At 42.5% G+C, this 72,089-nt stretch overlaps 1 protein-coding gene and 1 long non-coding RNA gene across 2 annotated transcripts; one reads left to right on the forward strand and one right to left on the reverse strand.

The window, feature by feature from the left end:
* Positions 1-8,553: 8,553 nt before the first annotated feature.
* Positions 8,554-21,524, forward strand: LOC146440047 (uncharacterized). The gene is made up of 3 exons (XR_014851020.1): positions 8,554-8,706; positions 19,875-19,979; positions 20,325-21,524. It is a non-coding gene; the product is annotated as an uncharacterized LOC146440047 (long non-coding RNA).
* A 2,732-nt stretch (positions 21,525-24,256) lies between these two features.
* On the reverse strand, positions 24,257-25,770 carry HTR1E (5-hydroxytryptamine receptor 1E). The gene has a single exon (XM_085056389.1). It carries the CDS (start codon positions 25,561-25,563, stop codon positions 24,469-24,471), a length of 1,095 nt encoding a protein of 364 aa, XP_084912515.1. The 5' UTR covers positions 25,564-25,770; the 3' UTR covers positions 24,257-24,468.
* Between the last annotated feature and the right edge of the window lie 46,319 nt (positions 25,771-72,089).

Genomic DNA, 72,089 nt, shown 5'->3' on the forward strand with positions numbered 1-72,089 from the left:
TAGAGTTAAAACTCTGCCCTTGATGTTTCCCATTTCTTCTGTTTTATATTACACTGTACTATTAAGTGTCAAAAACATTGTTACTGTTTTCTTCCACGGGAAGAAAACAAGTTGTTCTGCTTTTGTTATTTTGAAACCTCATTTCAATGGGCTGGGCAGAAAATATTGTGCATGGTGGTAGTTTAAGACTGATAACGACTCCACCCACTTCCACCTCCTCAGGTAACATAATAGGCCTTACAGGAAGAGGGTTTGGACAAGGTCTGTATCTGATAAGATCCTCTGAGCAAATGCCGTGAAAGAAGATCAGAAGATTGCTCCCTGAGGGCCTCTCCCCGCCCTCAAACCCTAGTTTGAGCAACAGCGCCCAAGTTGGGAGAACAAGGTTATACGGGGAGGGCTGTTGTAACTCAACTATCTTCTTTTTAGGCCCCATAAGCTACATTAGAGACATAATTACATGTTATATGAAAGATCCAGACACCAACATGAGCCCCTCCAGAAAATCAGCAACCAAGCACCCTTGAAAGCTGTCTGTAGCTGGGTGCTGAGATTCCATCAGTCTGTTGTGAGGAGAGGACCCCACATGGAGCTGGGGATCTTCTCTGAACAAAGGACACATCTCTAGGGACATGCATATATCTGTAACATACAATATACGAATATATAATGTCATATATTTTAATTATATATTTATTAAATTTTATATATATATAATGAGATACTTGAATACTACAGACACATTCTTTGCAATAGAAAAGTTAAGCCTCATCAACTCCTCTTTGCTGCAAAGTGCCCTGTATAACTGGACAAGATCACATTTTAATTGAGGTATTCTCAGACCTCTCGACTTTATACCTGATAGGCACCTATCCCCTGAGCTAAATCCTTACCAGGAGGAAACATCCTGTTGCCATCATACCCCAAATGGAACTAAACTGCAGCAGTGCAGAGTCCTGAGCACATTACCACAAACACCGTGACCAGCGCTCCGGGCAGCACAGCTTGAGAAATGCATCTCACCAAACAGCTTTGGGTGAGTGAGGCCAGAACACCACGAGCCACACTCTCAGCAAGTGGCAGCAACACTGGTTTCCCGAGGCAGACTTAAAAAATTAAAGAGGGAACTAAAATTCATAGCTAGACTTCATAACAAAAACTACACGCTTGGCAGCAATAGTGGTGGCCCAGAATATCACAGCTTTTCCTGATGAGTTTTTTGTTGCTTGTATTCCGTCTTTACACAGCAGAAGCTGTGGCTCTGTCATTTCTCCTCTTCCAAACTTTCCTTTGTAGCACAGAGGTGCAAAGTGTCTTTTTCTTTAAAGGTGTTAACTGGTGAAACGCAGCAAATACTGCCTGCCTGAAGAGTGCTGTGCTCTTTCAGACCTGCGGGGATGCTCCTCTGCTCCAGAGCTCACCCCTCCTTCCCGGGTCCAGCTGGTGTGTAAAGCAGTTGCCTCTCTGCAAACCCGACCCTTCTCGCACTCCCAGACCCTTACGGCTACACCCCCACAAACACTGCTACCGCTGTGGGGGACTCTTCTTATCTGTAAGAAATGTCACTCTGTCTTTATCCTTAACGAGGCGGTGCAAGCGCAGGGCGGCTCAGGTGGGAAGAGCCCCAGGGGTCTCCAGCCCATCCTCCTCTCAGCCGCTCAGCTGTGCCGTGGGGTGGATTTAATGATGTGCCTGGCGGTAGGACGGGGCTGAGCTTTAAAGAAGGAATACAAAGGCAGAAATGCTTCAAAGAGCTTTTTGTGTGTGCAGGTGTTGCACAACCAGGTCCTTGTGTCTGTGTAGACCAAGGTCAAATTAATACATCTCGCTTTCTCTCCCAGTTGGGTCCATATTGGGTAGGAAAAACACAAGACCCATCCAATTGTTTCCTGCCAACCTGTATTAATGTTGATATAGACTGAGATGTCGAGAAATGACTGCTGGATTCTGCTAATTGGAATGCTGCTTTCAGATCTCCTGTGCCACATCCTACATGCATATTCAGTTTTGTCTCAGAGGAAAGCTCCTTTCTCCTCAGAAACTGTTTTTTCATCTTTCCAGATTTATTTCCTTGGAACTTTGAAAGCGTGACTATGTTACAGAAGCATTACCAAGAATCCAAAGGACGCTTTGTGTTTTAATTTTCTTTTGCTACAGTTCCCAGTGTGAGTATTTATGGCCCTTGAATGCCATCCAGTGGTGGAAAGGCAGGGCATCTCCCAGCCTGCTGAGAAACTGCCTCCAGACACGGCAAGTTCACACGGAAAATTATTTTTGCATTAACAGCTTATCATTCTCATGCCCTATTTGTAGTGAAATCAGAAACCATAAAAATATATTTTATACGGCAGGGCACAGCGACAGAAAAGCCATCTGGTGTTCCACAGTTCTTTAAAATGTGAGACAGAAATAGACCCTATTTATAATTTGAATTATAATTGGCTTTAAAGCTCAAGCTTCAAACAACTGCAAGGGCTGACTTTTTCATCTTTATCATGATTTTTTAAGGCAGAATTTTCTCTTGGGATTTGCTTGCTCAAGAGAACTAAAATGTGAGCTACCATGGAGGGAGACAGCTTTGTTAACTATTTCCATGCGGGGCTTTGGAGCAGCTGGGTGTTTTGGAAACTTGACATGCAGAGATTGCAAAATATGCCTTGTTGAGAGTACATTGTTGCTTAAATAATAGCACTTTCTGCCTTTCCCATGGTGTGGATTCAGTAAGTATTTGATTCTATGCAATTACAAAAACATGGACTGCAGATAAAAACAAGGTCAGACAGTTCAGCCTGTCAAATACACAGCAGCTTTCTTTGGAAGTCGGAAGTACACATTACTTTTTGATAAGTTTTTTTTTAAATTAAAAAATCTGAAACAACAAACGTATAGAATAAGTGTAGTTCTTCAAATAGTTATCATGGCTCAGTTCTTAAACCACAATTTAAAAGTCACATTTTCACTGTTTTCTCTCCTCATGGAGTTTCTGCTTTGTCCCACCCCTGCCATTTAATGATGACAATACAGAATGAACAAAGAGGAAATGGCCGGAAAAAAACAGATTAAAAAAATTAAACAACCACTCTAAAGCAACAACAAAACCCCACCAAATCATCATTTTCTTATTTCTTCTGACATGGAAGAACATATTCTCTTTTATATATTTGCAAAACTGAATTTTAATTCCTTTAACATTCATTGCATTTGGGGAAAATTTTCTTATTTAAAACATTTTCTGCCCAGTCACATCTGATTTTCAGTGAGATTATTGCCAAACCATTATTTCTTTCCCTCCAGTGGGATTCCCCACTTATACTCTGAGCTGTGTCCACTTACGCTGCCTGGTGCTAAACCACCAATTCAACAATGAAGGTCAGCCCTTGTTCTGAAGCCTCAGACTTCTATGTGTACCTTCCTCACCAATTGCCTTGCAAGGATTTGGGGTGCAGAGATGAGTGGATATTCATGATTTTCCACCTAACAAATCCCTTCTCCCTGGCTACTATCAGACAGTGCCAGAAGACATTCCAGCTACTTGGACATTGATACTGGTGACCTGTTGGCACACCAAGGACACTGTGTCAGTTTATGCCATATAGCACAAATCCCATATCTGGTTCAACAGACAATGCTTGGGACTGTTGGGACTGTTCCAGCATGGTTCCTCTTTTGGAGGAAAAGTTAGGAGAGGGACAGAGAATGCCTGAGCTTGCCTCAGGAGCTGGAAGCACAGAGTAGTATTGTTAGTTGGCTGAGTGTCTGCACTTTTTGTCTACAGGTCCTGAGCTTCTAGAACACAGTACTCAAATACCTCCTGAATCCCAGACACTGTTTATAGTTATGCTTGGCATTGGCCTTGATGGCTACTCAGACCTTAGCAGTTGTAGTGAAGCACAAAATGACTTTTCATTTCATCCCGAGTGTTTAAACAATTTGCATGTTAGTGAGTATTGCTATGGGTTGGGACTATGGGACCAGAAAGGCCACTGAATTCACTAGGTAAAATTTTCAGGGAAACTGTTGCAACAACAATGGTATACATTTTGAGATTCACACTCCAAGTATGCCTGTCACTGAACACTAATCCCAGGAAAGAAGTATTACTCAGCTCTGTTGGTGTTTCTTTACTCTTACTTTTCTTTACTCTTTGCTCTGACAGACATATTCCCAATGCCTTTTCCATTAGGATCTTGCATACACTTCTCTTGACAAGGCAAATCACATCTCTCTTTTATCTGCCACATCTCTCAAGGAGCAAAGTGCTCTTAGAAACCAGCATTTGTAGCAGTTCTCCAAATGCTAGAAAATAAGCACAGATCAAGCCTCAAAATTAAGAACTTAGTGTAAAAGTAATTAAATTATTAACAGCAATAGACTGTAAATTTATTTGCTTGCTAGTTTTACAGCCTTTAGTGGTATATTTTAAGCATATTTTTAAGCTTCCCTGCCTTCCTTCTACCCTTGCACCCTTGTGGAGAGAGACAAGCAGAGATAAGCAGAGACAAGCAGGGCTGCTGTGGTCCTTCCACCATCTGCCTCGGCTCCTCACTTCAGGCTGTTCAGGGTCCCTCTCCAGTTTCAGGTTTAGCTACTACTTCCAAGTAGAAGAGTAAAGCAAAGTGGTTCCAGAAGCAGAGAGGGAATGTGACTGCTAGACTGAGTTAATCCTGGCACAGGTACCATTTGCACAGGTGTTTGTGCCTGCCTGCACAGTGCCATTGCTCAGGATGGTGGCAGTACCAGCAGGGAGCACAGATCTCTGGTCCCAGCAGAGCTGGCCACAGTTGGTGCCAAACCCAGGTTTTTCTGTCAGTCCTGGACAATCAGAGGCCATGGTTCTCATGTCTGAAGAAGCTGACAAGCTGACAGACACATTGTGCAGCCGCATCAAGACCCAGGCTATTCTAGTGACACACTGGTGTGTTTTCTGCCTTTCAGCTGGGCTTCAGCCTGGAGCCTCTCCTCAGATTTCTGAGTCTGGGTAGTGTTGTACTGTTTCTAGTGTTCCTCTCTATTTGCATGCAGTGCCATTAAAGTATCATTTTCAGCAACACAGAAACAAGTTTATATGCTGGGTGGAGATAATTTCCTCACAAGATACCACGATTTTCACCAGGACCTATCCTTTCAGTTCTGTCCTTGCTTTCTGTCACAGGGCTGCAAATATTCCTGTTGACAGTCTGTGTCTGCCTGCTGGCTTCTCTCTGCTTTGCAGTGGTATATCCTGTGTCTGCCAGCAGGTGCCATCAAAATGAATAAAATATCAGAAGCTACACAGAATCATAGAAGCACAGAATATCTGATTTGGAAGGCACTCACAAGAATCATTGAAGGCCAACCCCTGCCCCAGCACAGGACCATCCTGAAGAGTCACACCATGTGCCTGAGAACATTCTCCAAATATTTCTTGAGCTCTTGTCAGGCTGGTGCTGTGACCACTTCCCTGGGGAGCCTGTTTCAGTGCCCAACCACCCTCTGAGTGAAGAACCCCTTCCTATTAGGGTATCTTCCTAATACCCAGCCTAAACCTCCCCTAATACAGCTTCAGGCCATTCCCTCAGGTCCTTGTCACTGGTCACCAGAGAGAGGAGATCAGTGGCTGCCCCTCCATTTCCCCTTACAAGGAAGTACCTATTTGTAGGGGGAAGACAGTCCTGATTCTTTTGCATTTTCACTGCATTTCTCCACATCAAGGTCAGAAAGGGGGAAAAGTGATCAAGGATAGACCAAAAATAATTGAAAGAATGGGTTAAAGAACATATAAGTTTGATGTCAGGCTGAACACATCTAATTGAACAAGTATGGAAAGAACTAGTCAAAGCCACCTCTGTGTAACTAACAACTATCACAAAAAATTAAAGTAGTGTGGGGAGACTTAATGTGCCTGCATTTAGGAAAGTGAAATATGGCTTGAAGCATGTCATTCCTAAGAAAGAAAAACCTTCTACAGTCCTAGCCAGACTTACTCTGATACCTGACAAGATGTAGGACACACTTTTAAGCAATCAGTCCTTATACACCTCCTCAAGTAAAAGGAAACAGTCAGCATAGATTTGTTGGAAATGAATTGTGATGAAAAGCCCCTAGTTTCATTCTTTGACAAGATAACGGCCTACGAAGGGAAGTGAGAAGTGTAATTTACCTTGCATTTAAAGCAGATTCCTGGTACAGCTATTTGGTATATTATTTTAACATCATGTCTTGGTTTAGAGAAAAATTTTAATCCCTAATGCTCAATTAGCTGAAAAACTATTTACAGATACTTTTCAAGGATTCACTGTCAAAGACAGAGGCCTTCATAAATGTGGCCCTATGAGACAAGTACTGAGGGCAGCTCTAATCCTTATTTTTATTAATGACTTGGATGATGAACTAGTTGGGATATTTGCAAATTTTGTGGATGGCATTAGGTGGTTGGTGGGTTTATGTACCTTGGAAGAGAAGAATTCACGCCGATTTTGATAAATTGGGCAAATGTCCCAAAATCAAGGAAATTAAATAAAAACAGAAGGAGAGAGGACACTGATTCCAGTCAGTGCAGAGCAGAGGTTCTACCCTGGTGCTTTGGGAAACAGCAGCTTTAAATATCAATAGACAATAAGCTGAATTCAATTGCATTCTGGAAGGGTCTTTCCTTATGTAGAAGATGACCACACCATTTTTTCACTTAATTTCTTTGACAAAAGGAATTCAGGGCTGAAATATCTTCAAGTTCAGTCCATCAAGGATGAATTGGAAAACTTGCATGAGAAGTTACTGTTTTCTGGCTGCCTATTAAATTTTTAGCTAGAAAACTTTTCCTGCAAAGTGCATCGATACTTCTGTCTAGAAATCTCCTGCAGAGCCTTTCCAAAAAATGCTGCCTGTCAATGTTCTACTGTAGTGCAAATCAAGGGAAAGTTTAGGTGACAATTCATGAAGACACTTTCCTGTTGCTTCTACAGCCACAAGGGAAGCCTAGACTTTGATTTTCTGGGGACTCTGCAAGTTTTGTAAATACATTTTCACAGTGTTTCTACTACTTGTTAATGGAAACTCTTTTCAAGGAATTGTTAAGATCTGACAAATAAACATTAGTGATTTAACACTGAGGTTGATTGGGATGACTGCTGTTTCAAGATGCCCAGACCATGAGTGGCTGATGGCCATACTGCTGGTTTGTGTTAAAAATCTGCTGAAATAGATTCCTTTGTCTAATTTTACTCCAAGGGAGGAGTTAAATATTTGAAAATGGGTTTCAGGAAACATGTTCAAGTCTGCCGTTGCTGTTTTCTTAAATTTCAGCTGGTTGCAGCTACCACTGCATTGTGCAGCCATGTAGGAGGAAGAGGAGAATGCACATAGTTTCATGAGCAGCCTCAGAATGTAAACGTAAATGTAAGTGTTGATCACTGCAAGACAAAGCTTATGTCAGGCACATGGAGGGATAAATTCTTGCTCTTCTGCAGAGAGAAGGAATCTAAAGGTTCTAACTCTTCTGCTTTGCTTGCTGTGATTTCATTTAAACCTTTGCAGAAAAGTTCAGAAAAGCGACACAACTGGAACTGTCCTCTGGGTTGTTAGTAAATGGACCTGAGTTTTTCCAGCTGGATGCCTGGATTGCCACCCCATCTGCTAGCTGAGCAGGGAGTCACTTGTGGTCTCCTTTCTTAGTCAGTGCCTGCCAGGAATATTTGAGAAGGCTACCTGAAATGGTCATTTTATGTGCAGGGCTTATGTACTTCACTGAAAAGCAACTTTTTAATGCATATATGTGAGGCATATGAAAAACAATTGGTTGTAAATCCTGGAGCTCAGATGTATGCATGAGAGACTTCTCTTGCTTGTAAAGGTAATTTCTTTTTCTGGTAAATCATACTTTTTAAAGTTGTGTGCTTCCCATAATACACTGTATGGGGCATTTCAAACTTTTAAGTGCTTCTTGTAATAGGCACCTAGCTGAAGAGGAATAAAGTATGTCATTCTGAACTGTTTACTAAATGTAGGCTGCTTTCTTGTCTTCTGTTCCTGTTGACCTGAGGTGAAGTTGATGATCTTTTTCACTTGCTATTCATGGGCCTCAGGCTCCCCGTGCACTGAGATCTGCAGAAAAATAGGCATCTGAAGAAAAAAGTAATTGTCTGTGCAGTGAGGCTTTGATACTGACCTTGACCTTTCCATTGTTAGGTGTGAGATAGTAGTGTTTTCTTCAAACACTGCTCCTTGTTTGAATTTTGCTGGAAACTATGTGAAATCCAATGACTTTGGCACTGATGAAGGAAACTATTTCTCTTCACTAGGAGTGGAATTTTTTAAATTGCCTCTATAACCAGTACAGAGAGACATGTCCCTGTACAGGGGGTCATTTGTGCCCTCATTGTGTTGTGAAGAAGATTACATGAGTAGCTCAGGTGCCTCATTTCTGGGTGGCCAAAACCAGGTGAAACAAATCCCACCTGAGTGTTTTTTAAACAGGAATTGCTATCTGGTGAGATAAACCTCAAAGTGCTGACACCATTATATATTATGATGGTAGAGCAGCACCTGCCCAGTTGAGCAGAGCTGAACTTGTTAGTTTGGCCTCTGCAGTGGCACTGCCTGGGGCCTGAGATGGAGAGTAGGACACTGAAGAAGAGGAGGTTGTTATTGGTGCCTCAAGGAGAAGGCTGATGGGTCAGGAGATGGAGATCACTGAGAAACTAAAGAGGCAGACCCTGGATGAGGGTGCAGGTAGGAAGTGACAGTGAAGAATGCTGTTAAACACTTTCTTTTGCAGTGAATGGTTTTCTCCAGTGAACAGCAAATGTCTATCTACAGCCAACCTTTCTGGCTCGCTTTTCATATATTTTTGTGCAGCCAAAGTTGACTCAGCAATTATTAATATTAAGTAAATTTGAAGTTTGCTGTCAGCAAACACTCTCAGCAGAAGCTGGAGTATTAATGCCTCCTTACATGGCTGAGTCGAGAAGAAGGGGTCTCAGGAGCTCTGTGAAGCAAATGCAGCAAAGCAGCAGTCTGCACAGTGGAAGCCTTTAAAACATGAGACATTTGGAGGGAAACTTACCAAATTGTAAGGTCCAAATAGCTGCAATCTGCTTATGGGCAAGATACAACCAGAATGCAATGGAAGATTTGTCAGATGGTAAGAGTTCAGAGGCTGTTTCAAAGAATAAGGCATTTTTTTTCTCTTTGTTGGTGGTAGATGGGATGTAAAGCAACATGAGCCAATTACATCAAGTGAGAAGATTCAGGTTAGATAGTGAATAAAGCTTACTGTTGCTGGAGGAAATGAAGCAGGGAAATGGGCTGTCTGAGGAAGATGAGGTATCTCCATCACTGGAGAACTCTGAGAACAGATTGAACAAATATTTGTCAGAAGTGACATAGCTGTAGGTGACCCTGCCTTGAGGCTAGGGAATGGATGTGGCCCTTCCAGCCTTATGATCTGCTGCTTTCTGGGGTAGATTATCTACTTCAGACAAATCTCTCAGAATAAACACCACAACAATGTATTTGTCAGACTGCTAGGCCACTGTGAGCACAAAGAGTCAGCCTAACAGACATGAGTTTAATGCTTTACATTTAATTGAAGTTAATTTCCTAAAATGAGGTGAGGGATTGAGGAATCTATTTAGGAAGCCTATTCTAAAAAGTCTGAGTGTAACACTTGCAGCTTCTAATATTGCAGACTGGCTCATACAGCACTACAGTTTTCAAAGAACTGAGGGGGAGAGGGGAGGGTTGGTTATTTTTCAAGTGTGAGTTACTCTTGATTCAGGACCCGAGTGGTGTGAGACAGACCTGTGTGAATTACAGCACCTTCCTAAAACTGCTGGTGCATGGTGCCTCTTCCCTGTGTGCTCCCTGTTCCTCCCTTGCTGTCTCTCCCTCTGTCACTAGACTTTTGAACAGAGCCTAAGGTGACATGATGTATAAGTCTTTTACAGAAGCCACCTGGACCAAAGCTGTGTCCAGGGGGGGTCAGCTGGCTAGGCAAGTATCATTCCCAGTACCCAGTCAGTTTCTACCCACTCAGCATCTGCTCCCCACATTTCTCACAGTGTGTGAAATGCAGTTTGGTCACAGTGATCTAGGCAGCCTCCTCAGTTCTCTGTGGTTTTGTAGTTAGTGCCAGATGGCCTTTGGCTACCAAAATCTGTACTTGACGGCATCAGCTGGGAAATGACAACTAGGTTGGTCTCCCAGTGAACACAGCGATTGCTGGGATGACAGAAATGGTGGTAAAAAGTGTCATCATCACTACACCCTAGGTGTCAGTATAGGTACACGTGCTGGAGTAAGAATGTGATTCCAGAGTTTGCCAGCACCGTATCTGTGAATGATTTTGTGTGTGAATTTGGCAGTGACTGGTGGGGCCTCAGTCTAAGAAGAAATTGTGGTTGCCATAACCACTGCTTCTCTTGGAAGGTTGACCAGTCCCAACAGCTCCAAAACAATCAGACATACTGCTTACATGTGAGGGGGTGGTGAGGCCTGGGCTGCGACTAGGGGAGCAAGCTGGAGAGGCAGCAGATGACAGCATAATCTGTAGGCTTCTGTGGTAAGGATGGAGCTGCTGAGAGTTAGCACCTACTGTGGGGCAGGGGGGGATAGGTTACTGGTGAGACCAGCTTTCAGAAGAGAGCAGACCTGTGTCTGTCTGGGGATTGGGGCTGGGCATTGGTGAACTGCCACTACAAAGCTGCTGGCTACTCTGCCCTGAACCCAGGACCAGGAAGATCCACATCCTCAGGTGAGCAGCCCTGCAATCTCCTGAAACAGAAATACAGGATAGTCCCAAAAGGGCACTTGTGTTGTCCATAATGGTCAAGACATAGTAGATTTATAACTGATGGCAACAGGTCTCATCAATGGGCCATACTTCTGTGGTGTGAAAGAATGGCTGGTGCTGGGGCTCCAGCTCCTGAAATAGCCCTGGGATATCTGCAGTACAGATGACGGAGAGCACTGTGGCATGACACCATGTGTCTGGGGTATGCAAGGATTGCCTGCTGCTTTTCTCCTTTTTTGAGCAGGTGGGGAGGCTGACACAGCAAGGTCAGGAGTCTGTGGGTAGGCATGAGCCTCTGACTGGAGATGAGACAAGAATGGGATGCAGCTGGAATGTTAAAACCACCTGTGGGGTCGTTTCTGTGACTGATATTACCCTGTCTGTGGTAGTGCGTGACCACATCATTTATTCATGACCACATCAGTGTCCATGTGGTCCTGAAAACCTGCCTGAAGGTGTGGACCTTGAGACTAGTCCCCAGACCATGCTGCTCCCCAAAACACTGGTGCTTCTCTCTTGTGCAGCTGAGCAAACTGGGCTACCCTGGAGAGCAGCAGGCTGTAGCTCACATGTGGATCCATGACTATTGTCAAGACAAGGGGCTTCCACCATGTTTGCATTTCCTGCCTCTACCTAGAGACCAAAAGATGTTTTAATACAGTTCATTAACAAATCTTTCAACAACAGATACACAATCAGATTAAAAAAATACCTTCAATTAAAACTGTGTTAAAACTTCCCCACATGTATCATGTGGGCTTGTGAGCAGAGAAGCTGTACTGTCTCGCCTTTCAACAATTATTTTTAAACCTCTCTTTGTGTGTGTGTGTGTGCACAAACTTATTCTTATCTCCTGGTTTTGGAATTAGGTGACCCAAAAGACTGGCTTTGTTTGCATCCCTTTTCTCCAGCATGCTCATGTATTCATTAAAAAAGGATGGCTGTTTCCTTCATCTGAACATGTTTTTTCACCTTAATTTCCTTGGATAGCCTTGCTGTTTCTAGCACCCTGTTGATCTACACATGACAAACTTGAAAATGTGAAGTAGAAAATACTTTTATGTGATTCAAAGACAGGCCAAAGCAAGTGCTTAGTGGGAAAAAGAAGAGAACTATCTCTCCCTAGGAAATGGTCTTTTTACGGAGAGTGTGAGGTATTTTTTAAAGCCTTTATTTTTAAAAGGTCAAAGTAGAAAACTTATTCTTGCATGACGGTGTTTCAGTGTTCCAGTGTGAATGTGCAAGGTGCCTGCAGGAGTCCAAGCTCCCTTTGGAGACATTGAAAATCTTGGGCTTAACTCCACTGCCCACAGGTAGGCATCTACTGGCACCTGAGGTGCCCTAAAGCATCCTGCTGTTGCCTTACAAAGGTACAGGTCTGTGAGGCTTGTGTTGTGCCTGGGTGCAGGTGTCTTTTGATGAAGTGAATTATAGCCCCTGACTCCAAAGGCAGTGCTGGAAAAATCTCTCTTGGATGTAAAGGGAGCAGACGAACCCAGCACACATATAGGTGCTTCTATACATCTAAATTTCGTGTCTTCATAGCAGCCATATCCTGTCCCATCTGTCTCCATTCCAGACAGTCTCTGATATCCCTCTTTTGCTCCCAATCTCAGCCTCATTAGGCTGGGGATATGATGCAGCCTTGACCATTTGATATTTCAATACATTTTGTATCTGCTGGTAAAGAGCAATGGAGCTCAACACTCTCTTCTTTTTAGGTAGTGACCATTATTTCACAGTGAAATAATAATAATTTTCTTTTTTGCCTTTACAAAACAAAGCATTCATGAACTGGACACCACAAAGCTTTGAATGCCAAGAAAGCCTGGTGCTACATTTCCTGTGCTAGCAAGAAAATGAGCCTCTTGTAAGACAGAATGTAGCAATTACATTGGCAGGAATTCAAAAGATAAGTGGCAAAGCTACTTTAAAACCAATGAAAGGTCTTGCATCTATGGAAGTATTTGATTTTAGCTCTTAATTAATGTGGCTTCTCAAGATGCTCACTTGTCAATCAGCTTACATAGAATGGTAGATAGGTTAAAAAGGATCATAAAATGGTGGGTTACGAGGAAAAATGGAAAGACTTAAGTGAAGAATTGTGTGACTAGCAGACCTGATGAGCTGTGGAAACAATGTGTGTGCTAAGCTGGTTAAAAGCCAGAAGACAATGATTGGAAAGTATTCAGTGTAAAATAACAGGGAGCATTAGAGCATGGAGTTCATCAACCTTAGTGAAAGCCTATAGGAACAGATTAATATCTGGAGCACCCTTGGATGTTTCCTTCTCCTTAGCTCTTTAAAGTAGTGATTTTCTGCTGCTTTTAATGAACGTTTTAAACAGGATCTCTTTGATTTTTAGGCTTGTGCATGTTGATTTTTGATAACATTTTGGCAAGGTTCATCTCTAACAAATGATGTTTGAAGCCTGTTTGTGAAATACACCCTCCTAACAAACAGAACTTACTAGTTAACTTAATAAACATTAGCTTTTCTTTTTCAGACAAAACTCCCCTCGGGGTACTCTAGCTCTGATGCAGACACTTGTCTGCACTACAAAGAAAGCTGGGTGTTTAGGAGTTTCTGAAGGTGACTGTCTCATGGCCATCCTGAGAAATGGAATTTCAGGTGTGAGTGCTGGGCATGAAGCTGCTGCCTTCCCACTGCCTGCCCTAGCTCAGAGCAGTGACATCCATGACAGCAAGTGCTCCAGGGGCTGGCAGCTGTGCTTCAGAACCCAGGGGGTGTGCCTGGCAGGATTGGTCTCTGATTGCCTCTTCAAATTGAACTCTTCAGTGATGCTGTTAAAAATATGTAATGTCAGTTGCAATGGGGAAAACAAGGGCAAACTCAGTTTAGATAAAAGTGCTTTACTTACTAGTACTTACTACTGCACTCTAACTTATAGTGCATGAGACACCAGGATGCATAGAGCTGTATCCAACTTCTGTGAGATCCCCAGTCCCATGGCAAAGTCCATTGAGCTGGATGAATGTGGAACAGTCTTTGGCAGGAGGTTCACTTCCATACCTTTGTTTTCCCTGCAATGTATCATCTCCACCTGGCAATCACACTCCTATGCAGAGGAAGACAATGCTCAGCAGCTGTGAATTAAATCCAATTTTGAGCTGTGTCAGTGTTCAAGCGGAGCATCCCTGATAAGTGCTGTGGGGGTGGCAGTGCAGTGCATGTCTGCTCCCTGACAGCCTAATCTCAGGGCTGGGGCCAGGGCTGGACAGCCCTCCCCTGCCTCCTGCACTGAGGGTTTTTGTGGAGGCATGACATTCCCTCTGCCTCCAGCTGCTGACCTGCCGAGGAGGCAAGACGTTTTATTAGGAAAGCACTCCTTTTAGCTTGGATGACAGCAGCCTGTGGGTTTTGTGCTGCTGATGGCAGCTCTGTCCCTCATGGTGCACGTATATATGTGAAAGCATAGACATTTCACTTGTCACTTCTTCAGCTTGCTGGGTGTTTTCCCCTGTCATTATGATGACAGAGGGGTTCACCTCAGAGTGCCACCAAGTGCAGAGTGCCTTGCAGAGATACAAAATTGTTGAGAAATACAATGAGGATAGGTAAGGAGCAAATTAGAGGGCACATCAGCCCTCATCCTGGGTATGCTCTACCTCTGCTGCTCTTTAACATCCTGCTTCTCATGCTTGTTGTGGCTTTTGGTTACATTTTGAGGAATGCACATTCTAATCTCTGTGCTGCTGCAAAAGTCAAACTGGCCCACTGGATCAAACATAACAATTCACAGAAGTATATTAATCCAACAGGATAATGGGGAATATGTGGAAGACAGAGAAAATACAGAGGATCAAGAAAAGATCACTCATCTAAGGCAATCAGCATTCAGACATTATTGGTTATTGTAACTCCAAAATGCAGGTTATAAGACAAGTTTTCAAACAGCCTTCAAAAATATCTCCAAATTTTGCACACCGAGAGACTGATTCAAAAGTAGGTGAGGACAGTACTAGGTCTAACACTGACTTTTTTGACTTTGGATCCAGTTTCCAAAATTTTATGGGTATACTATATATAAAACATAAACATGACGTACAGATCACCACACTCCAGAACTTCTCAGAACTTTGCCCTCTCAAAAGCATTCTCCTTTAGCAGACAGCTTACAAGATGTTTCTTTAGTATGGAAATAACTGTAATCTCCAAAGGGAGTGCAATTGGCCCAGAGGACCTCCACACTTTGTGTGCTGTCAGTCATTACCATTGACTTGGGGTGTCAGTGTCAGACTGTTGTCCCAAACATAGGCTCATTCCCTGGTGCACAGCACCAATTCACACACCAAGGTGAGGTATTTCACTTTTTCATTCTAGTTTGTGCAAAGTAGGGAGCTAAGTGGTAACCCACAAAAGGCTGGCTCAACAGGCATCAAAACTTTGCGCTACTTATACATTTCAATAAACAAAGGCATCAGCATTCATTGGTTACAGATTACATAATTTTTTTGAAATTAGTATTCAACCCCCCTATTTGCAAGTTATATCTCTTGTTTTTCATGCTAATTAGCCTGCATGTGTAGTTTTCCCCTCCATTTGAGTCTGGGGTCCATTTTGAGTAAGTGGTCAGTAAGTCAGTGGTTGTGATCTCCCACTGCTAGAATTACTTTTCCCCCAGTTAATGCTCAGTTCTGCTGACTTCACTCCTGGTGGCTACCAGGCAGACAGCCCATTCATCTTGGGATTGTCTTCCATCTTCCTTAAAACAAAAGACTAGCCAAGCATACAATGTTCACAATGCAGTTGCTTAATCACAACTGTCCAGCTATAGCTACTTAAAAAAAAATTGCAAAGTTTGATTCAAACCTTGAGGGGTTTGAGATTAAGACTGTCAGACTTATGTGTCAATGTCAGACTGTGCTGACTTTACCAGGATCCATCAACAATGACTAATTTTCAAAATAGGGAGAGGAAAAGGAACAAAAATAGATGTGGAAGGAGGTGAGAGGATGTCAATTAGCCAAGAGAGTCAGTGGAAGCGGCTCATTGCTCTCTGTGCCCCACAAGTTCTCTCATGTGTTTTTACATGCCTGACTGTTGCTGAGTGCCAAGGCTGCTCTCAGTGGTAGCCACATGGTACATTTATGGATGAACTTAAGCTATCAGCTGAGACCAAACTCCCTTATTCCATACTTGTGTCCATCCTGACAGTAGAGAGCAGCAAGGCCACAAGTTTGTGGTTACTCTGGAGATGCAGTGGCACCAGCTTCTTGTTCTCCAGCCTGGGGGGAAAAAGGGGCATTTAGTAAAGGGGCATTTAGTGTTTTCCATTGCATTTCCTCAGCTATTTAAGATGGGCACTGAGCTGAGAAGTTGCTGTCTCCTCAACTGGCTCTTAAAGACTAGCAATGCCATGGCAGTGGTTGCTTTTGTGAACATTGGTGGCTGCTGTGTGAGGTGTCGAGAATCCCAGCTGCAGAGCCTGGGGGTTAACGCTATCTCTGCATGATGGGATTTATCAGCCCTTCCCTTGGTTTTGCCCACACAACCTTTCAGTTGTCTTGGTGACAAGTAGTGGCTGTCTTTGTGTGGAGCCAAGTTTGGTCACAGTAGCAGGTATCCACTGTTGGCACCTGTCAGCCAGAGCAGTCACTGCAGTGTCTGGAGGAGAGACACAGCTTGTTTCCAGCCAGGACTGCTGGATGGGGAGGATAGCAATGCTTCCTTTTACAGGGGGTTTGACTCTCCTGCTTGGATCTGTTTTGATCTGTAGACTGTCAGAACTTGTTAGTCTGCCTTAGGGAATGGGGAGGTTTAGAAACTGTGTGACTGTTTTACCCGGTGAGTTGGTCTGGTGTTGCCCTAAGGGTATGTGCCTGTCTGCCATACAAAGGCAGCAGAAAGCAGCCCAGCTAGGCAAAGTGAAGGCACCCCTGCAATGTGTGATGTGTCCTCTCTGCATTAACTGGGGTACTCTTGGTCAGGATGCTGTGGCCCAAGCTTTTGCAAGGCTGACACACAGCACAATCCCACTGAGGGATGATGCTCAGCCCTGGCTGCTGCGTGCCTTGCTGTAAAGTGCCATAAGGACTTGAACACAGCAGGGATGTGGCAGCATGTGCTCAGCTCCAGGCAGATCTGCTCTTCTGGGGGTCTCTGCTGCAGGTCTGAGTGGAGCTGCTGGCGTGGAGCACGCTTGGTGTGCTGGACCATGTTGCAGGGAGAGGGACAGTGACTGCTTAGGGGAGAGTACCTTGCTGAGAGGTGCCCAGGGTGTGGTGATTGTGCAGGTGGCTTATTGGCAGTCGGTCACCTGTCCAGATGCCTGTCCTGCTCTGTCATGTGCCTGCTGATTTGACAGCGTTGGGGGACACAATTCCAGCCACGTGCTTAGTGCAAAGCTCAGGAGGAAGTGTGGTTCTGTCCTTCACACCTCTCACCTCAGTCCTCCAGGTGAAGGTGTAAGCTGTGATTGTCTGGGGGAAGACTGGGCTCTGAGGAAGGCAAAAAACAGTGGTGACACCATGTCCCCAGCGTGTAGGGAAGACAAGGCATGGTCTCTGTCAGCCATAAAGCCCCAGGTCTCAATCCCCTTCCTGTCTATGGGCTCTGCATGCATGGTGAGAAAGGGTACAGCCTCCTACTGATCCTAATTAAAACCACAGATAACCTGCTCTTCAGCAAGTAGCGAAACTGCTGTAGTGAAAAATTAAAGGATTTTGATCTGTGACTTGCGTGTATATGCAAGCAGCAGACCAAGACAACCATGCTTAATTTTGCAATCCTGGATTAATTTCTGTGAACCTAATTGGATTAATTTTTTCTTTCTGCCTGCTTCAAAATGACTGTCCAGTCATAATACAGAAATGTTCTGAAATTGGAAAAATAAGACAGTATTTTCTTGTTATTCTGAATTTAAAAAGTGATTATTTTCATTTCTCATATGCAGGCTTAGCAATAAACTAATGAGAAATTGCACTGAAATATGTATGAACAAAAGTAAAACTCTAACTGATAGACTTTATTTTAGTGGTCAATTCAATTAAAAACCCTCAAGCTGATGGTGTTAGTTTCATTTTTTATTTATTGAAGAAATAAGCTTGTTGAGGCTTATCCCAGCAGTCTAGCAGCTTGGCAGGCAGTTCCTCCTATAAAGAGCTGAGATGTTATTTCTAGTGGCATTACAAAGGTAAAAGTCATTTGTGTGGAACTTTCTATTCCCTTGAAAAGGTCGTTGTAGAAAGCTATGGAGAGAAACAATTTTTTATTGTAAAATCCACTGGAGGGTCACTCTGCTAGTTGCAAGTTGTTCAGGCATGCACATGGGATTTCAAGTTTTGTTTCTTAGTGCTCTTTTAAAATTAATATCCAGTAGTTGAGTGATTCCAAATTATGCGTAAAACAATTTACAAAGGAATAGGAATTCTGTCCCCCCTCTTACCAAAAGTTATGTTTTGTTTCTTAATTAACAAAACATGCATGTTTTATAAAGAGTAGTTGTAAGGAGACAGTGCTTGATTCCTCACCTCATAGAAATTTGCAGTCATGCAGTGTACAAAATGAATATAGGAGACGTAGTACATTAGAAGATTTGAGTACCCCAATGACAAGGGATCTTGCATCAGATAGAAATGAGGCTCAGAACTTGTCATGCAGGAAATTAACCCACAAAAAGCTGCTCTATATGCTAATGTGTTTTACGAATATAGTGGAAGCAACTGGAAGAGCGTGAAATATGAGGGGCAGTGGGAGGAGTGAAGTGGGCATTTCCAGCACCATTTATTGCATCTGGAAACCATGCTAGCTGTGGTTTATTGATGGAATCCCCATGGGTGAGAAGCAGAGAGGGAATTCTTAAAAAGATATCCTCAAAAATTGTGACACATGGGAAGAAGCCATGATTTTAATACACAGCATATTTCATTTGGAAGAATCTCTATGCACATTAGAAATATAATTTGTAGTAAAACTGCAACAAAACTGAAGCAGAGGCTGTGCAGAACAGTGCCATGGAACAGAGTCTGCAACCTGATTTCCTAAACCCAAGAGCAGATGCTTAGGTGATGTGTATTCAACATAGCACAACGTGGCCTTGCTTCTTGCTACAGACTACTAGATGCCGCTGTGGTGCTGAGGAAGGCTGCCAAGGAAAGGAAGGAGAGAAAGATAAGAAACAGGGGGAAAAATTAATGAACAGGCTTCACAGACCAGGAAATAGTGAGATGAGGAGGAAAGAAAAGTGATTAAGAAGGCAAAACATTGAAATGAATCTTTCTCCCTTTGGTCTTTGAGAAGAGGTTAATATAATTTTCTAATTATGTTTTTTCCCCCACAGCTCATTCATGGTTACATCTTCTACTTACAGCAGCAACATTAAAAGTTTATCTTTAAGGGCTGATTCATAGAAGCATAGAAATTAGCTGAGTAGGAAGGAGTAATTTAATCATATAACATCATCTACAGGTGATCACCTGCATGGGATTAATGAAGAAGTAAAAATCCCTTGGCAGTGTAAGAGAGGAAGGAAGCAATGTTTGCAATATTATGTACATGGGGTAAAATAGAGAATGTTAAACAATAATTTTACAGCTGATGAACCTGGAATTTATCCAAAGTCAGATAATTTTTAAAAAATTCATTATTTTTAGCCCCAAGTGAAAAACAGATAGCAATTAGGAAGGGTGACTATGTATTGCATGGGACTCTTATGAAATACTGCTAGACCAATAAAGGATATCCCAATATTTACTGTGTCCACCTAAGCAATAAAGCAATTTAAGATAATTCTTCATTGAAATAATTTGGGTGTGTAAAGGATGAACATAAACCAGCTTGTCTCTTATTGATATTTGCAATGGTTAAACAATGCCCAGGCACAAGCGTCATCTCTGCACTTAATATGGCAGCTTGTATTTCCCCTCAACACTGTAACGCTCTTTACTTTTTGATAACTGGGATCCAAAACAGAGGACTGGAAACAGTCCTTAGGAAAGATTCCTTTATTCTTTTACCATCTTGTCTTGAATAAAACCAATTTTTTAAAGTTGGTTTTTTTGTTGTCTCTTTGTGTGGTTTTTTGTTTGCTTGTTCTGTGGTTTTTTGGTTTTTACTTTCTTTTTTTTTTTTTGTTCCCTCCTAGCACATGCAAAGGACCGAGAAATAAGAAGTGATAACTATGGAATACTGGACAGCTCAGGCACATGGGAGTGAAGTCTGAATAGTGACAGCCTTTTATATAAAGTTGGTGAGTCAAGGACTTTGCTTTTAAACCTCTTGGAAGGTTTAATCCCGTCATTTATCTCCATTCAGGAAGATCAACAAAGTTATTCTCATGCTGTGAACAGCTTGGTACATCGTTGTGGTGAGGAGCCCACAACTTTAAAGGCCTGTGCATGAGCCAAATTAAAATAGCTCAGGACATATGCAACTCTTAATGTGATTTTGCTATGTCCAGTATATGCTGTGCCCTAGAGAGACATAGCTCACCTCGGAAGATGATGTGATCTATATGGGAAAGGTAGAGAAAAAAAGACAGACAATACCCACAGAGTAATTCCTCCATTGCCCATGTTGACTGTTTTCCTTTCAGGAGTTTTACCATATCAGAAGTGGCTTTGAGGAGGAAGAACATCAGCTGCAAGGATCAGGAGAGATGTGGAAAGTGCATGGAGGTGGTGAAGACAAAGCTTGCAGAGAAGAGAGTTGTGGTTGGGACAGGAAGAAGGAGCAGGAGCTGAGTGAAACCTGAGTAACCCGTGCAGGGACAAGTCCCTAAAAGTGAAGATGCAAGTCCATGAAATAACAATATGAGGGTCAATTTTAATGTGGAAGAAAGGGATCAAAAGGATAGGGTACAGAAGAAAGGCAACAAGATAAAAAGATAGGTGAAATAGCATTTGAAATGTTTGTCTTTTGGGAGGGCAACTTGTTGATAGGTGCAATCTTCAGGATGTATGAACTCACTCCAAAGCACTAGCTGTTTACATAGAGCCAAAACCTTCAGGATATGGCCTGGACACGTGAGACAGAGTAAAATTGGACAGACTTGAACAGCCACAATCACGGGAATTCTGATAACTACAGAGAGAGGGTGAGAGAACAGGGGCTTGCTCCAGGAGGACCACAATAAACTAAGGGTTTAGAGAGAGTCAGAAACCCAAAGGCAGGACAGGGAGTTGGAGTTGTAAAGCAAGACAACTTTGCAAGGGCACCATTAGAGAAAATAAGACTGAGGATGCAGAATGGTTTAGAGAGGTTAAGGAAGATGGATGTAGTCTGTAGGTCTTTATTAAGAGCTTGTTGGGAAGACCTTGGATAGCAGAACATGATGTTGCTGGGCCTGTTCCAGGGTAGGTGTGAATGGGGAGTTGCCATGGACACATGAAGAAATATCTCCAAACCAACTGTAAAAGCAGCAAAAACTTAACATAGAGAAAAAAAAAAAAAAAGAAAAAAAGAAGCTCTCAAACAGTGGTGTCAGACTAGCAAAGTTTTTATTTTCATGAGAAGACAGGTAATTTCTGATCAAGTTGAATTGTTTAAAGTAGCCAATCCTTTACATTGTTGCTGACTTTGATTCTGGCATGGGGAAAACATACATCTTCATCAGTGTAGTGGCATTTGTTGGAAAACATAGCTCTGTGTTTAGCTAATGACTTAATTAGAAAATCAGTAGTCAGCTGGCAGTGAATGGTGAGTCTTTATTTAACAGGAAAGCACGGAAATTAGCCATCCATCTGTTTTTTCCTGTTAATTACCTCTAAATATTAAAATTGAATGCAGCCTTCAACCTGATTGGTAGTTTGAGTGGTAATAGCAGAGTTCACACAGTAAAAGGAAGCCATTAGTAGAAATAAAATTGATGCAACTCCTGTATTTTACAGCTTTTGTACATGTTTCTGAAGCACTGCTACCTGCCTATGACAGCTGCTGTAGTCATGCTCAGCATTTCCAGCCCTTCAGCCACACATATGGCTTTAAAGGAGCATCAGTCTTGGCAACAGAGTTAACTGAGCTGCTGTGTTTCCATGAGAAATATGGCTACACATGGCATGTCCAAGCAGTGTTGAGCTGTGAGGATGGTCCCACTTTGGGGTTTGTTGGTTCTGAGGGGCTTGGACTAGTTGGCCTCCAGAGATCCCTTCTGACCTAAATTACTGTGTGCCATGTGCCCTTAGGAGCAGCAGTCAGAGCTGGAAGCCTGTATTATTTTGTTAGTTTTCCCTTCTAAAGCACCTTTCACTAGCACTGTCACTCCCACTCCTTCCATCCTCCTAGCAAGGATCCCTGTGCCCCATCCCTTGGCTGAACCAGAGCCCCAGAGACAGCCCCAAAGAACCAAAGAAGAAGCTGGGATGCAGCTCCTGCCTCAGCTGAGTTCCTTGGGCTGGCTCAGACTGTCTGCTGGGGCAGTCTTGCACATTTACTCTTCCCTCTCTGATCATCACTGCACCTGGGCACCCTTGTGCACCCAAGGGACACCAAAACCTACTCTCTTCTAGCCATAACTGCTTGTGTGTCCTGTCTTCCCTGTCAGCTTGTTTCAGGTAATTATGCCCAATCCTTGTTCTTTAATAATAATTTCTATTGAGCTTACTGAAAGAAAAAAATAAAATTATTCTGCAGCACTTCTTACAAATATCACTTTTTAATTTTAATTTCCAGTTATATTTTTTCCTTAATAACATATGTACTCTGGGGAGCTGCTTTGGAAGCTTTATAGATAGGCAGGGTCAGGACACACAGTCCCTAGTTTCAATCAATAGTTTCCACCTCCAACAAGCTGCAAAAAGGAAAAACCATTATGAATAGCTGCACTTCCTCACTAAAAGAAATTTTCAGTGGCTGAGATTAATTTTCCTCTCTTTTTAGGTATTAATGTTAGCTAGTAGGGAACCTAAAGGCATCTGGAGCAGGCAGCTGCAACAGTAGCTTCAGAAGGACAGCTGGATATAAACCTCTCAAACTCAGGCAGGGAGTCCTGAAAAAAGAATCCCACAGCATGTGGGTAAGCAGCAGGTCACACTTTTGTCACCTTCAGGCTTGGTTTACACTCAGCTTGTGGCACTGCATCTTTCCAACCAAATGCTTTCTCTCACCAATAAGTATGTCATTTTTCAGTTCTATCTGCAGTTTATTACTCACATATTACTTACACTTCCTTGACTCTTGATAAGAAAAATGATTGTCACTTGTAAATTTTCAAAACATTTTTAAGAGATGGCTTCCAGTGCTGTTACAACACTTTTGCTACCTCTAATATTTGTTTTGATGGATTTTGAGCTGCCATACTATAGTTTTCACTGTTATAGCATGTCAGGTTGACATATGTGATATTTTCTCTATTGTGTATTGGTGTAATTCAAAAAGAATTTGTCCAGAAAAATGGACAGGGAAGAAAATTTGGGTGCAAGGTGAGTAATAAATATTTAAATGGTGCTTAGGAATTGCTAATGGACAATACCAAATTCTCAGCTTTGATTTTGGCTCCTCCCAGACTGATTTCCACAATAGTTGAATCAGGACATTTTAGCATCCATAAGCACAAAAGACAGGTTTCAAAGGACTCTTTGTTTCTCAAGACAGGGGAAGTAAGTCTGTGAAGGACTTCCAGAGTAAGAAATCTTACTGGAGCACCTGATCATAGGTAAAGTGGGCAAGATTGCCATTGCAAATTGTATGATGATGACAAGGCATAGTGCAGACTGCTATTTAAAATTAATTATTTTCCTGATTTTTTTTTTTTTAGATGTTGAGGAATAATTTGGTTTTAGTTGATGTTTTTGAATTTCTGTATATTGCTGGACTGCTGAGAAGATAACCAGTTGTCTAAGTTGGTGGGGTTAGATCCATAGATCCTTGGGGTTGTGCACCACGAGATGCAGGCAAAGCATGGCACAAGTGAATAATACCACCCCAGAAGTGGCTAAGGCACAAGGCCTGAAGAAATAGGGTTAGTGGTAGTGAAAGTGTGAGCAGTCAGGTGTGCAGTTGGTTTCACAAGTAAGACACTTGCTCGCTGCATCCTCTCAATTGCCAAGCGAACTGCACAGGTGTCTGCACAACACCTTGAATATAGATCTGGAATATTATACAAAAAGAGCCACTTAAGCAATTCCTTTGAGGTGTGAAATGGGATCATTTCTGGATGCAATGAACTGAACTTTGCTTTCTGTTTTGGGAGTGTATTCCTGAAGAAAAGAATAGTTTATTCTGCCTCAGCCCAAGGTGGAAATGGTGGGAATTTTCCTCCTAAATGGCTGTTACAGCTTTCTCAGAACGCCACAGTAAAGATGTGCAGTTTAGCTGTCATGACCATGAAGTGTTTATTAATTTTTGAATATGTATTTATGGGGTTCAGTTTATACAATGCATGATAATTTAGATGTTTGATTCTTAAAAGGAAAAAGTATAAAAGTGAATATCATTGTTTGCTTCTTGAATCATTGATTACACAAAATGTCTTTCACATGGGTACCTAATACCAATAATGCCTTTTTGTTAATTCATTTCTAAAAAATGTTTCCTTTGTAGAATAAATTTATTTCAAACCCTTTACCATGAATAGCACTAGAGATTAAAAAAATGGCATAATGAATTACAGGCTGAAGAATAGTCAAGCAAATATGCAAACACAAAAATCCCCTTTATCAAGGGAAAGAGTGGCAGAGTCAAATAATTTTGCTGATTTTTAAGGCCAGGAGTCATGTCAGCATCATCATCTCTCAGTACTTTTAAGTATGTTCTCGACACCTGATGAGCTTTCTAAAGGCCAGTTTGAAATCCTCGTTGAAGCTCGTGTACAGCAAAGGGTTGATGAGCGAGTTGACATACCCAAGCCAGGTCAAGAAGTCTGCTACTTCTGGAGAGACAGTGCAAATGTGGAGGCCCACAAGCAGTTCCTTGATGAAAAAGGGCAACCAGGACAAAATGAAAGCACCTAAAATCAGCCCCAAAATGCGAGCAGCCTTTCGTTCTCGTGTCGTGGAGATCTGCTGCCGGTCACCAGCCGGGTCCAAGTCATTCTCGAAAGGAGGGATCCTCACAGATGCGTTGATTTTATCAAACTCTGTGGTTGGGTCAGATGTGGAGAAGTCTGAGACACAGAATGTCTGTGTGAGCTTGCAGCTGGCAAAAGAGTTTTGGCTGTCGGTGCTCCTGTTGCTAAGGTGGCGGCTTGAACCCCGCTTTTGGTAAAGGCTCTTTGCAGCGTGGTAAATTCTGTAGTACAGGATCAGGATCAAAGTCAAGGGGATGTAAAATGCCCCGAATGTGGAATAAATAGTGTAGATGACATGGTCATGCTGAATGCGACACTCACTGGGAATATTGATGCTGTGGTGATTTCTCCAAAACAAGGGGGGCATTGATATGAAAATGGAGATAGTCCACACAGTGACTATCATCAGGCCAGCCCTTTTTGCTGTTCTTTTCCGGGCATATTCGATAGCATCTGTGATGGCCCAGTACCTGTCCAGTGCAATGACACACAGATGAAGGATGGAACACGTGCAACAGGTCATGTCGACGCTAAGCCAGATCTCACAGATGAAGTACCCCAAAGTCCATTTATCTATCATTATGTAAGTGATGCTCAAGGGCATGACAAGAACAGCAACAAGGAGATCTGTCACAGCTAGTGAACATATGAGATAATTTGCTGGCTGGTGGAGCTTCTTGGTTGTGGAGATTGCTGCAATTACAGCAGAATTCAGCAGCATAGTCAAGGTTGTGATTGTGGCCAAGGTCAGGGTAACAAGCATCTTTTCAGTTACTGTTTTTGGCTTTGCAGCCACACTGGCTTCAGTGGTGCAATTTGTGAAATTCATTTTCCCCTCCAGGATGCAAGAAGTTGGCAATGAAGAGTTCCAGGCTCAGAAGTTATCCATTTGAAAGAGATGCTCTGGGTGCAAATTTTTATTTATTTATTTATAATCCCATATTCAACAGAGCAGCAAAAAGCTTCCAGGTTTCCTCCTGTTCATTGTTTTCCTAGAAGATAAAAACATATCTGTTAGTCACTCTAGGACATAGAATCCCACCTTTTGGTAAAAAGTTTTGCATTTCTAATGTTACCATCTGAAAATGTTGGTCTGTTTTTCCTTTTCTGTCTTTTATCCCCCCTTTTCTCTGCATTCATCTTTCATTTTTTTTCTTCTCTAAAGGGCATTTTGGGCCAGATTTCCTGCTGATGTGAAATGGTTATTCCTTCTTTGGTTTTGGAGATTTTACTTAAAGTAGGAGGTTGGATTAAGGGACCTCCAGAGGACTCTTTTCACAAGTATTTCTATGATCTTTGTGATACTGACACCAGGAGCTAGTCCTTTTCCTCCTTGTTAAAATACACTCCAGAAGATGAAGAGCTGAAGAAATCTGCCTTTTCATTTTAATTACTATATAAGAGGCATCAATTACTTCTATGTATCACCATGGGAAAAAAGCAGCAGAGCAGCCTATATCAGTGAAGGCATGCCAGCATTTCATAGCTTCCTGTACTGCTTTTTCATATCTATGTCTGTATTAATATATTGGAAACTGTACTTAAAAATTACTCAGGTTACCTTTATTATGCAGGTTTCAAACAATGTTTAAAGCTTTATGGCAAATGCTTGGTTTTACACAGCACATCAGTGTTGCTAGGAGCTTATATAGTTTTGTCTAATTATTCCTGACATTTCACATATCCCACTGTGAGTGTCTTTAGAGGAGACAGACAAAAAGCTTCTGCCATTGCTTTGAGATTTCTATCTAATTGTGCTCCCTGTCAGGGAGTCCAGTGTGATGCAAGGTACGAACAGTAATTTAAAAAAAAGTTTAATTTTTTCCAGAAGTTTGTACATCCTTTCGATACATCCTAAATGCTAACTGAAGCCAGAGTTAACAGTCCATGAGATGCAACTTGGGATAGCTTCTGGGAACTTGCTTAGTAATTTGTAATTCATCTTGGCATAAAGGATATGGAAAACTGAAAGCCTGAACCCTTTTCCATTAAAATAAACAGAAAGATTCCTTCCTCTGGCTTCATTTATTAAAGAGTAAGGAGGCTTCTAGGTTAGTTGTACAGGTTCCCTTGACAAACAGGGGAATAAGGGTGCCAGAAATACACTTGTCCCCTCTCAAGACAAGACTTTAAGGAAGATGGTAGGAATCATATCCTGGAAATGCTGATCTTTCTCTATTTTGACTACAAGTGGCTCCTCCACAGTTGCATTTAGAATACATCCCTGATTTTTAGATGGCTAAATTTGAGAGGTAAAACCCATTCTCACGGACACCAATGTGACTTGGATTAGGCTCTGAGAGAAAGTTTGCACATGCATGCTAATGAGGAATTAAGAAATTGAATGAGGAATTATGAATTTAAAGCTAGTTGGCTGCTTAGTTTAGCTCTGTGTACATATGCTCTTCTTCAGAAATTAGAGTGCCATCTTCAGAATGAGCTGAATGTGGAAAAATTAAAAATAGGAACTTTAGAGAAAAACTTCTATTTGTGGAGAGGCTCTAGGAAAGCAGATCTGTACTGTCGTAGTCTCTGGGTTAGCAAAATGTGAGTTTTAAACTCTGCCCAAGGAACAGCAGAACAGCCTTCCTCTCCAAAGCATACTCTTATCTTAAGAAACTCCTTTAAACTGCTTTAAACTATGAACAGCCTTGGAGGAAATACTGGGCCTGCTTATTGAAAGTTGACTGGAGAAGTCAGATGGAAATCCATCCATCAGTCTTCATGTTGTAATTGCATTGGAAATGTCATTTGGTTGTTTAGGCCTAAAGCCAAAATATCAGCTCAAACCTTCTTCATAAATTGTTCATGGGAGTCTTTTCTGTCAAGCCAGATTCTGATTTCCTTAGTTTGCACCCTTATTATGTCTGATGCTTTGATCAGAGGAGAAAGCAAAGAGGCTTTCTCTCCCTCTCTGCACTCCTGGAGCACAGACCAAAAGCAATTGTAATCCACATGCCTTCTTCAGCACTAGCATTTATTTAGTGAGTGTGTCCTGGTCCACAAGTACACTCAAAGACACTGGAAGACACCATGGAATTCACATCTCCTCCACAATGACTTATTGATCTGTTCCACATGCAGGAGATCTCGTGATGCTTCTTGATGTAAGAAGCACTTCTTTCTGCTTGTCCTTCGCTCACTGGGGGCCCTGAAGTCTCATGGCCCTGGGGCATCTTCCCATCCTGTGTGGTCCTCACCATTTTCTCTGCTGAGTGCTGCCTATGTGCATGTTTAATCCAGTAGGAGCTGAACTGCTCTGGTTCTCCCCAAGATGACTTTTCACACTGATGTATCCCAAGGGAAATCCTTTCTGAGCTCTACCTGTTTCCTGTACCACTAGGATACTCTGAAAACCAAATTCTTCATTTCCCTAATTGTCTTTACTTGTTTTTAAACAAACTTGATCAGATCCAAGCATCAGGTTTCCCTTAGGACAAAAATACTGCTGATAACACAGGGGAGTTTGGCCATAAAAGGCTGCGCACTGCTCAGCAGGGCCTACTTTTTTCCTTGGAAAACCACTGCAATAACTGAAGACAGGGGAAAAATATAAACAAAGCATCATCCCTGCATGCAGGTACTTCAGACCACGCAAGACCATTGTTGCATGTCAAAACCCATCACTGGAGAGTTAATTCAGCTTTAATTCTCATGTTCCTTATAGGAAATGAGCCTTTAGCAATTCAGGCAATATAAATACCACATAAATGGCACTAAAGTATCATTAAGGACGTATATTTAAATGCTGAAAAGTAATTTCAGCTTTTGAGAACTGAAGGTTTCTCCTACAGCTTAAGTCTGTGCCTCTTGTCATCTCTGACCCACATGATGAGGACACACAGCGGCAATATAACCAGCTGGTTATAATTAGTTGATTGTAAGCCTGGATGTTCACCTCCCAGCTCACCTCCTGTGCCTGAGGCTCCCCTGAGCTACTGTTGCCGTCTCAGCAATACTCCGAGAGCTCAGCCACGGATCGTGTCCACTCTCCTGCTGTGCCTCCTCCCCAACCACTCTCTCATTATCCTTGCTTGTCTTCTCTCTACTTTTGAATTAGAAGACACAGATAGAGAGTACTTTGGCCCAGAAAAGAAATGATGTTTTAAACTGGGAAGTGATTTACAAGGAGATGCCAGCGATTGACCTTGCTTATTAATACAGGGAAGTTTTTAAATGCTACTTATCATTAATCTTTAAAAATGCAGGTGTGTTTGTGGTTATAACATGCATGTTAACAAGGAGAATTTTACTATCTCTAGGCAATAATAGCTGGTTTCCAGCATCTCTATCACTTGCATACAATTGCTATATATAGTATTACTATCACTATAGTAATTGATTGTGGTTTTCTAAGTGACATCTTGGAAGGGACATTAATAACAGTTATTTAAAGTGCTCTCACTAAAAGCACTGCTGTGTTTATGTTTTGCAGCTGTACCCCTTTAGGCTGTCAGTCATTTCCTACAGAGAGAATTTTACACACACAGACTAATCTCCTGCAATTGGTGTGAGAAACTCATCTGGCTTCCTCCAAATGGGAATCGATCATGTTTCATATTAGCTGATTTTTGGTAATGGCTTGGAGTGCTGTTTAGGAGGAAGAAAGGGGCAAGAGTTTGATTAATTGTTCCTTAAAAGGAACTGGACAATTTTAAGCTGTGAGATGGCAATGTCCATGTCTGCTCTCAAAAATATCTCCACCTTCTCAGCAGAGGACCACAGCATAGCACAATACTCTGAATTTCCGTTGGACAGACAGACTCCTACTCCTTGGCCATTGAATTTTCTACCATTTCATAACAAAATGGAATGATATCACTTGGAGCAAACAAGTGGAACTGGCATTGCACATGTTAATTCCTTTACATGCACGGTTTTACATTTCCTCTAAGCAATTATGGCACTGTACAACTGCAACCTCTTTGTGCCCTTGACAGCAACAAATCAGTTTGACTCTGTTAAATCCTGAATTGTTCTGAGTGCTTTTCACTTTCAATATTTCCATGATCGTAGCTGTGAAGGGCAAGAATCTGTAGCATGATTTGTGAGACAGTTTTTAGAAAATATGACTTAGCACATTTATGATAATGTTAGTATTTCAAACTATGGAAAGATGCTAAACTTTCAGTGCTCTTCCTTATTATCTCACAGAGGCTTTCCCTTCCAAGTTCATGTATAAAGCACTGAAATTCAGGCCTTTCACTTCAAATTTATTTTACAAGATCTTGCAGCTTTCTAGATCATCCTGCTTTTGTAAAGTCAATAAATCTTCTTGGACTTCATGGCTCCTTGGTAATCAAATGATAGAGCTGAGTTTAACTGGAGATTATAGATTTCCAAATACTTAGTACTGTACACTGGCATGCTGGAGTTGCTTTGGGTTTCTGAGGATCTCAGTGCTGCAGAGGTCATGTTATGGATTTGTATAGGCACTGATGCTGTTTGTAACATGTCATATTTGAAAAAGCAGCATCCAAAAGCTGAGAAAGTGGAGATGGTCAGAATCACACCAACCTGTGGCAAGATTGTCAGCAAAACAAAATCTTGTAGTCACCAGGTAGCTCATATTCACATCCACAGCATGAGATTTTGATGCCAGTTTTATTGTAGGCAAAATGAAGGCAAACTATCAGCAGGTGTGTTGGGATTGCCTTACAGAAGCGTAAACTGGGATAGGACAATAAAGGAAATCGTTATTTTTGCGTGAAACCCAAAATTTTACAACAACCTGTCTGAGAAATCCCTAGCTGTATTATGGGACCACAGTTAGGGATGTGACCTTTCTCTACACAGACTGAATGAGGCCAGGAATGAAATAACTATGAAATTTGTATGAATTGAACTATAAAATTGACCTTCAAGTTAAGATTTACCCTGTCCACACTAGTGAACCACGCAGCATGATGGAAAGACAGGTTGGAAGGACTCAGCAGTGAGAAAGCTGTGTGGAGACATTGCTGTGTGTTTGTATCTGTGGGAATCCGACTAACACACCATGTAGTGACCCTGAAGTAAATAACCAAAGCACAGTACCTTGTAACCAAGGATATAATGGCCTGCAGCCTGTGTTTGTGTAATGTAGATTTCTAGGGGTGCAGGGATACCTCTGCTGCAGCTCAGTCCTGGCTAGAGGATGGGCTGAGTGAACAGCACTGGGGACACTGCACCTCACACAACTCACAGATGATGCCCCAAGGGATGGTTGGGTTTTGCAGGTGGAGTTACATGAGAAGTGGTTGAAATTCACAGAAGGGTGGAGTGGAACACTGGGGACTTTTTGGGAGCAGAGCCTTGCAAGATCCACAGCACCTCAGCTGCTTCAACAGTAACTGCATATAAAGCTGAGCTTGCTTACATCAACTGTATCAGAAACCAGATTTCACTTCTTGTTGCAAAACTGGGGACCAATAGAGAGGAGGTAATTTGGCCAGAGTTGTCCTTTTGGGAGAAGGCTGAGATGGAGAAAGGGAGTGTCAAATCTGGTGGAAAGAAGGATGAGAATTGGAAGAAGAGATAACAAGGGTAAAAGTGAGTATGCATTGCTCATCCACAGACGAAATCAGGGCAATAACCCAACTTCTTGTTCAGACTAGAGCACGAGTCAAACCTGACACCATTGTTGGGAGGACTGGGTTTTTCCCAGCCAGCATGGGACCCAGGGGACAGAGGGACAAAGCTCTCTGGTGCTGCTGTGTTGCCTGTATCAGGCCTGATGGCTTTGGAAGCTACGCATCACCTCCTCAGGGCAATGAGGTGAGTCCACATCCTCTTGTCCTCTTGCAAGAGCAAAACCAAGTGCTCATGCAGGCCAGTCATGGGTGTGTGCAGGAACCCTCATGGCTCTGCTTATTTTCCATGGAAAACTAAATGCTGTCTAGGAGGTTGCTAAAATGGCAAGCTGCAAAGCAGTACTTGGGCACTGTAATTCGTGTCTTGTCACTGTATATTGTGATGTTGCTCTCTGCCTCTTTTTCTGAAGAGCCCAGGATAAATGCTAGTGTGATCACAATGCTAGTGTGATCACCCTCTCAGCATCAGAAAGTGCATCTTCACTTGAGTGTCAGGGAGACTTTACCTTCCTTCCCAGTGATCCTTGCCAGCCTGGAGCACTTCCTTCCCAAGTTAAAAGCCTGGGAGAAAACTGATGGGAGAGAGGAGGTGCTGCCTCCCAAAAAGCCCTGGTGCCATCTGATCTGGAGTCAATGAGATACCACAAGCCAGCAGTTTTGCAGGTTTTTCTTTTTAAAGAAATCCATCTAGGATCACACTATAGAGGTAAGCTTTTCTGGTGCAGATCTTGGCACATGCAAATGAGAAACAATAACTAGTGATGATCTTCAAACCATGCTCCCTCCCACAAGCAGTGGTATAATTATCATTCACAGATGATTACTCATTTTTATCTACTTTCAGTATGAAAGTTAGTAAATCTTAGGCAGTGAAAACTCATAAGATGCTGCTGAGCTGCAATCTGATACAAGCTAGGACTCAATGTGGATTTAATCCTGGTATTTCCTCAGACATAAATAAAATTCTCTGTGGTAGTAAAACACAGATTTCTCATAAAGTACTAGAGTAGCAGCCTACTCTAGCTGCAATATTTTGTGATAAATAATACTCTACATTAATAATAATTTGCTTTAAGGATACTATCAAATGAAAAATTAACTTTAAAACTCATCATCACATCCCTTTAGACCCTTAGCACTGTACATGTAAAAAGTATTGTTTGTTTTACACTACACAAAATTCCCATGTAAACTTCAGTTCATTCCTCGTAGTTCATTTCACTTTACCCTTTTCATGCTCAACCTTATATCCTGAGATGTTTAACCTATGGACACCAGAGGCTCTATTTTCCCATACCATGGAGCCAAGAGACATAGGTAGCAGGATCTTGCAAAGCCTTTTGGGGTAGAATTTATAGTAATCAGTTGTACAACCCTGCACTGTCTAAACATTTAAGTGCTGCCTTTTCCACCAAGTTGTGGCAGAAAGACCTTCTCCCTGTACCTATTCGTTGTCCAGATATGATTTATGGAGATAGAAACCTTCTTTCGCTATAAATCCATGCCTGACAGAACAGAAAATAAAAAGATGTTTTGATATATCTCCATGTCTGCATTTGTTTTGCAGACTGCATTTGTGTAAGTAGTGAAATGAGCTAGCTTGGGTACAGAAATATGTTACATTAGCATGGAGTGCTTAATGGGTTAATTCACCCAGCCAAGAGACTGTAAATTCTCAGTCATGGAGCTCCTGATCCCCGCAGCTAGACAGCCTTGTTATGTGAGGTAACCTGATTAAAGTTAGCTGACATGCTCTCCCCTGGTACGTGCATGACATCTATATTAACAGAGGCAGCAAGCTTGTCTGATTGCCCCAGAGCAGCAATGCTGTACTTGTCAGCTGATCTTGTCTCAGTGCAAAGGTGCTCTTGATCCCTGATGATTTCCTAATTTAGTAGATAGCCAGACCCAGAAGACACGTAACCTACACACTTAACCTCTCATCTGGGAAGAAAAATACAATCTGTACCTGTTACTGACACTTGCAACCTTCATGCTTAACAGTGACTCTCACCGAGACATTATTCTCTGATTAATTTTTTTTTTTTTTAGAAAATTTGTGGTTAGGACTGTCTTTTTTGAACTTCATATTTCTAAATATTTTTCACTGCTAAAGAAGACCTTTTCTCTGTATTTTTGGTTCTACCTCTCTTTGTACATGATCTTTATAAGATGCTGTGTTGCCAAAATTTCCTCTCCTCTGCTTTTAAGTACATTTTCAAAGCTGTTGATTTTTTTTAGCCTATGTTGTTTTATAAAGTTAACCATGGCACTGATCCCTGCTATGGATGTTTTCATGCTTCAGGAAAACAAAAACTTCAAAGACCTGGTGACAGACCCAAATCACTTGCTATGGAAGAGGCGGCTATCCCCAAGGGAAGATATTTGCCCTGGATTTTCTGCTGCTGCCAGTACCCAGTGCTGCTTTTGGCTTGGCTGTTTTGCTCTGTGCTTCCCTTTTGTTCTCCTGAATGGTTCAGCAAGGCGCGCACAGAGGCACAAAAGGAAAAGCATCGACGCTGAGTATTGGTGGGTCCTGGGGCCCTTCATAATCCTTCCTCCTACTGCTCAACCTTCCATTCAGACTATTTATTCATTGACTGTATGACTAAGACCTGCAATCAGATAAAATACAGGTGGGCGGACAGCTGGGATAATGAGATACCCTATCAGACACTGGCAGCTAAACCTTGCATGATCGCTCACTGTAATCCATAAGGGGAGACGGCAGAAGTGTGTGCCATTTCCAGCACTTACAGCTCTCCTTAGAAGAGCACCACTTGGGATGATGCTTCACCGATGAGTGGCCCAGGCACAGAGATTCACGGAGCTGGTTTGTAAAGCTTAACTGGAAAGTGAAGGCACACAACATATGAATGGTCCTGAGCAGGTGAGTCCACCCCCCAAAACTGCAATTCTTCCTGCAGCCATATCATTCAGTCTGCCAGACAGCAACCAGGATGAAGATCAATCCATAACTAGTCCCAGAAACATTTTCCCAAAGCAAAATAAACTACAGTCACATTAGCCTTAAAACCACCAAACAAAACGACAGTAATTCCAACTATAGAGGCTATGCTGTCATAGCACTGGAAGACTGGTGCTGAATTGATCCCCCATTTCTTTGCTGGAAATAGCAGACAGCACTTTGGCGCTTGAAGGGAATGGAGAATCACACTAAGAGTTGAAAAAGGACTTGGAAAGAGAGAAGTTGACTCTATTTTTCCTGAAAAAAAATCTTGCTTTAAAAACTGGAACCAAGGGAAAAATGTTTCAGCATCCCCTTGGTCACTAACAGTGCAATCTCTCTAAATAAGAAACCTTTGTTTCCCCTTTTGAATAGGCTTATGAAAAGAAAATCCAGTATTCAAAACTCATTTTGAATGATGTTTACTCTTAAAAAACAATTATTGACTTCTCCAGGTTGCATTTATGTGGAGAATGGAAGAATTGTCAATAGACCTCCAGGAATGGTAATTTTTTAAATAATAGGAGATATTTTGAAGTTTAGCACCCATTGGACTAATAATGTTCTGTTTATTTTGTAACTAGAAACAAAACTACCTTGTTACTCTCGTCCCATGGTCTTTTGGAACAGAGACCATGCAGAGCTTGTAAAATCGTTGTGAACCAAGACTATTTTGCTGGAGAAAAATCCCATGTGGGAAAACTATTTAAAGAAAAAGATCCCTCATTAGAAATAAATCTGTTGCACTTTAAATTATTAAAGTACCTCACTGGAACATCTTAAAAATTCCTCAGAAGAATAAGAGGACTGCATCCAATATAACTAGAAAGAGTTGCTGTGGGAACAGTTGGGTTTTCTTACTTGCTGACAATCCTTATATTTACTTCTTTGATTTGAAGATCCCAACACAGTTTGCAAGCCTAATACTTCGCATACTATACACAGGCTGGGCGGGAGGCACAGTCCAACTCCTCATTTACTAACACCTCCGGGGAGGGAAATGCAGATTGTGAGTGGGAGACCACATAAAGACAATGGTCTTGACTTGTTCTGTAGCTTCTGCTGCTCAAATGCTGAGTCGGTTTGAGAAATTCAGCAGCACTGTAAGGTGCTCATGAACTGGGTTTATTATCTCTAGGCATATGCCTGAAATCTGATTTAATCTTCATTGTTTTACGGCCTAAAGCAAACCTAGATATGATTTAAAAAGTGCAACTGTTTCTTACGGTGAACAGTTACTACCCAGCCACCTTTCCTTTGTCACCCGTGGCTTTAAAGACCTCTGTTGTAATGAGTTGGGCCCTCAATCTTCTCTTTCCTAACTGAAGAGCCTGAGCTCTCATTCCTCATATTGATGAACTGTGCTGTTGCTCCTCATACAGAGGAAAAAGCCTCTGCATGTACTTTATACAGGTGCTACATTATTAAAGATGCTTAGGTCACTTAAGTCCCTGAAACCCTGGTCCATAAAATCCCTAACTCTCGTATAAAGGTAGTGAAACATTAGCTCCCTGGTGCATAAATCTGTTCTGAATATGGGTATGAGGCTCCTCAATTAATTAGCTGCTTTAGATTTTCTTTCTGAGGTGTCTTCTCAGGCTTGGAGCTCTGCCATGTAGCACAGTGTGAGCGGCAGGGTCAGGAAACTACTGGCAGGAACGAAGTAGGCTATGGTCTGTTGTAGCTCTGATGCTTTGAATTTAAGTCACTAACTAGGGAGGGAAGCATCTCTTTTTCAAGGTTTCCCAAATGCATTGAGAGAAAAACTTCAAGAAAAATCTCTACTGAATTCTCACCTACGAATGCATTTTCCATCTCAATTTCTCATCTTGCTGCTTAGAGACATGTCAAAGACACACAAATATTTACCGATGAATATCACTTATTCAGCTCTGGGGAAATGGTGCTATTTGCATTTATATGGAGACTATCACTTTATACAAGCTAAATGTCACTGTACATGCGTTGTTTTTCCAGTCAATATTTGTTTCTTGCTGCTATTCTGTGTCAGGAGACTGATGTCAATGGAGTTTATTTAATCTCCACATGACTTGGTTCTGTACACAACTGCTCTGCAATTCATAAAGGCCTCAAATGAACAAATCTGACAGACTAAAACTTAGTAATTCTTGAAGCTTGGTCTGAGATCCTTTGAAATCAATGGAAATATTTCCACTGTGAACAAAAAGATTTCAGATTAAGCCTTAGTGAATATACATCCTATTTCTTGCTGATAAAATAAAATAGATGACTCACAAAATGGCTCTAGACTTGCTTTGAAAGGAAAATTTCGTGTGACTGAACAAATAGTTTTATTGTAGCAGAAGGTGCTGTAGGTCCTTAATCATGTAGAAAAATGTCTCATGTTGGTGAGAAGCACTGGGCTGATGGCACAAGCCTGCTGCCTGGGACTGCGAGCGTGGGATTTCCATCTGGGCAGTGTGCTTGCTGAAAGCACAGGAGAAATGAATTACTGACATGTGGTGTACAGCATCCTAAAGGTCAAGGACAGACTCCTGGTTAGTATGAGCAAACACTTCTTGTACAAGCCCCAGGTGCAAATCCTGCTGAGGCAGAGGCATTCAGATATTAGACTGGCTGAGCTCTGACTCCCATGGTGGCCTGATGCATCCTCAGTTTGCCAGTTGGAAAAGGGTCCAAAATTGCTGCAGTCCATTTATGGCAGTGTGATTTGTATTTAAACTGAACTCATGTTACCATTGCCTTCTCAAGGCAAATGCTCCAGGGGTTGGGTCCTGCATCATGACTTGAACAAAAATCTCCAGCTAAATGTGGTCAATAACTCCTGAAAAATCACATGAAAAGAGTTCCTGCTTTTATTTCCAAAACTTTGCTGTTCGTAATGGAAGCCGTGAGATGAGTTGACAACACATACAATTTTTTTGGTAACCCAAATGAAATAGCCACTGTTGTGATACAGCAGTTACATTATTCAGGGCCTTAGCAATTACTACTTTGAGCTGTAGCTTTCATAAGAAGACGTACTTTTTCCCTGAAACCTTTACACCAACCTTCTGTGCAGCCTGAGCAACCCCAAAGCTCGTGCCATGGAAGAGGTTGTATCCATGGGTGGCCAAAGGCTGGGTCTTCCCTCCTGTGTGCCCATTCTTTACGGGGATGACCAGGCCACAGGTCCCTGTGGCTCTCCCCACAGTGGTGAGGGCACTGCTCCACTTGGGACCATAATGTAATATGAGACGCAGCCAAATGCCCGGGAAGCATCGCACTGCCTGTTGACGCAGAGATGCTGCTGACACAGAGACTCCTCAGCTGGCACAGGATTTCTCAGGGCACACAATGGTTGCAAAAAGGAGGCTGAACCCTGGACGTCTCCAGGTTGTTGCAGCAAATTAAATATGATGAAACATAGTAGACAGTTTTATATGCTCTATTAACTGTATTAGACCTTTGCATTGGAATAATTTGTTGCTGGATTCTACACAGCACAGATGAAGTTCCAAACATCCTCTGATTTTGGTACTTTGCAGAGGCCTTGGCGTCAAAGATACAGTCAGAAAGAGCCAGGAGGAGATGGAAGTTTATTCTGGAGGCTGTCCCAACAATGTCAAAGGAGCAGCTGTAGCCCTTACTACTAGATGTCTTTTGTCATGCTGACACAGTTGGCGCACTTGGTAGGAAATGCTATTCCAAAAAAGCGTTGAAGTTCTGTGGAGACTGTCCAGCAAGTTGTATTCTTCTCCGTGACCATGTGTGAAGTACTCCATGTTTCAAACCTGTTTGATTTACTTCTTACCCAGCGATCTGCTGGAGCAGCACTGGTTGTAGAGATGACCACCTGCATACTCGTGCTGGTGGAGTCACTGTCTGCTCCATATATTGCTGAAGGGTGGCAAACTCATCCCAGGGCTGAGTGTCTGCAGGAGGAAAATGAGGCAATTCAGAAGTTTTTGTAGGTGTCTCTCTGCAGTGGTCGCAAGCAGGAATGCTTGTGCTGCTCCTCATGTTCCTCTGCATTGAGAAGGTGCAGGCACTCACATTTAATGGATGATTAATCTTGGATGAGTTTGCTAATGGCTCCAGTTATGTCACTCATGAAACTTTATCTTCATGATTTCTGAAAGACCCCATTAACACTGCATTAGAATCCTGAAGGCTTTCATTCACTGAATTATTTAATTACTTAAATTTTTTAAACATATCAGAATACTTTTGAAGTCAAATGTGACCTCCTGGTCTTCTTTGAGAGGGGCTGACCTTGAGCATGCTTCAGGGGGCTGTTGCAGCCTTGCTTCTCTCTTCACACACGCTCTCACTACAGCACTCAGCCTTGTACCTTTACAAAAAGGTGTTTTTGAGGGAAGCAGCATGCTAAGTGGTTTTCTTTTTTGTGATTTATCCAAGTGCCTGTTTGCTCCCACATGCTGTGAGTGGATAATAGCAGTTCTCAATCAAGGTTAAAATTACTAACACTCTTGTCTGTGGAAAATTTAGTGCGGGAAAGAAAAAAAGGTTAATGATGCTGCTATACTACCAGTCTTACTATGGTTTGTCTTCTCTTCATCCCTGAATCTTTGTGAGCATTATTATATTGACAGGTTATTCCAGCTGATCTCTCTGCTGAAACCAATGTAAGACAGCTGTATCTAATACTGGATAAAAAAAGCCAAGTAAACAGAAAAACAATGGTTCTTTCAGACACTATATATATATATCATCCAGTAAACACTCACAACTCAACGGTGTGCTGACAAGCACAGTGATTAGCATAGAGAATTACTCCATCCTCCTCTTGACTATATGCTTACAGCAGTAAATTTTGCCTATGTATTTCCTCATTGCTGGAAGCTGTTGAAATTATTTGGCACAGGATGTTGGAGTAGTTTAGAAAAAAAAAAATAGCAACAACAGCAGCCACTCTCACTTCAAATTATTGACATTTCACTGTCCATCTGCATTTCCATCATACACAGGCAACATACCATTATTTCTCTTTTTCTAATTGTCTCCACCCGAGGGTCTTTTGTGGCACAAGTTATGACTACCTTTTAATTGTAGTCTGCTACAGTCAGTGTAAAAGGGCAGAGAGTTGATCCTTCCACTTACATATTCTCAGTCTTCTACTGAACACATTTAATTTATGGGAACTGGAAAATGGGACAGCATTAGGGTTTCATATATTCATGTACAAAAGTCATTTTTAGTTGAGATAGATGAACTCTGATGGATTACACAGTGTCAAATTATATGCTTCAAATTATATGGTGCAGTGATGGAGTGGTTTGACCAAGTCACACTAGGCTCCTTATCTGAAAAGGTCTTATATCAGGCATCTGAAAATGTTCCTGGGTACTCAATCAAAACCGGTCTGGTTTGTAGGGGTCATCAGCATGCATAGGCCACTGTCTAAATTATTCTGTCTGTATAGAGAGTACCTCAAACCACTGCTTGCTGGGAAGTCTGGGATCAAGCCACCCTTTTGTGTGCCTGGTTTCTGATACACTGAAGCCTCTAGCAGATGGATGAAGTTATCTTTCAGATGCCTCATGCCCAGCCAGAACCCTGCTGAATACTGCAAGTTCCCTGTGGTGCTTTAGAGAATAATTAGCAGATTTCAAAGTTTACCCTTAAGATATATTTGTGTCCAAAGATTGTCCTCCCCTGCATCTTGGATGTCTTCAGTATGCCCTTGTGTACTCTCCCCTGTGCTACATGGAACCTTTGCTGCCATGTTGGCTCCAGTTCTGATACACAGACACGTGCTCTTGATATCACTCCATACCTTTCTTTCACAAGTCTAACACAAAGCTCTTGGCAGACAGTGGAAAGATTTCAATTTTTGCACAAATTTTGGAATAATCAGTCTCAAATCTCCCAATCCCAGATTTCCCAAGACTCCATGTTTGCTAGAGTCTCACTGCAATACAAACCTAAATTCACCTTCAGCACAAGCCTAACAGGAAATGTGACAATACTCCCAGAGGCAGTAGCTGGATCTGTTGCCATGCTGAAGATGAGACACATATTTAGTTCCCAGTGAATCACTCTCCATGATTTCTTGCAGAGCCAGCACAGATGTGGGATCAGAGGCCAAGCAGGCAAGGTGTTGCCCTAAGCCCTGGGTCCTTCCCAGAGATCTTGCAGTTCTGGGTGTGTTTATTTTACGAGGCAAAAGGGAGCTAATTTAATGCATGTGATCAGGCACCTCTAAGACACTTTTTACCTTTATTATATTTACATAGGAGTAACAACAAATAGAAGGAACACTGTTCTTATCAGCACAGCTTGACATTCCCAGTGCACTAGCACATGAAATGATCCGGTGACAGAGTAAATAGGAAGTGAATTACTTTTAAAAATCTTTTACAACAAATTCTAAGATGTTTCCATCTCAAAAGTGACCTGTAATTGTTAACAATTTGCAAAAACAACCCCATCAGTGAAAATGAGGGTTTCAATAGAATCATTACAAATGTTTCAAATAATCAAGTTAAAGTATTCAGCATAACTGGAATAAAATATGCCTTTTCATTTTCATCTAAGGCCCTGTGACAACTGGACTGCCTTCATATTATAGCAGCCAGGAGCACACATCTCTGCAGGAGCCCTCTGCTTTTACAGAGGCAGAACAGCTTCCCTGCTGAACCCAAAGGTTTTTGAGAGTTCTCAAAAAACACCCAATTTTGTAACCCTTCTGGAGGTCCCATGGGCTGGATGTTGTCCAGCTGTTGCAGTCATAGAATCACAGAATGGTTTAGTTGGAAAAGCCCTTTAAGGTTATCAATTTCAACCATTAACCCAGCACTGCCAAGTCCAACATTCAACCATATCCCGACATGCCACATCTACATGTCTTTTAAGTACTTCGAGGGATAGCAATTCCGCAAGTTCCCTGGGCAGCCCTTTCAGTGAAGACATTGTTCCCAATATCCAATCTAAACCTCCCCTGTTACAGTGTGAGACATTTTTCTCTTGTTCTCTAGCTTACTACTAGGGAGAAGAGACCAACATTTCCTTCCTTTAAGCAGCTGTACAGAGCAATAAGGTCTCCCCTGAGCATCCTTTTCTCCAAGGTAAACACCCCCAGCTCCCTCAACTGTTCCTCATGTGACTTGAGCTCCAGACCCTTCACTGATTTCATCATGACCATACTACTCTTTGTCAGTGTCACAAGAGGGATTTAATTTTGTCCCACCACCTCCCAAGATGTCACTTGGGCAAGGATCTGGCATTCTGCCCTGGACTCTGAACAGCAAATCCAGGTAGGCAGAAATGGGCCACATCAAGGTACAGCACTTTGTAAGCCAGCTACTGTGGCCAGGTGTGTTGGCAGCAGTGCACACCGATCCCACTGAGTTCTGGATTAGGACTTCAACACCTTGATGGGATTTTGTGTACTTTTTATTACCAGCTTCATCTTATATACCACCAAAGCTGGTATTTAATTTAGAACAGCTTTATTCAGAGATATCTAACCGCAGAGTATCTCAATCTGGAGGTGTGGGAAAAGAGATCATTTAAAATTTCTTTAATTTTTTTTTCTGGTTATTTTCAGCAATCCTCTATTCAAAATAACTTGGAGCTATGCATAAAGGCTGATTATAAAACCTATCTAGGGACTGAGTCACACAGCTGTGCATTTAAATCTCCTTAAGCATGTTTCAACAGTCTCAAACACATGACACTAAATTGGAGATGGGATTTTTGGATTATAGATGGTGGAATGGTAGAGGGAGCACCAGGATTAGAAACTAAGTGCAAGTATGACTTCTGCATAGGGCTGTGAGGTTTCATCAGGAATGCTGGCTTGGAGGAAGGATCTCCTTTGCTTGAGAAAACCAAACAGCACAAACAGCATCAGGCTCTGTCAAACTCCCCAAGATGTGTGCAGTAGGACAGCAGCACCACTCTTCAACATACAGCATATTTTGCACCTGAAGAATTCAGACTTTGATAATTTAACACCTTTGGAAGAAGCTGCGGACGGCATGCTCTGCTTGGAAGACTGCTGTGACCTGCAGGAACAGAGTTGAGACCCAGAGCTGACAGTTTCCTGATTAAGCTGAAACCAACAAAGAGCTACTTTTTCTCCCTGAGACCCAGGCTCATAGCTTTGCCAGATTATTTTGACATATTTTTTCCACCCTGAGGATTTTAACTTTATTTTTGACAATACCTTTTAGCTTGGAAACACTGTTGATTTTCTCTGCAGACTCTTGCCAGAAAAAAAAGAGGGGGGAGAAAAAATAATTCATTTCCAGACACTTGAGAGTACTGGAATTGTTCAGGTGCTGAAGTCAATGCAAGGCATCAGCTGATAAGTGGGAGGCTTAAATGTTAAAAATCTCAAGGTAGCAAGACAATGATTTGAAAAGGCCTTCTTTCTTCTGATTACTACTGAGAAAGGATGATATTACAGCGAACCTTGTTAAAATGGAATATTCCCAACAGAGAATAATTGATGTTAGTGCTACTGTCAAAGTGAAGACCTGAAAGGGACTAATTACGTTTTCTACTAGGAATCGCTTTCTATTTTGTCACTGCTTCGATACCTGAGAAATCCCATTAATCTCAAACATCTGAATCCCAGATCCTCTGCCTAATTTCTGCTGGGAATTGAGGGAAATAGCAAAACCAGCACTACCCGATCTACAGTGGCCAAATTGGATGCCCTTAAATCAGAGGAACATGTAAAAAACATTCTGGACAGTCTTTAATAACTCGTTTTAAGGAACATGCAGCTAGAAGAAAGCAAGCATGCATGAAGCAAGGTGTCTAATGGTGGTTGCTGGTTTGGCCATTCACTGCTGTGACAGGGAGCAAGGGATCCTCTCCCCACACTCCTGTGTGGAGCTGTGGGGACATATATTGGGCTAAAATTGGGAGCTTAGAGGCTCTGCTTGCTAGTGGGATATATGTTTGGAACACAAAATATCAGAAAAATGCAAGGTTTTTTTGAGTCACAGGAAGTATTTTTCTTTTCTTCGATGACATTGATTTAGACAAAGAGTCTACAGGTGAAGGTGTATAGATCTCTACATAATCAGAGGCATTTTGGTTCTTTCCAAAGATGCTGGTTACATCCACATCTACATTTGAATTCAGTGCAAAGGATAATGCAAACGGAGATAAATGCTGACACAAAAATGTTAACACTGGAGGCGATGCATCAACACATCTGCCCAAATTGATGATGAAGATTCAAAAGTGTCCTGGAAATGGCTTCAAGGGAAATTTATGCCTAAATAAGCTGACAAAACCAGCAATTTGGGACACAATTTTTTAGCATATCTGACAGGCTTGTAATAGAAATTGAATATAAACTTTGGGTTACCAACAGTATTAGGTAAAGAGACACCATTTTTGATGCCTATTAATAGTCATTTGTCCAGGGACATTTCTGAAGGCAATGTTGATTCCACAAGAAGCACTGACTACCTAGAGCTCTCCAATGGCTACTTAGATCTTTGCACATTGACACTTCAGTGCAGGAATGCAAAGAACCATCAAGGAATTTTTGGTAATTTGACTCCATCGTTATAGGCATAGCTAGATGGCCAGGATGTGGCCATTATCAGTGGGCATAGCTTGCTGATGATTTTCTTACCATCACCTGGCTGGTAATCATTGTCCAAGGTCCACTTTTACATGCTTTGTACACTTCAAGCTCCTTTCAACCCTGTAACATCCTCCTTCCCCCCCCCCACCCCCTTCCCCATCTGCCAAAAACCATTCTAGCATAAGTGAAAATTCAGACTGGTTGATTTTCAGAATTATTGTCATGATCAGCAGAATCACTCAGCCTTGTACTGCACACAGTTTGAACCACACATGCAGGCTTTCATGCCTCGTGGAACAGCTTAAAAGCACACTATCTAAAACTGCCCAAAATTAGATCAGTGTTGGTGATGCTGTACTGGATAGGCTAATTGTTTAAAGGTTGTTACATTAAAAGTTCCATTAAGATATTTATTGTTGAATCAATCTTTTTTAATGCCTAAAATACTAAAAATAAAATCACCATGCTTTCCTGCTGAAGACAACATTTAAAAAACCCACTATTTTATAAGCCAGTTCCAGAGAAAAAACATTTTTCTGAAAATAAACCATGGTATCATCAGTATCATGAATTAAACACACAGAGAAGAGAGGTATTACATGCACCCAAAATATAATTTCTGAAAGAAAGATATCTTCTCCACACCCCCCTGCCCCAGCCCCGAATAATATCCATTGTGCACCTGGTTAGAAACCAATAGCTTGGTTATGAAATAATGGAAATTTTATCCATGAAAATGCTGCCTGCACATTAAAATCACCACACAGCTCACAGAGTGCTGTCTGCAAGCTTCTGGGCTATAAATCTATCAGTAAATAAGGACTATTTTACTGTGACTCTTAACTATAGGTGAATTTCTTATTAAATGGTTGACTAGAATGTACTATACATAAAAAAGAGAAGATCAAATTAAGCTGTGCTGTAAAGACAAGATGAGACAAGTGCTAGCCTTGGCATTTTTAACCTACCTTTATATTTTCCATTCTAAGTTCAAGCTCCAGAGCCTGTGTGGTAACAGCTCTACTGCTTGCTTCCAGCAGTGGTGCACCTGGAGGTCCCAGGGCACAGCTGCACAGCAGGGAGAGCTATGAGCATTTTAAAGAACATGCCTGTATGTATTTAAAGGAACGTTCCTGTATGGGGCTGATCAGTGACACAGGAGCTGGTCACACCTGGAACACTCGTAAAGCAAGGGAGATGGATGCAACTCAGTGTCATCCACTTGTGGGAAACTGCTTTAATTAAGGTTGCAGACCCTCAGAGTTCTCTCCACCATTTGACTCTGGCTCAGGAATCACCCTTTCAATCCCTGTTTTTGGCAAGGGACAGCCAGGGTGCATACAGGTGGGGAGCAATGAGATGCTTGTCCCCTGCTCACAAGCCTGTTGAGTGTGGCCAGCAGATGGTGATGAATGCCAGCCCTCTCTGTCCATGAGGAAAAGCCACAGGATCATTTTAAGTGTGACACAGCCTGGATCTCCTATACAGGGTATGCAAAACCTCCTTTGCACATGAATAGCTTGGGGAAGAGCCCACACTCAGGTGTAGTCACACCTTCTGAATTCCCCAAACTCTAAAGGAGTCAGGATAATAAGATTTTACCTTTGAAAACTCCTTCAGCAGTCAAAGAGTAAAGAAAATGGGCTTAAGAAAAGTTAAAAGTTTTAATACGGTGTGGAAGACAAGTAATGTTTTCTTGCCTATCTGATTATATATTAAAAATTCATTTACATTCTCATCAGTTCCCAGACCTCTGTTGGCTCCAGGGGGGATCACAGTGCCTAAGGGATATGGACAAAACCCCAAAGCACGTGCAATAAATTTGTATAGGTACTAGGGACTCAAGAAAATTGGCAGGATTTTTTCTTCCAATATACTGCTGTGACTGGGCCAACTCCTTACTTCTCCCCTTGCCCTGGTGTCTGGACCTGCCCATGCTCTAGACTTAAGCTTTCCTGGTATTGCAAAGTGGTATTTTAGCATGAGCTTGGATATCCCTAGGGCTTGGCTAAGATGTTCTCACTTGTTCTTCTGGTTGCTCTTCAGCAGCATTGGGTAGGGCTCTCTGCTAGCACTTATTAACAGGAAGACTTTACAGAAAGAACACAATTTTAAGTTTCCAAACATCCATGCTGTGCTTTTTGACAGCAAGTGAAAACAGTTACAAATATCTCCACCAGTAAATCCCAGTATATTTATCACCCACCCACATATCAACTTGCATCAAAGCAAGCTGTGCCTAAGTATCTAGTGTATCTAGTTTTCTTTATATGTTTTTTACTCCTCTGTGAAGTGTTCTTTTTTTTGTTTTTGTGTGTGTTTTGGTTTTTTTTTAGTGAAGAGTTTGCAAACAGCTCTACTATCAAATACTTGGGATATAAGAAAGGTTTATTTTTGTATGATATGCATTTACTTTTAGCAGCTTAGTATAGATGTTTAATCATAAGTCAAGCCTAAAACCAGCTGTGATTGAAAACAGATATTTTGACACTAAATACTGTAGCCTTCTCAAAGAGACAAGTGGACTACACTAAGTCATTAGGAAGTGTCAATTTCCATTTAATATGAGGAGGTTTCAGAGCATATTTGTCACAATTGCTGTTGATGGAAGATTTCTGCATATTGCATGTCTTTCACAGATACTTCTGCAGCTACTAGGGAGAAGAGAAAGTCTGTGCTTGCTTCAAACTCTTCTGGACAGAGATAAACATAACTAAGAGGTTAAATACAGGGCTTGTTTCACTTCTTTAATAATAACAAGAACAAAAATTCTACTTAGAAATTTCCTTGCTTTCTTGTTCCAAACTTCTCCACAAGTAGGAGCAACTACCACAGTAGTCCTTAGCTCCAAACAGCATTTTGCACACCTCAGATCCCACTGAGGCTCAGCCAGGCAGCACAGTCCCATCACAGAAAGTCTTCCTCAAGCACAAATTTTAACAATCTTAGATAACTGTTTCTCATACTAGAGTAAGGGTTTACCACTATTTCTTACTCACTTACCTGACAGCTGGAAAATATCCAAAAAAGGAGACCACAGGCTCCCTACCAGCAAAAGGCTCAAATAGCTAATGAGACCTCCCCCAGCCCTTTGTTGTGTCTGACAGGTGAGTTTTTTCAGGACCCATGGGAGGAATTCTAATATGGACAAGATGACTGCTGTTTTTCAGAGGAACACTGTGTGTTTTAATACCCCTGAAAGCTCTCCTAAGGCTCAGCAAACAGCTGCTGTGTGAAATGTAGCCCGGAGAAATGTTCATATACACATACAGCAGTAAAGTGCAATTGTAACTCAGGTGAGTGTTCTATTCATACCAGCCCCAAATGTACAGTTTGTCCAATTATTCAGGAATTTCAGATCTTTGTTTCAGTCCAGTGAACAAAACCAGTGATAATCTGGGCTGTTAATTCAAGAAGATAATGCACAGTATAATTTTTCAGCTGTCTCCACATTGTGAATTTCACACTCACACCATGCAAAGCAGTTTTATCAAATATTTACAGCTCTGCAAGACCACTTGCTTGCTCTATGCTGGCCTATGAAATATAACACCTAAAAAGGCATTTTCTTACCAGGAAGAGAAAGGTGGATACTTGACTGTCACAACTCAGGGAAACATGAATTGTATGGAAAACCACCTGAGCAGTGACAGATAGCACAGCAGCTGCATCAAACAGAGAGCTGGGTGCACACATGTACCCAGCTGGGTCACTTCACTCTGGTCAGTCTGTTCTGACCCCAGCAAGTTTGGCAAAATCAGTTGGAATATCTGGTAATGAATGTGTGCCTGCTTGTAACCCACTTCAGACCTCACTCAGTTTCCAAACTGGATGCTAACTACTAACCTATTTCAGCAGTTTAAAAAGCATTTTGTTTTAATGTCCTGTAATTGTCATTGCAAATGGATCAAAATTAAGTTATTGTATAAACATGTGAATCATGCCTGTGTATTATGATCACCCATACTCACGACAGGGTCTTGCTTGGCAGCCAACTTAGGTTTTTCACCTTTGGATATTTTGAGATATGAAGCTAAGACACAACATGGATACAGCTTTGCTAAGCTCCAGGTATTTCCCCTCATGCAGAACTTCCCACATATGAGAAATGCTACTATTCAAAAGCATTACTGCAAGAACAGGGTGGTGTTGGGAAGCTGTCCAGTTTAAAATTAAGATATTAATTTAACTGGCAGTCATTGTGTGTTTGAAAGTCAGGACAACATACTTACAGCTCAACTGTCTACAAAACTCTCTGTAGGAGAAAATTGAAAGATTTTCATCAACGAAACACTTGAAGCAAGGCCTGGAACATTGAATTCTGTGAAACAAGGAATAGTGGAATTATCCTGGCAATTTACATGTGAGCTCTGAGTCAGTGCTTTCAGGCAGGGAATAATTCCACATATGCATCCCTAATGAAACAGGATCATAAATCTTTCTGAATGGTACTTTTCAGTTTATATGCTTGGCTTCAAATTCATCTCCTACAGGAAAGACACTGGAAGACAGAAGCAGCACAGGGTCCAGCCCATGGGACACAGTTCAAGAGAGCATTTTGCTACATAGGACTCCATTTGCATGCTCTTATCTTAATTTGAAATGGGTATTTAAATGAGTATTTTTAATGGGTATTAAAAAGAAGAAAAAAGGGAGAAAAGAGCAGAACAGCAGGGGAGGTAGCAGACATCCTAGTGTCTGCTTGGCTATAAAAAAAGAAACAAAAAAAGAGTAAACCAGAACCACTAATACCTTAATAAGAATATCTATCTAATTTAGCTTGTGGGGAGGAATAAATCAATCTGAAAGTAAATAAATATGTAGGTCTATAAATATTTCTTCTTTTTTTTTGCTACTTATGCTACAAGTATAAACCAAAACATTCTTTCCAAACAGATTAAAAAAAAAAGAGGTGGATCTGGAACAAGTCAATGTATTCAGGTTGAAAGTCAAAAATGGTGAGATGCTGCCACAGCACAGGTAGCTGCAAAAGCACCCAGAGGCACAAAGAGGGTGTCTGGAGGGATAGGAAACAGTCAAGGGCCCAGGTAGCCCACACTGGCACTGGGATTGTCCATCCTGGAGAACTGGCTGTGTGTTGCTCCCCTCCTCAGAAGGGCTTTGCCAAAGACATGCAGCTTCATCTGAGATGCATGTGGGCTTTCCTGGCCTTCCATGACTTCTAGCTCTTTTAAAAGCATAAATTGGTAAATCAACCAGCAACATAATTAAAAACTGTCAGCATGATATTCCTCCAGGATATGCAAACTTGGAAAGTCTTGCAGGGAAAAGGATAATTCTGCAAGTGTGGTGCTAAAGTCTCAGTGCATCCTGTTCCCTGCCAGGCTGAAGCCATGGCATTGGGCCATAAGTGTGAAGAAGCAGGGTTTCCACTGGTAGTAGCCAAGTGACAATGCAGCAATACGCTGCCCACCACACATTTTAAACTGTATTTGATAAGCTGCTGATATTGTAACACTATGTATTTTTGATATTACCGCAGCGACTGAATGATGGTTTGGGTGCCACCAAAAACTCCTTCATTTTTAGGATCCCAGACAGACTGCTGGGAGAACATGGGTGACCTTAGAGGAAATTTTCTTACGAGCTTCTGCAACTGACAAATACCTGATTTGCCTGCTCCCAAAAGAGATGTCCCTTTGTGTCTTTCTGTGAGAATGGGGCTGAGCAGGGAGAGGCTGCACCCCACATCCCAGAGGCCCTTTGGGAAGGGAAGTGCCCAGCAATAGGTGCTTATAGGTGATGAAGAAAGAAACTCTGGCACTGTAGGTGATGTCCAGAGCAGAAGCAGCAGTGGACATCTCCCCTGGCCCCAGCAGCCAGGTGGGGAGGTGTTTCCCTGTGGGTCCAGGGAAAGCAGGCAGACCCTGTATGCCCAAGAAACTGCAAGCTGGGCAAAAGGACCCAGCCAGCAAAGGCAACAGAGGGGAAACTGGCATTTAGAAAGCTCAGGACAGCAGCCACAACCTTGGCAACTGCCATGTGTAAGATTAAGCCTTGTCTTTAATAGAGAAGCCTTTCAGCATTTTGGCTCCTTGTTCCCATTCTGGATTTGAGGAAACAGTAAGGAAAAGGGTAGTTCCATGTGAGCAGAGGAGTTAGAGGTTGGGGCTGATGAGTTTGCTTATTTGGTTTCTAAATAATTTAGAGGCCCAAACCGTCTTGGCCAAGACAACTTTGCTGTCTATGGAACTAAAGAAAAAGATCCCTTTGTAGGAGTAGCTCCCTGTTACTAAAGTGGCCTTGCCAAGTACTGCCCAAGCCTAGGATATCAAAGGATATACCCTGTGACTCTTTCAGGGTATTTCCTTGCCTGGATAGGCATACAACTGCTGCTTCCCTATGTGAAGTTTCTCAGCAGTGTAACACCATGGTCACAGTGGGGAGTGAGCCCATACTGGCTGCACAGGGAGAAGGTAAACCCTTCTTTCTGGAGCAGGCATATAAATCTGGAAGCTACAAGCATGTCCTGCTTCAGCTCACTCTTGAGGTTAAAGAACCTGATTAATCTCCCTCAGACCACGTTTTTAAACCTTTCCCTGCACCCTCGCCAGGTAGTTCATACTGAAGAGCTGTGTCCCGAGCAGAAGGCTCCTTCAGCCAGGACCCCACAAATGTTGAGCTACGGGACCAAATCCCACCACAGGTTTTGTAGGGTGCAATCTTCCTCGTGTAGTCCTGTGAGATGTCTGGCTTTCTCTCAGCACTGCTTTTTTTCCTGTAGAAGCACTACAAGGCAAGCTGCTTCCCATACAACATTTGTGCAGCAGATTATTCCCAGCTCAGCATGATGCTCCCTACCTGGCCTTCCTGAACTCACTTTTGCAGATCACATCTCTACTTCACCTCAGTTACATTCAAATTCTGACCTCATCTGCATCTGCTGAACTTCCCACCACAGTGACCTCCACAGACCTCGTATTTGTTACTGCCAGGACTGTCAAGGGCACAAAATTATCTGTGTAAAAAGGTTTAGAAGGGCTAATCCACCAGTGGTTTGCAGAAGTAAAATCTTGGGAAGGTGTTTAATTTGACACAGGCCAAATGCTGTTGAATTTATGAGGGCTGCTCATAAACAGACGTATTTACATATATGAGCATGTGGAGAAATAGGTGCTGGCCTTTTTAATACACTAGTCACTTTATAAAGGATTATCAGAGAAATATTTTCAGTCAAGTTGTGCCAGGGATTAGTTTGACAGACTTCATGTAATTAGATGGAGATGAGTTTGGCCTGCTGACCTTTTTCTTTCTTCTGGTATACTCCAGTGTTTGACCAACAACTCTCCAAATAGCTTTCAACTGCTTTAAGGCTTTTCTTGCTGTTTGTGTTGAGATTTTTTTTCTTCCTTTTCAATACACAAAACTAGTCCCTTTGTGTCCTGGAAGAGGTCCTTATGTCTTAAGCATATCATTCTCACAGGGAGGTTATGCTAAATCCAAGCCCCTCAGTCAGAAAAGGGAGTGCTGCCAGTTTCCTCTTTACTTACTAATGCAATTGCCAGCAAGGGGCACCAGGATTTCAGCTGAAATAGCAGGATCAGGCAAACACAAAATTTAAAGCTGACATCCACTGTCTTTAGGTGGCCACTTGGTGAAGCTGGTGGGTTTTACAGAAAAAGAAAACAAAATAACTCCCAAAAATGCCACCACCACCAACAAAGGCACATTATCAACAGCAACAGGCTAAAGCTCAGAACTACAAAACCAACACTGCCTCTGTCTGTACACTCCTGAAGCTGTTAAATAACTGTGCAAGTAGAAGTACATCTTAACTTTATTAAAGCTCTTAAGACAGGCATACTTATCTGCATCTTGAAAAGAATAGGAAGATACCTAAGGGTACAGATGATTTCAGCAGGCACAGGACTTTGTCAACAGAGGAAAAACAGAGAACAGTTAAGTACAATTTTCTCTAATTTCATAGGAATCAAAGAGTACCTTGCAGAAGAACCAATCTATTTAGAAGTAAATGTTAGTCTTTAGACATCTTAATTATATAATGCTGTCATTTTTCATGCTGGAAAGTGCCCTGGTTCCTAAAAATTATCTAATATATCTGGTCCCTGACAATCTACGTTTTTGGTGCTTATAAATTAATTGGAGATCATAGTTTTAACAAGTAAGAGATTTTCTGTGTGCTTGTATTATTTAAATTGGGCACATCACATGAAAGATGCTCTTCTAGTCAAAAGTTTGAGAGATGACTGAAATAAAAAGGCAGGCTGAAGCCAACCCATGATTACAGAGGGCTACTAGCTCTTTAAAGGTAATCTGCATTTCAAGATAGAGTCAAGAACAGCTCACTCCATACTTAGGGACCTCCTAAAAAAAAACCAGGAAAGATCCACAGGGCTGGTGGAACACCTAGTTCTTGTGCAGAGAGACTGACGATGCTGTTCAGTCCATGTTTTCCCTGATTTGGTCTGCCTTGAACTTTTGAATGACTGTGATTCATGCAACTGAATGCTTCAATGAGCACTACTTAAGCCCTGGCTTAAGAAGCACAGAAGCACATTTGCCTTCAGCCGTGCCTTCAGCTTCTGAGTAATTCCACTGAAGCTCATAGCACCTAAGCCCTCACTTGAATTTAACAAGCACTTTGCTGGGTTGATACAGTTATTACATGTTTCTCTATGGGAAAGTAATGCATCATTATAGGTGCAGATTTGGTGGGTTTTTCTTTTTTTTTTTTTTTTTTAACGTAGAGCCCTGGTTTTTGGAATGCATGATCTCATGGCAATTCCAATCCTTTGAAACGGAACATTTCAGAATTTTTTCTGTAAGATTCCCAGCCACTAGGAAATAACACAGATTAAATGCCTTATGCTGTAAATAGCATGCTCTTTGGTCTCCGTGGACCCAAACTTGAAGTGTAAGATTGGTTCCAAACAATAAAATGAACTAGCCCTGGTCTCTTCACACCATCTCTCTATATACATGTACTGAAGGACCCCACAGCCTGTGGCGAAATGAAGGTCTCGATTCCACCTGATGCTCGTTTTGAATCACAGGGACTATCAGGTAGATGAACAGTCTAACACCTGCATTCCATGCCCCCGGAGGTCCAACTGATCTCCTGAATAACTCCTGAAGCAAGGAGTACAGCCTGCCTCGTACAGTACTGAGAATAACTATTTTCACATCCTGTGCATCATTTCACCACTCAACCCCCACTCAGGTGTGTGAAAGCAAGGGCTCAGCACTGCCCTTTCTACCTATTGAGAGACACTTTAGAGACAACCTCGCAGCACCGCGAATAGAGAGCGGGGATGCCCGGACATCCCCGGGGAGCACGCTGTAAGCTTTCCGGGACCACGGGAACGCCGGTTGCCGCGGGGAAGCCGCGCGGGGCGGGATACGCCCGCCGCTCACCCCTCTCCGAGCTTCCCGCCGGCACCACAGCCCCCGGCAGAGCACCGCAGCCCTCAAGCACCCCTCCGGAGCCCAGCCTCAAGCTCACGAAGGAAACTTCACGGTTCACGGAGAAACCATAGGGCAGCATCCCGCTGCCCGCCCGCCGCTGTGCTAGCGGGGTTCCCCCTCGCAGCCCGTCCCCTCGAGGCAGCAGCGGGGGACGCCAGACGAGGCACCCAGCACGGTCCCGTCGCTGCTCCCGCCGCCCCCAGCCCCGAGCACTCACCTGGGCTCCTACTGCCCCTGGCGGGGGTCGCAGCCGCTGGGAGGGGGCCGAGCTCCGCCGCCTCCCCGCAACGCGGCAGCCGCCGAGTGCCGCGCTGCCCCCGGCACTGGGATTTATCGGCGGCAGCGGGCGGGGAGGGGGAAACGCCGTGCGGAGCCACTTCGGGGCGCGCCGCGACCGCGGGCAGCACCCGCTGCCTGCCCGCCTCCCTGGGCGGGGGAAGCCGGCGGGGTCGAGCCGAGGGGAGGGGGAGGAGGATGATGAGGATGGGGATAGGGATGGGGATGAGGGTGCGGTGGCTCTGCTCCGCTCCACGGCGGCAACACGGCACCGCCCCCGCCCCGCCGCGCAGCCCGGGAAGACCTCCGCCGGACCCCGCCGGGCACCGCGGCTCCGGGCACCGGCAGCGGGCGGAGCGGGGGAACCCTGTCCCGGCCCCAGCTGCCGCTGCTGCGGCCAAGCCGCCGGCACTGCTCCCGGCGCGGTGCTGCCGCTGCTCAGCACGGCCGTGGGGCTGAGCCCGTGCCGGAGGCGCTGTCGCTGCCCTGCCGGGGCTGCAGCTGCCGCCCTGCCGGGAGCCCAGCTGGATCAGCCCTCTCCCGGCTGGAGCTCAGCCCGCCCTGGTGCGGGCAGCCGCGCGGAGAGACGTGTGTCGGCGGGCAGCGCGCTTTCGAGGGCTTGTACCTGATGCCCGGACTGTGAGGGAACCGGGAGAGCCTGCGTGGGGCTTGCCTGCTCCTCGCAGTCCGTCCCTCAGTCCCCCGTGCTGACCGGTGCCGGAGATGTGCTCCTGGAGCAGGCGGGGCTGGAGTGGGAGCCATGTGGGTTTGTGAACGTGTTTTGGGATTGTAAGGTTGTGTCCACGCTGTCTGAACCCACGGGAGTGGAGTCGCTCAGTTTTGCAATGTCTACCCTGTACAGAGTGATAGATACCCTATGGAAGTACCATAGAGAGAGTTTAGAGGCCATCAATGACTCAAAATCAATCAGCTGCTCCCCCTGAGAATGACATAATTTCTACTAGTAATGTTAACTTTGTCAAATGCAACTTTGATGCTATATTTTCTGCCAAAATAGGTAGGATGGAATCTATCCCACATACCAAATTATTTAGATAAAAATGTTACAGGAGAGTAGCATCTCTAAGCATCCTTCCTTAGAAAGGAAGGATGGATGCATGGCATGCCGGGAAAACAAGAAGTGAAGAATGGAAGTAAAAGAACATCTGCTTTGTCTAAGGAGGTTGTCACTAATCAGAAATAGTATGATTATGCGCCACTTTAGAAACTTGTGTTTTAATGTGGAGTGTTGGTTTAAGAATGTGTTCACTAAGTCTCTGTTTCTGTCTCTCCCAATTTACCAAAGGAACATAAAAACAAAAGAGATCTTGGTCCTGGTGCTTTCTGGTGAAATGTGTGCAAGACTGCTGGAGAGCTCCATGGTCTAAAATGAGAGTGGAAGATGGCACAGATAAAGAGCAAAAATCTCTGGATCTCATTAATGATGTGCTAATACCCTCCTCAAAGTTTGAACAGCAAAGGAATGAGATTCCCAAGCATTTCTTTGTGGTCACCAGTGCTGAAGTGCTGAACAAAATTTCTGTCTTGGGCTTTCCATAGAATTTCTGACATCTCTTACTTCTGACTGGGCATTAGACGAGGATGGTAAGGCTGATATGTGTTCATGCATCAGCCATAACAGGGCCATAATCTTCAGCCAGGCCATCATCATGATTAGTATTTATTTAGATATGTACATGGTTGTACAAAACAACTTGCTGTCTTATGTGTGTCCCTGAGAGTGACTCTGCATCTCACTTTTCTTCCGCTAACATACTGCAGGTACAGGTAAAACAAACTTCCAGGAGCAGGAGGTGGCTGTATTAATCCCACATGGAGAGCCCTTTGTCCAGGGTGCCGGACAATGAAAGCACAGATTGAAAAGTAAAAGCAATATTATGCAAAAATTAAGCATGGAAGGATTTTAACTGAGACAAAGTGTTCTCAATGAAAGGCACAAACATCAGTCACTCACAGCTGAGTGATTTTAAGTTGATCGGAAGCTGGGTGGAGTGACAGCCCAGAAAGTTTCACATTAAGTCAATTAAATCCCATTATTCTTTAGATTTTAAAAACTAATTAAATTAATTTCATGTGACTGTGAATGGATCTGAAATGACTGCCAAAAACTGTTCTTGTGACAGGCTACAGAGGCAGCATTAGTCAGTAATTATGGCACCAGGCTGGTACTCAAGACAGTTTTGTGTCTTATCTGCCCAGCTCTGAATGGTGATAAGAGGACTCTTCAATTTCCACAAAGTGGTACTGGGGACAAGTACTCAGCTTGTGTGGTGGAGAGGAATCACCATAACAGGATCATCTCTTACTGCAACCCAGCAATACTGCTCAAACCTGATCTGTTATTTCCTGGGCGTATTTGTAGGTAGATGATGTAGAGCCTGCAGAGTTGCTTCCTTTCAGATAGTCATTAATAGAAAGGAGCATGCCTTTCTGACAATATTTCATATGCATTTAGGTATGCATGCATGCATCTATTCAGTCTACCAAATTTCCATCACGGCAGATCTGTGGATGCAAGGCAAAAGATAGTGTGAGACCATCTTGTGGCTAACCACAGTCTGCCTTACTTCAGTTCTGGATCATTCAGATATAACTGGTCATGCTGAGCTGTGCTGTTTTGGGCAGGAAACACCCAGTAGGGTATTGTGGGCTGGTTGCTATCTGCACACATTTCTGTTTGTCTTTCTTTAATGCATTGCCCTTCTCCTTTCCTGATTCGTTCTTTGCATTTAGGTTACTATTTCTTTCCTAGGTAGTAGTTGGATATGTCACTATGTCTCTGCAGTGCTAGAAGAAGCCACTAGAGTGACTGTCAACAGTGTGCTCCAGCCTCCTGCCTTCTGTCTGCAGGGCTGGCTGCTCAAATGCTGATGCACTGCATGTGGGATTCATCTGCCTTTAGCTTCTGACATTGTGAGTTAATCATCAGAGTGCAAGCACATCACCTCAGGCTCTCTGTATAGCTAATGGAGAGAAATAGACACCTCCAGAAGGCAACTCATCTCATCCATCTTAGGCGTCCTCTCCGGGAAGATGAAATGAGCTGCCTTTTGGAGGTGCCCATTTCTCTCCACTGAGTCTGGAGGAAGCCCAGGGTGACTCACTTAGATGAAGATGATTAACAGTTAGATATGTACAGTGAAGTGAAATGAATCTCACTTCTTTTGAGTAATTCTGGTAGTCATGACCTAGTGGAGATTGAGAACCTCTTGAGACTTTTCTGCATATCCTATAAAATCCTAGCTGTGGGCAAGTCTGAGCTGTTTTGCAGTTTTCTAGCAGATAAAAGCAGTGCTGATCAGTCAGGTTAATCCTGGGGCAGCAGAATGATGCTAATCTAGGAGGGAAAAGAGAAATGTTCAAGCAGGTTCCAGAGGTGCCATTTGGTACTGGTAGGTGGCTGCTCCCACCCACTTGTCCATGGTGGTTGGCTGCTCAGAAACAGGTGTCTGCAGAACCACTCATGCCTGTGCTAAAACAGGTTCTTGTTCAGCCCTACAGTGATTCAAAACCCATTTTATAAGGGCTCTTGCAGCTCTCTCTGAAGCACCTTGTGCTTGCCACTATTAGATGCTGTAAGAGAGACTCACCAGACTAACACAGTTCTTTTTAGTCCTTTTCTCAAAGCTGCCTCTTTCTGAGCTCTGCATGACACCCTGTTACCTTTGTAAGGAGATAATTCCCTATGAAAAAGTGATCTGTTGGGCTGTCAGTACCCAGTAATCTACTGCACTGCAATTACTCCTCATAAGCAAATTAATGAAACAGCATCCTCCTTTTATTTGGATTAACTTCTGCAGTTAACAGTTGACAGATGATACCAAAATACTAGTGTAAATACTGTGTATTTTTATATTTGAGCTTCTCAGAAATATTCTCAGGTTTATGTTTTTCATGGGTGGTCCCTGGCCATTAGTAGTTCTAGGAACCTGAGGAATAAACAAATGCTACTTCTGCAGGGAAAAACAGAGATGCCCTTTTAAAAAATGCTGTCCTAATAAATCTACTGAAATCCAGAACTTGGCAGAACCATACTCCTCAGCAAGAAAGAGTCAATTGGTCATTAGTTTGCTGTTGTTCTCTAGTCCTTCCTTGTCTACATGTCAGTACTGCAGCCTCAGATACCCTGGAGCTGTGATGTGCTGTGTGATGCTGTCAGCATTGTCTTGCTTCAAACAGAGCAACTGCAGTGTCAGCTCAGCAGCAAAGGCCTGTCTGGGAGTACAGCCCAGAGGACAGAGCTCCAACCCATGCACATCCAGCAAAGTGTTAATGTCTGTGGCATTCTATGGGCACAGATCCTTCTGGCTGTGCTGTGCTGGGACAAAGTGTGTTTATGACTTGTTTATTTGTACAGTGCTCAAAATAATTATGTATTATCTTATGCATGTGCCTCACTCAGGGTATGTTCTTTCCATCTCTCTCAGTGGCACTGGGAAATGCTTGGCAAATGTCACCCCTACTCCATCATTCTCCCTTGGTTATTTAGCAGGATGCTGTCTTGTGGCACCTCCCCAACATTGGTAGCTTGATCTTGCAGTTCATTTACTGCTCACAGCATGTATGGGATCTGCTTTGGTTAGTGCTTTAGCAGTGTCTCAATATGATATGCTCCACCAGGGCTGACGTTTGTCACAGGCTTTTGACTTGATTAGAGCCAATCTGATTGTTGTTGTGCTCTAGAACATACAAGCTTCAACTCCCCTGAATCTCACCTTCTGAGATGTGGTTTCTGCAGGATATCTGTCACACCCTGCCTCAGCCCAGCCTCACTGAGGCAATGGTGCTTCAGTGACTTATTGCCAGGCACTGTGCAGTGCCTGAGGACCTCTCCTTTCACAGGGCAGAGGGCTCTGATCACCCAAAGATGCTGTGTGAAGATGCTGCATGTTGACTGAAGAATTTGTGTTCACTTCTGTTGGCTGTTTTAAAGGGTTTTCTACAAGAAGTGGAAAGCTGGTAAACCATTTTATGTTTTCCTGGCATACATATTTGGAAGAAGAGGTAAAAAACCATGTAAGTGTGGTTAAAGGGCATCAAAACTCCACAAAATATACCTCTAGTTTTGATTTTCAATGGTTGAGTCACTATTGGTACAGGAGTTGTTGTGGGACTGTTTCTGGACTTTAAAAAAGACCCCATTGTTGATTAAACTCTGATCAAACACACAACACCGAGTACCCTTGACAGAGGACTAAGTACTTCTTATTTAGATGGCACCTAAAATTAATTCTTAGATTGTTTTATTTTTTACTCACAATAAAGTGAACAGAACAGGATGTCTCCTACAAATCCGTTGCCTTATAATGACTACCTAATTAATATTTAAACACCAAGTTTGTTAAAAATTCATTCAAATTTCTTATCCAAGTTATTTCATGATTTTGTATGTATGGGGAGAGTCCAGTACAGCAGTCAGTATATCTGAGCACACTCAGAATGTCTCTGCTAAAACAGGAGTGTGCTGAAGTATGCAATTTAGTCCCTTATTGTACCACAACTGGATGATTTTCCCTGGTTTTATTTTTCTGCAATTTAGTGTTATTCTGACAAACCACAAAGAAATGCACATAAATCACTTTCGTGTTTCTAGATAAGAAATAACCAAAACAGTATCTTAAAACCTTGGAAGTCTGTATCTTCTCAGCTTAATAAAAAACATTTGTGGAGACATCAAGCAAGCAATATTATTCTGTTATGACTCAAAATAAGATCATACAGAAAAGAAAAAATGTGGTTGAAGTGGTAGAAAGCAAAATCAGTTTCACATAGAGCACTCAAAGCAGCTCATGTTTAAAGTTGTTTGTAGGCAATAGCTATAGTTGATAAAATCCTCATCAATAAAGGTATTCTGTCAAACTTTTCCCAAAAAACTTCCCCAAAGTTTGACTTGGTTTTGCTATTATATCCTGCAGCAGTTCTTGAATTATGTCTATCCCACTTACTGGGGGGGGGGAGGGGGGTGCCTGTGATGACTGTATGACAGTGTGACTGTGTTTTGGTGTTGCTGCTGTAACTTTAGCTGCTAGCTGGGGATGTTGTGTGGTTCTTAGCCTGACTGTAATGGGGATGAACCACTTAGGATGGTTTTTGGAAACACTGCCATTGCTGGTATCAAAGGACTAACTGGTGATGTTGATGCGGGATAAATAGAGGAAGGGATGAGGGGTTCCTTTAATAGGGATGCATCTCATGTTGTGCTTAAAAGATGAAATGAAGGTGGTGCTAAATGGCTGCAATTTTGTTTCGGTCTGATATTTGATATAATTGCCTGTATTGGATTAATTTTAAGTCTTTTCAGGTGCTTTCATGGCAAGAGGTAGGAAAACTTGGTTAGTTTAAGAGGTCATGGATCACACCCTTGGAACAAATCATGCAGAGACCATTTCCACTCAGACATCCTCTCTTCTATTCCTGCCCTTTCTGTAACAAATGCTTAAGTAACATTTCACATTACCTAAAACACAGCAAAGGTGGCAATGTCCAGTAAGAGGGTCACTAAATTGCAGGGTTTTATCACCAACAATTGAAGTTATATTAGGATCTAATAGTGCAGAAAGATTCATGGGTCAAGGAGGTATACAGTTTTTGAGAACATGTTCTAATGTTTTAGAGCAATGGCTGCAAGTAATCAAGCAATTCAATCCTTCCTACGCTTTCAGCTGTGTTTGGTCAAATAAGTATTCCCACCACCATCAAATAATACAAGAAGTTACTTACATGCTGTGATTCTGCTGTTCCTCTTGATAGCACTGGCCCCCCCAAGCTGAGCTGACACTCTTCTGTATCTTCTCTATAAACTTTCTGACATGACAGAGCCCAGCTCAGATGTGCCACTGTTAGGAACAGGGCTTTTTATGGATCATATGTTTCTCAAGCATGTGTGGAACGTTTGCTTTGCACTGTGTTTGTTGCTGGTGGTTGCCTGATTATCTGCATGGGCTACCAGGTGCATCACAGCTGCTGAGGGTTGCTGCTCAGTCAAGATCCCTGACAAGTTGACAGCTTTTCTTCCTTCTCATGGCTCTCATGTGATCAGTCTGTTTTACTCACTGCTATGGCTGGGGAATAGTGAGAATGTATATGCAGGGCACTGCTAACTCCGATGTTTTGCTTGTGTACACAGAGAAACAGTGAATGGGCAACAGGTCAGCCCCATTCAGGAATGGGGTCATGATCCTGTAGCTACAAAAGCATCTGAAGATGGCTCCCTCTGCAATCCCACATTGCTCAGAAACAACTTTATGTGCCACTGTCTATACCATATATATCTTTTATATGCCACTGCCACTGTTAGGTCATATTGTCCGTGTGTGTGTGTGTGTGTGTGTGTGTGTGCACTTGTGAGTATTCAATACAACACACAGGTAAATGATACATCCTTGTGACAAGAGATGCTGCGGGATCACAGAGGGAGAGGAGGTTTGTCTGCTGTGGAACACCAGCACAGGCTCAAATCAAGTGACATGGGTAGGAGATTTCTGCATGTAATTCTGGAGATATTTCACACCTCATCCCTACCAAGCAGTGTTTTCTTTGCCTAGTCTGCATTCCTTTAGGCTCATCTCATTTGGCCTGTGATTATTTAGAGGAAGCAGGTGGAGAATTCCCAGTGAGAGGAATAATATTGATGGAAATTAACTGCAATTAGGCTAGCCTGTTTTGAGAGAATTTAAGCATATTTATTGCACAGGAAATTCCAGTTACTGATACCTTCCACCTCACTCTTCATGTTCTTTGTCTCTTCTACATAATTTAGTTGCTCCCTCCCCAACACTCCATCAATCTGCAGTGGAAATCAGTAATGACAGAATTGATCTGTCTGGCTGAGTGAACAGTATTTAAAACTGATTGTGCAGTGTCCATTACATTTTAATTTCCTACATTATCTGTTTATCCCAGTCTACTGAAATCTTATGCCAGTCTGCTCCTTCTAGAGCCTACAACCTCCTCTCATTTCATTTTAATTCACACACTTCTGGTGGATAAAAATAGCAGGGGTTCTGTCTACTGACAGAAGGACTGTAAGAAAAGCAAGATTTGTTCGGCACCTCTTCCACTAAAGTGTTGCCCTGTACATCCTTTAGGAGAAGCCCTGCTTGGGCAAAGGGGAGCCACAGACAGGAGCCCAGGTGCTATTTAAAACCATAGATGTCTTTCTCTGAATCTTTTCCCTCTGAAAGCCAAATGGAGGACAGGCTCAGGCTGCTATCGTCCTGCAGCACATTTCCATAATGGATCTAGATGCACAGTGGCACAACCTGACATTTCATTATTTTTAATAGTGCTATTGCTGGAAGGAGCTGCTGATGTGAGTGCACATTCCAGCAGCAGATGTGGAATTAATGTGGAATCACAGCAGCAAGTGCTGAAAGACATGTGGCTGGGAGAAAAGGCAGTGCCACTGACAGGATACAGTACACAGAGTAAGATTCAATTACACAATATTTATAAGCCCATACTTTCTTTTTCAGTGGTGTGTAGCAGCAAGGAAGGGAGACCAAGCCTCTCCCTCTAGCAGTGTCTGTATGAAGAGTAGCACCTACCTGACCAAGAAGAGAAAGGACTGGCCCTGTGTGTTTGCTTGTGAGCCACAGCCTGAAGTTGCTCCTGCTCTGCAAACTGCTGTTGTCAGCTTTTGCAAGTGAGGGGAATGTGTCATTCATTTTACAGAGCAAGATTGTTTTTTTTATTTATATGTTCTCTTTTCTCCTTCCCACCCTAAGCTTTGCTGCCTTGCCCCAGTTGGAAGGAGGAACAACTCTGCCCCTCTCCCTGCAGTGCTGCAGGGAGCTGTAGAGCTCCAGCTCAGTCCTGGCCAGAGGATGGGCTGTGTGAACAACGGAGGGGACACTGCTGGGCATGACAGGAGAACATGCCAGAAGTGGCAGGTACCAGCACAGCCACCTGACACAAGTCACAGGTGATGCCCCCAGGGATGGCTGGGTTTTGCAGGTGGTTGAGACAGTTACCTGGGAAGTGGTTGAAATTCACACACAAGTGAAAGGGGAAAGCTGGGGACTCTTTGAGAACACAGCCTTGTAAGCTCTGCAGCACCTCAGTCACACCTTCAGGAAGTGCATATAAAGCTGAGCTTACCTACATTGACTGTATCAGAAATACTGGATTTGGGTATGGGTGGTGCAATGTGGGACTGATGGGGAGGAGGCAATTCAGGCAGGGTTGTCCACCTGGGAGAAGATGGAAGTCTTCCCCAGTCCTGGAAACCAGAACTCATGCAGATATCCCCTAGAGAGGGAGAGATGTACCTGGTGGAGAACTGGGAAGCCCCTAGAAATAGCTTGTGGTGACCTTATAACCAGCATATCTATGTCCCACTATTAGACATCACAGGTCAGGGAGGAAATACTGAGACTGAAGAAGGATTTTATTCTGTACAAACACAAAGAAAGGAATTTTCAGATCCCAGAAGCAGCACTGCAGGGCTACCCCTTACTGCAAAGCCTCCATCACTTCTTTTCTCTGAGGGTCCAAAGATGCATTTTCCAGTTGTCCATTGTTTAGCCACACTGGTGTGAAGGAAAGGCATCCAGATGACAACCAGCATGGCTCAGAACAGGAGAGTGGGGAGCACCAGAAACCATGTGAGATAGAATATATCCTCCCTTCTGAAAAACATGTATTCCTACCTCAAAGCTTAATCATTATTTGGTGAACAACAAAAATAGTGTTACTAATAAAGTGGCTTAAGCAGATCAAATTTTGCTATAGGTACCACATTTTCAGTGGTGGCCATCTATAACAGGGAAAAATTAGCCAGAAGAATCATGACATCTCATCTCTGAAATACATTTTAAATACTTTCAGTGCTTTGCATTTTCCTTTACTGTCCTCTTTGGCTGCAGAGTCTGGTAATCCCTCAGCAAACTCATAACTTGACCCTATGCTAACACCCCATACTGATTCCAATATTGAGTTTCTATAGAAACTCTTGCTAGTCCCGTTCTCATATTTAGGTGCTACTTGAGATAGACAAGTAGAAATGTCAAAACCTCTGGAATGGGTTACATTATAGAAAGTTCAGTGTGCTGGAAGGAAATGAGGAATATTTAATGACACCAAATTCCTCTGAGAAAGGACAAGGTGGGTTTTATGAACAACCCAATCTATTTGTCACAGGTAAGCAAGTAATGAATAACAAATGGACTCTAATTTAGGAATGTAAATAGGGAGATGCTTGATTTGAGGCACCCAGGTCTAAATATTTTAGGCATCATTATATGAAAAAAGCAGGCAGTTTTGTACAGTTGTGTGGGCTCATAATGGGCCCTGGCTAAATCTAGTTTCCAACAGCAAGGCTTCAGGGGAGATTTAATGATGCTGCAAATAGCAGTGCACAAAGCACAGTAACTAGTTACTTCCTTTTAAGTTACAGCAGCATTTTAAACTCCCCCCCCCATCCCCCACTTCTGCTCTTTGTTCAGATTTTTGTTATAGAAACACCAGCTTAAGCCATCTGACTGTCCAGCTCAGTGTTCATGTGGAGCCAAATGACCCTCACCATGTCCTCTGGATGCCATCCTCCTGCATGGAGAGCAACAAGACTGCCTTGCTGGGGTGCTTCCTCATGGTGTCAAAGCCCAGGGGGAACGGATGGCAGCATCTGGGGTACAAAACCACAGACTATTTCTAAAATAAAATACCTCTCTCCTCAGCTTCTCTGTTGCTGACAAAGGTATTGTAAACCTAAGTTTATCTTCACTCCCTGCTCAGCCACAGAGGAACAAAAGAGAGTCCAGCTCTACCCTTCTTTCTAGAAAAATGGTGAACAAATTGCTCTTTACATTGTGGGTGAAGGTGTTTGTCACTGTGATGTGGTGCATCTTAAAGGCAAAGCTTGAAATGGAGTAAGTCCTTGGGTGAGAGCAAAGCAGAATATTTTGGGGACTGCTGCACAACAGAGGAAGAAGCGACTTTGCAGTTGTCTTTGGCCACTTTGACACTAATGCAGATGTGCTCAATCTTCAGATCCACCCACAGAGGTTTCACATTGCATGCCTAAAAAGGAGCTGTTGTCAGAGAAAAGCAGCTCCTCTCAAGAACAAATAACAGAGGGAGAAGGGTGTTCTTAGGTGATATTGCCAGGCCAAGAAGCAGTTTGTGAAGGAGGTCTGTACTTACACGCCTATCACAGTCATCAAAAAAGTAGGAATAATCCCCTCACACAATGAATTCTTTTTATATAATTGGAGTTCAGTTTTCTTACCTGAATGTGTTTTTTATTATTCCCGGAATGTGTTCCTTTCATACATTGTGTAGACAAGCACAGCTGATGAATAAATAAGAGAGTTAGCATGGCTAAGTTTCTCTAGCATTACTGATGAAGTACTGAATCTCTTTCACTTGCATGTGGGAACGTGGTTGTAAATTATTTTCACCACATACATTTCAGCTCTGTTGTTATGGCACAAAACATCCCTCGAGGAAATAGAAAACTACAGAGCAGTTTGGTGATCACAAGATACATGCAGAACAGTAATTAATTTTAAATTATATTTAGTATGGATCAAAATGTACAGATCATAGTAGAGATCATATACGGCAAGGGAAGAAAAGGAGTTTAGAAACAGGTCATCATATCCATGGCAACATAGGAGGGAACTTTTCAACAAAGAGAGAAGCTGCTTGTCTAGCTTGTACTGCCTCATGAACAACAGGTACAGCACTTCCAGGGCCCTGGTGTGCAGTGGGTGAAGATGCTATTTTGAGAGGACCTTGATCCCCCTGATGCATCAAGTCAGTCCTCAGGAAGCAGAAAGGAAGGGGAACTTCACAAATTGTGAGCAGCACCTAAGCCTGGCTTGCCTGGCTCCTCCCTGCATGCTGGGGCAGGTGGAGTCTCCCATTTCATTCTCAAAGAGGAAGAGGAGCTACCAAAGCTGGTGGGCAGGGAGTGCCCTCAGTCAGGAGGAGCCCAAGCCATGGATCCTCACACTGCACAGAACTTTGCACTGCCTGTGGAGAAGCAGCTCTGGGATTGTGTTTTCATGGTGACAGATCATGTAAAGGTCTTTGCCATGTATATATAGAATATCTGTTTGAGTTCAGGACGAGCAAATTTGGAGTCTACTTTTTTTATGTCCTGAGGAATGTCCTTTTTTTAAAATTGACTTCCAAAATTTACCCACAACCACCTCTTTTCCCTAGCACAGTTAAAGACACAAATCTCTCTGTATTAACTGATACACCTCCCTAACCACTGATAAGTAGTTAGAGGTATAAACAACATTATTAGCATCATTGTTAGGTGCCTAGCAGGAGAGTTTGCTTTAAAAGCGATATTAGTGTTTTACGAATGTCTACATGATAGTCAGAAGAAAAAAGTTTATTAGAATGTGTGTAGGGATTAATACTAATGTCTCTATTTGCTTATTTGTTTGTCTGTATTTAGACAGGATCCTAACTTGCCTTTCCCTTAATGTGATTCTACAAAGGTACAGTTGATAATTTAAAAGTCAGAGATATAAGAAAAGCAGACTTCTTTCCTATTAATATATTTCTAGATCTCAACCCTGAAATGAAGTAGTCACAAGTCTGGAGGGGTAGGAAGGAATTGTGTCTCATGCAAACTGTTTTTTTCTTTCTTTTTCATGCCACTCTGTCATCAGCTCTGAAATTTCCATGTATGTTTTCAGCAGACTCTTGGGAGGCTTCCAGGTGCTTGTTGCTGCTGCTTGTTTGCTCAAATACAATTTGCTGTTTTCTGGTTCTATCATGTTTACAGGACCTCTACAAGACTCTCATTTTCTATGACTTCATGATCATTCTCTTCAGAAGACAGATCCACATAATAGTTGAATTTCTTGTCTTCCATCCTTCCTTTTACTTACAAATCACTGTCATTTGCCAGTGCAGCCATGTCAGCTTCATGCTGTGCACCAAGCTTTCCTCTGTTAAGCTCCAGATGAGCTCCTAGAGATCAGGAACTTGGCCAGAACATGGTTGATATATATTACATGAGTATGACAACCCCAGGACTTCACCTACTCCAGCAGGAGTACCTAAATTCCAGCACTGTTCTGTTCCCATTCACTCAGCTGTTTGCCCATAGGACAGGAAGTGCTGCTATCATATCAAACACTACAAGCCCCTGTAGGAAGGGAGTTGGAAATTCAGCAAAGCCACTACTTGAGGATCTGTTTATGCAGCCTACTCTCCTGAAGCTGTGCTGTCAGGATGCACTTGGGTACGTGCATGAGTGGCTGATATTCTCAGCAAATGGTAGCTCCCCAGAGTTCTGCTGACTCAGCTGCCACCACAAGAGCACACTGGTGTCCAGGGCTGACAAATCTGGGAGTGTGGTGAGGCAAAAACAGCTTAAGTGCTGTTGGTGAATTAAGTGCTTCTTAAGTGAAGTTGGTGACAGAAGAGAAGTTGTTCCACAATAATCTATAGGACACTTCCTAGGATCAGCTATGCAATATTGCTTAGGGAATCCAAAATTTATCACAATCATCTCCCATCACCTTGTGCTGGAATTGGTAAGCATGGTGTGAATGTGGATAATAAGTAAGGCTTGTTGTCTGTATGACAGTCAGTATGGATAAGAGAAAGCTACTTTGCATTGGCAGTGTTACAGCTGTATCTCTGGAGTGAGATAAATAACTCACAGCTTGTAGCAAGATGGTAGAAGAAAGCCAAAACTTAAATTTATGTGTTTATCTCTTAATAAATCTAGGTGTTTGCTATTTCTGTTTCTAAAAGACACTGATATTACAGGGAGAAATGCAAGGCTATGTGAGCTTCCACCTTCTTCTGCTGGAATGCTGTTCAGGAACTACTCAGGTTTCCTCTTGCAGAGGCAAGGCTTAATCTTTGCAGCCATGTGGAAAGAATAGAAATGAAAAAATCATAATGGGCTTATCTGAGTGGGCAAGTGTATAATATAATAGCAAATTTGAGAGTTCAGAAGTAAAGAATCAGCCTTCAACTATATTTCTTCTGCCTGAAAGGGATGCACACAGCTCAGTGGTCAAATTTTGTTTGCAATTGGGGTTCTGTGCACACAGAACCTGTGTTTAATCACCCCGTGGCTCATCTACAAGAAAAAAGGGAGGACCTGTATAAAACCTAAGTGGAATCTCAGGAACTGGTTCAGCGGGCATAGGCATCCCTTTTGAGTCTGTGGGAGTTATTTCATTGCTACCTGCAAAGAAAAGAAACAGGGAGAGCAGAGCAAAATGTTTTCATTAATTCTGTGGTGTCTGATGAAAGAAGAGCTTTTATCATAATTCCAAAGCTTTTCTTTTCTTAATAAATATATAGGAAAAAAATCTCAAAGTGTTTTTAAAATTAAAACTCAGAAAACAGTGATTGGCAAGATGTGTGAAAGGAAGAAAACATTTTTCCTGACAAGCCTGTCCTTCCTCAGCCTCTCTCTGCTGCTTCTCCTTGAACATCACCTTTCTCAGTTCAGAAATATTTCTACACTGGGACAATTGCTCTGCCAGCTCTCTTCCCCTCTTTCTGCACAAAGCTCAGCAAAGACATGGCACATGTAGTTTTGCTCCACAGAGACCACTTTCTACTCTCAACCTGCAGCTGACTATTCCTGTGCAGCAGGGATGGAGCTGCCCATCATCATTCTCACACAAAAATTTGATCTTTATTTCATAAGTGAAGCTGTATAGCCTCTGCTCACAAGCACACTGAAGGCTGGGACACTCCCACATGATCTGGCATAACAGTGCTCAGAAAGAGTCACAGCCTCTTGTTAGTGCCTGTAGAAAGTAAAGATGCCTAGATGGTATGTGTGAATGGACAAAAAGGAGTAGAAGTGACAGTGCCATAAGATTTTTTTATCCCTTTGGAAGGTCATTTACAGCGAGGTGTTTCCCCAAAAAGTGTACCTGAACACCACCAGGAGTGTGCAGAGGACTGTGATGAGGAAGAGAGCTCTCTGGTGAAAAGACTGGACTACAGCGGGTGGCAAATGCCCATGGAGCAGGAAAATGTCTCTGTTCACAGGCAAAATTTGTGGGCAAACCTTTGAGAAGACACCTTAGGCAGATTGTTATTGAAGCCATAAAGGCTAACACAGGGAAGCACCAGTGCAAGAAGTTCTGAGGAGTGAGCTCCAAGTACTGTAGTGAGCCACAGACTGTGGATTCAGAAAATCAGAGGTAAGCTTTTTGCCACCATTGAAAGATAGATATCAAATGCTGGCATTCCCAGCTATTTTAAGGCAATGCTATTTTTTCTGTTGGTATTTGTTATTGTCAATAACATTTTAAAAACAAGCTAATACACTCTGTCAAGTTTTTCTCAGTGCAAATGCGTATTGAGATGTTATGATAAATGGCAGTCCTCTTATACCATAAATACCAGTAGACCTTTAACTATAGCAATGCAAATGATGCCACTCTAATTAAAAGTGGTAAATGGTTATATTCAGTTTTTAATGAAAATATTCTTCCATGCATTTTCAATCTTCAGGACCATTTCATTTTGTCTATGGTGGTCAAGGAAATAATTACTTCAAATGGAGTCTAATCTCCATGAATATACTGGTAATCAAAGACAACTTCTATTAGCACTTAGATGAGCTGTTCTGCTATAAATGAACTGGTAGTGATCTGCACTAACTGCAGAGTTGCTTTCACTTTGGGAATTAGATGGAATAAATGTTAGGTACTTATGAGCATTGGCCAGCTGGCCAGAGCTCTTTGTGCTGCGCAGGGAATTAGCAACAACAGCAAGACCTCTCCAATGTATGCAATTCATTGTCAGCAAAGTGACAAGGTCCATTTCAAAGTGTGATTAAGCAGTGTACCTTTTCCTTGTCTTTACAGCCTGGAAATGACAGGTCACCTCAGGTCTGACTGAAGAGCAAATAAGAGACAAGCTGAAGGAAAAAAGGGGAGGGGGAAAAAAAAAAAAATCAAATAAAAGAATGACAGTCAACCTGAGGTGAAGTCTTTCTCATCATTTGCCTATCTACTGCCACTGCTGGGTTTCTTCTAGCCACCCTAATCCCCTTTCCTTTCAGTAGTGGGAAGGTATGAACTTCTTGTGGACTTACCATTGAAGTTACCATTGTCACTTGGTGGTTTCTGTGATATATCTGGATAAGCCAAACAGAATAGGAAAAAGTTATGTCAGTCTTCAGAGTCCTTTGTCTTACTACATTTAATATACTGGAGATTTTTTTAAATTCTCATTCCAGCAAAGTCCCATTCTTTCTCCACTGCTAATAGTGACACAGTGCAAAGGCTGAGCATCACTTGCCACCTAGGACATGCAGCAGTTGGTGTTTCTTGGTGCTCCAAGAGAAAACCAGTCCCTCTGCATTACTGCTTGTTAAAGGGGGTGAAAGATTACAGCATTTTAAGTTAATCAACAAATAAGTGCTAAAGATTTTAACAGTGGACTACAGAAATGGCGTATGCTTCTTGTGCAAGCACATCACAGCAGTACCTCGATGCTCTTGCCTGAGAGCCTTTAGTGCAGCTGTGCTGTCTGCATCAGTCTGGATCAAAGGGATCACTGATTTCCACAGGCTCACAGGCACTGCAATCCTCCATCATCCCTGTCCTGCACACTGTCAGGGCAGTACCTGCTGTCATCTGTGGAGAGATTACCATGGAACAGCAAGGCTCAGGCAGCCCAGCTTCTGGAGATCACTCCTGGACATCCTTCTCCAATGGCACATAGCCCTGTTGGCTTCCTGAAGCCCCATTTCCAGTGATCATCCCCTTGAATCTGCCTGGAACCATGACCTAGGGAGGCAAAGTTTTGCAGGTTGTGCTCCAGCCTGTCAGGAGCTGCAGAACCTTCAGGGTAAAACAAAGCCCATTGAAGAAAAGTGAAGTCAGACTTTTGAAGGGTTAATACAAAGTGGTCAAGGTTTGGAATCCCCTGTGGCCAAGAGGTTCTTATCCTCTGAAACAAAAGGTTTTGCTTGCCTACCTTGAAAAGTTTGGACCATGACTTGAGAAAAGATGTTTTGTCATTCCTTCTACCGAACAAGGCCTCCCAGCAAATCAGCACCCAGCAAACTGGAGGTTTTCCCTTCATAAACTCATAAGAAAATCTCCAAATTCCAGACTTGGGCTCAGGTTTCACCATACCTTCCACTGCTCCCCTTTTAACAGCACTCAGGCATCCTAATGCTCTTCACGGTTTGGCTCAAGAGTTTCACCCAATCTCTACATTTTTCTCTACAAATGGTGCTTGCACACAAATCCAACCTTGCTGCATCAAGTCCCTTTCTCATAACAGCCAGGACAAAGGAAAACCAGAGTAAAACAAACTGGCAGTCCAAAGAACTTCAAGTAATTGAATTTTTTTTTTTCTTTCTCATAATGTAATTTATCCCCCAAGAATCATCATTTTCTGCTTGTCCTACTGCTGCATTTAGTAAAGTAAAAATAAAGCTACCCATTTTGGTCATGCTCTGCTGACTTCCTGTGTACACTTTTTTACCGTAGAAAAACTGGTGCTCTCTCTGAATATTTTCCTGAGTCTGAAGTGTTTTTTTCCTGTGACTTACCATCTGTTCTTTTAAACAGTATATTAAACAACTTTATTTAAGCCACAGTAATAATATCCTTTTTCTTTCTGGAAGTAAAAGTATTGTAGCAAGTACTACTGGCTCCAAAGTCTTAAAATATTACTGATAGGTCATCCAGTTTTTCCTATGACTTTCAGAAAGTTTGTTCTCAGAAGTTTTTCGAAGTCTCTGTCTGTTTACCGCTGCAGCTTTAGCTGAAAAGTTTTTACAAGTAACACAGCTAGAAGAGCTATGCTATTTTTCCCTGACATGATGTTGTTTTTGTAGCTGGAGCTCTGGTCTTGTTAGAAAGTACAGGGATAAATGCCTCCACCTGCTTTCAGCCTTTATAGGGACATGCTGTTGTATTTTCACTACATAACCATTGCAGTTAGTAGTAGATGAAGACTCAGAGTCACTCACTGGTACACAGAAATACAAGAGCTGCAGAAAAAAGAAATGTTTGGTACAAAGTTTAAAAAAAAAAAAAAAAAAGAAAAGATTTGTGCTCATTACAGGTAATGTGTATGTTTTGTAACAGACCAGAGAAAGATGTCAGGGTTACAACAAACTCCTCTCATGGCAAGAAGGAGCTTCTTGCAAAAGAATTACCTTAGGATATTTTATTAATGCCCTTTTTGGATTAACACCATCAACAATATCAATTGTTGATTCAATTCAGTAGAAACTCAGTAATTCAGAAATTGAATTCAAGTCAGTAAAAAGATGAAGGGGAAAGAAAGCCTGATGACCTGGCGAGAAATGCAATCACCTGAAGTCCAGTGACTTCACTGAAAGTAAACTGTCTGAGCAGTGATACAGGAGCAAACATGATACAACCTGAAGCTTTAAATACTTTCTTGAAGGAAATCTTCTTGAGAAATTAATCAGAATTCAGTTATGTAAAGAGACCCATTCAGAGGTAGCACTGAGCATTTACAGAAAAATACTGACTGACTAAAGCCTAGGGTCTATTGGAAATCGAGCTGTGGAGGGCCATGCCTTCAAAATGCAGGGATGC

The sequence above is a fragment of the Lichenostomus cassidix genome, chromosome 3 (assembly GCF_008360975.1).
Source record: "Lichenostomus cassidix isolate B80296 chromosome 3, HeHo_3.0, whole genome shotgun sequence".
Classification (NCBI taxonomy): Eukaryota; Metazoa; Chordata; class Aves; order Passeriformes; family Meliphagidae; genus Lichenostomus; species Lichenostomus cassidix.

Coding starts and splice junctions, on each gene's coding strand:
- HTR1E (XM_085056389.1), bottom strand. CDS start 25,563: ATGAATTTCACAAATTGCACCACTGAAGCCAGTGTGGCTGCAAAGCCA.